Source organism: Nyctereutes procyonoides, unplaced genomic scaffold, assembly GCF_905146905.1.
Source record: "Nyctereutes procyonoides isolate TBG_1078 unplaced genomic scaffold, NYPRO_anot_genome, whole genome shotgun sequence".
Classification (NCBI taxonomy): Eukaryota; Metazoa; Chordata; class Mammalia; order Carnivora; family Canidae; genus Nyctereutes; species Nyctereutes procyonoides.
In genome coordinates this window covers 48555551-48627639 of record NW_026575052.1, presented here as the reverse complement: position 1 = coordinate 48627639, position 72089 = coordinate 48555551, and the positions used below count along the sequence as shown (strand labels likewise).

Here is a 72089-nt window from a genome sequence, read left to right as displayed (position 1 = left end):
TATGGCTGACCTGAATTGAAATGTGCTGTAAATGTAAAACACCCACTGGATTTCGAAGACTTAATATGTGTAAAAAATGTAAGATATTTGTATATTGCATATGTTAAAGTAATAATATTTTGAATATGTTGACTTAAACAAAATATATTATTAAAATTTATCTCATCTGTTTCTTTGTATTTCTGAAATGTAATCTGTTAGAACATGCTAAATGACATATGCGGCTCGTATTTGTTCATCGCATTGTATTTCATATTTCTGTTGGACAGTGCTGCTCTGTAGTCAGAGAATAGCAGGTGAGGCAGACACATATCCCACCCCCCCGCCCCCCCAGCTCACAGTAATTCCTCTTTTTCAGGCGACTGCCTTTGTCTGGCTCTCACGGTTGAGTGGTCTCCTCATTGCCATCCTGCTGTTTTTTTGACACAGGGATGGACACCTGACTCAAGCCTGTCAATCAGACTACTTCCCTGGGAAGTTAAACCAGGAACCGGTGGGGGGAGCGATAGCATGTAACGTGGGTGGCCACAGACTTGCTCATGTGTCAGGAAAGCACATGGAGTTGCTTTTCAAAGAGAAAGATATGAATGAAGCACGTGTGTATGTTTAGAAAAGAGGTAAAACATGGGGGGTTTGTTTGCGTTTGAGACTCTGGTTGTGATATATATTTGGCCCAGCCAGGTTCTCATCCCAGGGTCTTGTGAGATATCCCGGATCCTTATCATAAATGTCAACTTTTTCACTCCGTCTACCTCAGATGGGTCTCTGACTACCAAAAGAGTCTGAATAATTCATATGTCACATCTACTTTTCTGTATCACCTCAGATCCAACCTGAAATAAATTTCCTCTGAAGTTCATGAAGCTTAAGCCTTAGAGCCACTCACTTCACTTGCAAAACCCTATTTAAATGTGTACTTTAATGTTCTTTTACCTAAAGAGGGTCCTCCAAAGTCTATGAGTTTCAGGCAGTATAAAATGTGGATTTACCCTCTGTATGCATTCCTCTCTGTGCAAGCAAATGCAAACTTTGGTGATTTCAGGAAGACGTTCCTTTATAACAACAAACTCATACCTACCTTCTTAGGATCTTTGACAAGCCTCCCTTTGCCTGCAGTGTTCTTCCTCAGAGTTTTAAAGAGTTGGCTCCTTCTTATGGATCAGGTCTTTTTTTTTTTTTTTTTTTTTTGATCAGGTCTTACATTTAATGTCATTTCCTCCAAGATGCCTTCCCTGTATAGCCCACCCAGGGAGTCCTATGTCTCTATCACATCATCCTTTTTTATTTTCATGTAATTCCTTGTGTATTCATTTATTTGCTTATTGTTCACTTCCTCCTATTCTTTTTTTTTTAAGATTTTATTTATTTATTCATGAGAGACACATACACACACACACACAGAGGCAGAGACATACGCAGAGGGAGAAGCAGGCTCCATGCAGGGAGCCCGATGTGGGACTCGATCCCGGGTATCCAGGATTAGGCCCTGGGCTGAAGGCGGCGCTAAACCGCTGAGCCACCTGGGCTGCCCCTCCTCCTATTCTTTCTAAATGCAAGTACTTTAAAAGCAGGAATACTGTCTTGCTCACTTCTATAATCTCAGCATCTAGAACAGTGCCAGACATATTGCGGGCTATCAGTAAACATTTGTTAGGATTTTACTTATTTATCGAATATTTATTTATAAAGTGCTTCTTGTCTGCTGGGCAAGATTCTAAGAACTTTGCAAATGAATGAATAAGTAAAGTTCTCAATTCTCTGTTACAGTCTGTGCCATAGACTATATCTTCAATTCCTGATTCCCTCTTACTAGAACAATATTAGAACTCATCAACAAATAATTGTTTAAGTTATTCCTGTGTTCCAGATACTAAGCACTAAGCTAAATGCTTAACAAATATCTTATATGAATCCTCACAGCAACCATATAAATTAGCATATTCACTTGGAATTGCATTTGTCTGTATGTAACAGAATCCAGACAACAGTGGGTTAACCCAGTAAAGATTAATTTTTCTCACATAACAGGGAGTGTAGGACATGTGGTCCAGGATTTGTATAGCATCTCTGTGAGGTCATCAAAGACCTGACTTCTGCTTTCTTGCCCTGGGTAGCTCTTATAATTGCAAATATGGCTACTGACTCTTTAAGTGTTATTGTCTTGCTTTAGGCAGGAATGGGGAGTTAAGGGCAAAGAACCTATTAAAGCCATGCATATCCTTTCGGATCAGGGATACAGCATTTTTCTTGGAAGTCTCTTGTAATATATAAGAACTATGCTTATAGGGGCACCTGGATGGCTCATTTGGTTGGGCGTCTGCCTTCAGCTCAGGTCATGATCTCTGGGTCCTGGAATCGAGCCCCATCTGGCTCCCTGCTCAGTGGGGAGTCTGCTTTTCCCTCTCCCCCAACCTCTGCCCCCCCATCATGCTCTGTCTCTCTCTCTCGAATACATAACATCTTTTTTTTTTAAGTGAAAAAAAAAAGAATACTGGTTATATTTTATTGATCAAACTGGACCACATGGCCACTCCTAATTGCAATGAAGTCTGAGAGGTGAGTATTTTTCATTGGGCACCTTGCTGTCTTGCATAACAGTTAAGTTCTGTTGGTAAAGAGAGAGGGAAGAATAAATATTGTGTAAGGAATTAGCATGTTGGCTATGACCAGATTCCATCATTATTTTATCTAGGGCCCTAAAAAATGAACAAGTCTGCAAGTACTCCAAGAATTCTATACATTTAGGGCTGCTTGGAAACACTGAAAGCTCTGAAGTTTGTGTAGGATTTGGGTGATTAGATGAGGGAAAAAGCATTTTATTTTATAGACGGAGGAACCAAAGCCATAAGTGATAGTGTCTTGCTCTTGATACAGCATCTAAAAAGATTGACTATGGAAAAAAAGATACAGAACTGGAATTTAAACCAGAACTGTCTGACTTCAAAGACCATATTCTTAAGGATTGGGATTTGTGGGTCTAAAAGATGGTTAAATGGTGATTTTCTGAGATTGAACAACCCATCTTTTCATGATAAATTTTCACAGCAATAACATCTACCATTGATTGAGCACTTACTATGTGTGATTTCCTTTATATGCATGTCTCATTTTGAAAATGGCTTTATGTTTTTTGTAAAAGTCTTTCCTGAGTAAAAAATTTTCAAATCCTCCAAATAAACAAACCAAGCAGTAAGGAAAAAACTAAGAAAAAAAAACCCTCCAGAAATCCCACATGAGAAAACCAGCATTAACGTTGTGGTGAACATCTCTTCAGACATCTCTCTTTGCAGATTAATGTATTAGATATGTGTTTAGATACACAAGTGGGAACATGCCATATGTTTCCTGTGGACATATATTGTCCAGCTAATCATTCCAACAACCCACTGGGGTAGGCATCATTAGTACCATTTCATAGGCTAGGTGACATGCCTAGGACACACAGTTATCCAGTGGTCAAATGAGACTAATTTCAGTTTTGCCTGAAATGATCACCACAATTCCCTGGTAGAATTAGAATTAGACAAAGCAAAAATCTCTTTCCCTTGAGAGTTATTTGGTTTTTTAAAAAATATTTTATTTATTTATTTGACACAGAAAGAGAGAGAGCACAAGCAGGGGGAGCTGCAGAGGAAGCTGGGAGAAGGGAGGAAGAGGGAGACAGAGGAAGAGGGAGAAGCAGACTCCTCACTGAGCAAGGAGCCCGATGCTGGGGCTTTATCCCAGGACCCTGAGGTCATGACCTGAGTCAAAGGCAGACACTTAACTGACTGCCACCCAAGCATCTCTCCCTGGAGAATTTTTTAAAAATTAAAAAATATATATACAAACACACACATACACACACACACACGCATGCATGTATACACATAAATGAAAGATGGCCCTACTATCAAGGCACCTCGGTGATAGGAAAGCATAGATGCCTCTGTGGACTCAGTAGCTCTAGAGAATATACCGATTCTAAATAAAATAAGGCATTTTCAGTGCTGCAAGGCTTCTGAGACTCTGTTAATCTGAAATCTGTGTGAAGCAATGCTGCACTGATATCATCCAGGGCAATACCACCTGGCCCCATCACATGACTGATTCTCCTAGAGCTGTTAGTGGTTACGTCATTACAAGTGATCTTCATTGTGGTGCACTGCAAGTGATTTTTTTTTATACCACACTTCCACTCCCAGCTGTGTTGATGCTTTGCTTTGTAGTTATATTTGCCAGATGTTGTGAACGAAGCCGAATAATCTTTGGAGCAGTAGCTTAAGAGTGTATGAATGAAGTCGGGGTCTCTACTCTCATACTGGTGAATAGCATCTTAACTGTCAAGGGCTTCGCTATTAGTAGGGTACTGATTAAATAAATAATGACACCTCTCTCTATATGTTGGAAAACCAGGTGAAACTGAAGGGGGTGAATCAGAAAAGAATGTCAAGATGTATTATTTGGTAAGAAGAAAAATAGCAAGGTGCAGAACATAATGTAGAGCATGATCTCTCTCTTTTTGGTAAGTTTATTTTTTTGGTATATTTTATTTATTTTTTAAACATTCGTTTATTTGAGAGGAGGGGACAGGCGGAGCAGAGGGCGGAAGAGTCTGAAGCTGACTCTGCGTTGAGCACAGAGCCAGACCAGGGGCTCGATTCCATAACCCTGAAATCATGACCTGGAGCTAAAACCAAGAGTTAGATGCTTAACCAACTGCACCACCCAGCTGCCCCTTTTTTGGTAAATTTTAAAAGAATGTGTGTAATACTTAGATATAACTTTTCTGGGAGGACCCATAAAAAACTATTAATAAATAATAGTTGTTACCATTCAGAAAGGTAGGAACAGAAGTTATCACTTGTTACTTTATACTTTAATAATTAAAGTTTTGAACTTTATACATGTACTACTATTCTAATGGTAAAATTATTATCTAATATCAACAGGAGTGATATTGGCAATGAAAATATGAGCCATTAAATGTTTTCTTCTCTGTAACTTCTCCATGCTTTAGAAACGTTAACATTTATTTATTTATTTTTAAAGATTTTATTTATTTATTCATGAGACAGAGAGAGAGAGAGGCAGAGGAGAGGCAGGCTCCATGCAGGGAGCCCGATGTGGGACTCGATCCCCGGACCCCAGGATCACGCCCTGAGCTAAAGGCAGATGCTCAACCATTGAGCCACCCAGGCATCCCAACATTTATTTTTAAAAGATATTTTCAGAGAGATTTCCTTCCTCCTTAAAAGAACAAGGGATCATCTCACCTTATAGACTTTTGGTGCTGGGAAAATTCATGAAATAGCCCTCTGAGTACAGGGAACATGATCTGAGCAACAGTATAACTGAATCCAGTTTGAGGACAGATTTATTTCTTCTTTTTATTTTTATTTTTTTTAAGATTTTATTTATTTATTCATGAGAATGCACAGAGAGGAGAGAGAGAGAGAGGCAGAGACGCAGGCAGAGGGAGAAGCAGGCTCCATGCATCGGGAGCCCGATATGGGATTCGATCCCAGGTCTCCAGGATCGCGCCCTGGGCCAAAGGCAGGCGCCAAACCGCTGCGCCACCCAGGGATCCCTATTTCTTCTTTTTAAATCATTGTAATAAATCAAGCAATAGTGCCAATAAGTTCAGTTGGTGGTGGCTGCCTGGAGTGCTGTTGAGGAGAAGCTGGAGGCCCTTTCCAGGCTTCGCGGTGATTAGTGAGCCATGGCTGCTCCAGTGTGAGAGTGGGGAGTCTGGAGAGACTTCATGTAGGTTGGTGTCATCAAGGGACAAGTTCTTCTCCGAGTTAATTCTGGCCTCCCTGCAACCCCCAGCATGCCAGCACACGACAATGTGGTACCCACAATGTTCCAGCATCCCAGAGGAGGAAACAAAGTTTAATGGAAAACATGAAAGAACACAAAACCTGATGGTGCATGAAATTAGTAACGATTCCTGGGAAACAAGTCAACAGCTCTGTTCTGGGACAAGGTGAAAATCACAATCATTTCATCAGAATAGAAGATAAAACCAGGGATCCCTGGGTGGCGCAGTGGTTTGGTGCCTGCCTTTGGCCCAGGCCGCGATCCTGGAGACCTGGGATCGAATCCCATATCGGGCTCCCGGTGCATGGAGCCTGCTTCTCCCTCTGCCTGTGTCTCTGCCTGTGTCTCTGCCTCTCTCTCTCTCTCTGTGACTATCATAAATAAATTTTAAAAAATTAAAAAAAAAAAGAAGATAAAACCAGAGGAAAAAATCTGAAGTCTAACCAACTTATTAAAAGACCACCACCACCACCACCCTTTCAGATGATGGCTCTGCCTCCCTTCTTTCTTAGGAAGCTTCGGTGCCTAAGGAGAGAAAACCAGGGTCTTGTGTGAGCAGAGACTGAGACTTATGGCAGCTTCATCTTTAGGGTCTCAAGATCTTTGTGAAGTGTCAGGAATGGTCCCCTTTGGAGAGGTGACATCTGAGTTGATTACCAAAGTAATACAAAGGAGCCCGCCTTGGGCACATCTGCAAATGGCTGCTGCTGATGATCAGGCTTGAGTCTCTCCAAGCCCCATGGGGCTTTTGAGGCACTTACAGGTAAAACATGTCACCTCTGATGTGGCATGTGTGCCAAGGTTTAAAAGTAGGGAGGGGCAAGGAGGCCTTTTCCCAGAAGGGGCTTTTGGACTTTCCTGCAGTTTGCCTGCCGTGTGTCTGGTGGAACAGATGGCTGTCTGGTCCATGAAGGTGCTTCCTGCACAGTGTGTGGGCTTCTAGCATGGACTCCCTGGACTTGGTGCTTACAGTGGCAGCATTGAAAGGTCTGCTTATTCTGTTTGTCCCAGAGCTGCAATAAAAGGACACCATGGAGACGCCTGGGGGGCTCAGAGGTTGAGCATCTGCCTTTGGCTCAGGGTGTGATCCTGGGGTCCTGGGATCGAGTCTCGCATTGGGCTCCCTGCACGGAGCCTGCTTCTCCCTCTGCCTGTGTTCTCTGCCTCTCTCTGTGTGTCTCTCATGAATAAATAAAATCTTAAAAAAAAAAAAAAAAAAGGACACCATGGGGACAGGAGGGAGCCCTGTGAGGAGGGTTTGACGACAGGATCTGTTCACTTCCACAGCCATGTTTGGGATTTGATCAAGTCAGTGTGATCTAATATTTAAACTCTTTTATGTTTGTTTTTGTTTTTCAGTACAAAGTCCAAAGTATGAAAAAATTTCTCTCAAAATTGATCACAAGGATGTGATCAAACAGGATCCATTTGGTTTTCTAGTTGATGTGGCCCTCTCCCTTCATAATGCTAAAGTCTTCCAACTATGCCTGTCTTATATAAATCCTGATCTGTCACTTAGAATTGGGTGAAGCCCAGATCTCGGGCGGGGGTGGGGATCATAAACAATAGAGTGGCAGCTGGTGGGTGGGGCAGAGGCTAGAAATCTGATTCTGGGACACATCTTCCCTCATTCTTTTTTTTTTTTTAAGATTTTATTTATTTATTCATGAGAGACACATGATCCCGGGACCTTTATTTATTTCATTGAGACTTGTCAATGGTAATTAGCAGGATTACAGGAAAAAATTTTTAAATGGTTAAGCTAGCTTAAAAACTGAACCTCAGGGATCCCTGGGTGGCGCAGCGGTTTGGCGCCTGCCTTTGGCTCAGGGCGTGATCCTGGAGACCCGGGATCGAGTCCCACATCGGGCTCCCGGTGCATGGAGCCTGCTTCTCCCTCTGCCTGTGTCTCTATCTCTGTCTCTCTCTCTGTCTCTCTCTCTCTCTGTGTGTGTGTGACTATCATAAATAAATAAAAATTTAAAAAAAAAAAAAAAAAAACTGAACCTCAAAAAAAAAAAAAAAAAACTGACCTCGAGGGATGCCTTGGTGGCTCTGCGGTTGAGCATCTGCCTTTGGCCCAGGGCATGATCCTGGAGTCCTGGGATCGAGTCCCACATCGGGCTCCCTGCATGGAGCCTGCTTATCCCTCTACCTGTGTCTCTGCCTCTCTCTCTGTGTGTGTCTCTCATGAATAAATAAATAAATCTTAAAAAAAAAAACTGAACCTTGGGGTGTCTGGGTGGCTCAGTCAGTTAGTTAAGCATCGGACTCTTGATTTCAGCTCAGGTCATGATCTCAAGGTGATGGGATCCAGCCCTGAGTTGGGCTCCCGCTCGGTGTGGAGTCTGTTCCAGATTCTCTCTTCCTCTGTCCCCCTTTACCTCTAAAGTAAATAAATAAATAAATAAATAAATAAATAAATAAATAAGATCTTTAAAAAAATTGAGCCTCAAAAAAAATTGAACCTCTGGGTCATGATTAAATGAATTAAATTTTCTGGATCATATTCTTGCAAAAAAAATTTCATTTTTTATAATTTTATTTTGTTATTTATTTAAAGATTTTACTTATTTATTTTAGAGAGAGAGGGTAAGCATGAGTGGGGGGAAGGACAGAGGGAGAGGCAGAGAATTGCAAGTAGATTCCCTTCTGAGCGAGAAGCCCCATATGGGGCTCAATCCCATGACCCTGAGGTCATGACCTGAGCTGAAACCAAGAGTTGGACACTTAAGTGTCTGAGCCACCCAAGTGCCCCTATTATTTATTTATTTTTAGTAAATCTTATCCTCAACATGAGATTTGAACACACAACTCTGAGATCCAGAGTTGCACACTGTACAGGATGGAGCCAGGCAGGCACCCCCTAAAGTACAGAACTTTAAAAAGTGATGTTAGTGATTTTGACATTGCACTTCAGCATGACCTCCATCTTTATCACTGAATCCTCTGCAGCACCCAACAGTCATGTTCTTTACCAGATTGCATTTTTCTTTTCTTTTTTTTTAAAGACTTTATTTATTTATTATTCATGAGAGACAGAGAGGTAGAGGCAAAGGGAGAAGCAGGCTCCCCGCTCAGATGCGGGACCTGATCCCAGGACCCTGGGATCACAACCAGGGTCACAATTGATCACAACTGATCACAACCAATTAGCCAAAGGCAGATGCTTCAGCGCTCAGCCACCCAAGCGTCCCAGATTGAGTTTTCTTAATTTCTCCATTTACTTAACATCATGGTGGTTCAAATTAGTATAGACTGACAGGATTAAGGCCTCCACAAATAAAATTACATTTGGCTTTGAAGAAACAAGAGTATAGGGAAATAAACTTTTTAATCATCCTTAAAAAATGGCTCACAGGACTAGTCTTGCAAAGAAGTATAAGAGTTGATGCAAAAGATAATGCTTTTTTTTTTTTTTATGATAGTCACACACACAGAGAGAGAGGCAGAGACACAGGCAGAGGGAGAAGCAGGCTCCATGCACTGGGAGCCCGATATGGGATTCGATCCCGGGTCTCCAGGATCGTGCCCTGAGCCAAAGGCAGGCGCCAAACCGCTGTGCCACCCAGGGATCCCAATAAAGCTGTTATATAGAAAAAAACTATTTAGGGTGCCTTAGTGGGTCTGTCTGTTGAGCACCTAACTTCTGATTTTGGCTCAGGTCCTGATCTCCAGGTCCTGGAATGGAGCTTGGGTTGGGGTCTGCACTCAGCAAGCTTCCTTAAGCTTGCTCCCTTTCCCTACCCTTCCACATGTGTGCATTTTCTCTCAAAAAGAAGGTGTATAAGTATGTGTATGTGTGTGTATAAACTTTTGAAAAATTGAGTCGTTTCAGGATGGTTAGGGCAGCAGCCTGAAGAATTCTATTTCCTTAATTCTAATTTATATATGAGGATTTTGTGAATTGAGTTTTCTAAAAAGCAGGACTCACAAGATACATTTGAACAGATGAGTAAAAAAAGAATCAGAATTCCAGAAATAAGCACATGTATATAAGTAGATTTTGTATATGGTGGATACTTTTAAAATGATTATTCCACAAATGATATGAGATCTAGCTAGCCATTAAAAAACAAAACAAAAACCAACCTTGCATTCCTACCATATTCCTTACCACCAAAACAAACTGAACTTGATAAAATATGTCCATGTAGAAAAGAAAAGTACAAGGAGAAGCATATAGGTGATGTTTTCATGATCTTGACGATGAGGAGGATCTTCCTAAATCAAAGCCAGAAGTCATTAAAAAAAGAGAGAGAGAAAGAGAGAGAGACATAGATTTGACTGTATTTTTTAAAAGTGCAAAAAACTTGCAGAGCAAACATTCTTCCTCCCTCCTCTTCCTTATGTACCCACCCAACCCAAATTTGATGGATCCTTCAGGATAAAGCTAAAAGGCCTTCCCCTGTGACATCTTTCCCATCCACTTCTGCACTTTCTGCACCTATGACCATTTCTTCCATTCCTGAATTTCTCTTGAACTTGGCAAAAAATACATGAATGGAAAAAGGAGGTGGATGGATTCTGTTTTACCTGCCAGCTCCAGACCCACAGCAGTGATTTCTCAGAGCCCCATGTTAGAATTCTTACCTGCATCTGACCTCAGTGGGACTGTTGTGATGGATTATTGCTGTCTGTCCAGTGCGTGGGAAACAACGTTTAGTATGCGTCTCCCCTGACTTTAGCCATCCCGTTATAAGCACTCAAATCCCTGAAATGAGTGCCTTCCAGGAGCACATAGTTCCCAGGAACAGAAAGTATCCCCAAAGTGACCTCTAGTTTATGGTGTGGGACAAGGAGAGTGGCAGGGAGGGGATGAAATGGAAAAAGGTCCTTCTTTTCTTCTTTAAACAAAGCTTATTTACCTCCAAGTTGTACTCATTGTACATGGGCTTTATACATGGGCAGAAAACAGAAGAATTTTTTAAAACAGAGAAAGCTGCCCATGGAGTAAGAATTAAATACATATTTACTGAGTGATTGCATGAATAAAATGAAAGAAGTGAGAACACCTCTAACATGACAAGATGTTCCACGGAGCTCAAGTATCACACACACCTGGTTCAAAGCTAGTAAGCATATCTTTGTATTAAGACAAACTCCGGGTCAACCCAGTGGCAGAGATTCAATTGGGAGATCCTCCCACAGACAGTCTCCCTGTCTCCCCTTCTCAGTCAATTCTGCTGGCTGATTGAAGCTCCTTCTGACTCATTCACATACCCTGCACCCCCGCCCCCATAGCAGGCATGAACCCAACCTCAGAGCAGCTTTTGCAGCCATCCCCATCTCCTGTCAGCATACAAGGAGTTACCCACAGAAAACCCTGGCCAGGAAGGCTCCCTGGGTCTCTGTGGCTGGAAAATCTGTGTCGCCAGAGGTATCACCAGATAATTCAGCCCTTCCGCTCCCTGGATTTTGAAGATTCAGGGAACACATGCAAAAGTATGGGATAATTCCTGGTATTTGCAGTTACACAGTACTTTTACATGCATTGTCCCATTTAGCTGGTCTTCAGGAGGTAAGAAGCTAGACTTTTTTGCCTGAAATCAGTCTGCCTCAGAAGAGCGATTGTTGCCAAAGATCCTATGTAAGATCTTCCTTTCTCTTTTTTTTCCTTCTGACAGTTGGCACTTCTCTCCCCTCCCCAAGAAGGAAATATAGTCTCCAGGTGGGAGGAAAGCTTATCCTTAGGCAGCTGCCAGGTTGGGAAGGAAGGGCTATGCCCCAGGCAGTGATGTCTGTTTTGGAAGGGAGAGGGAGTGACATTTTTAGGCTGTAAGTCTCTTCTGGGAGAGCTGGAGACAGATCTATTTTTGAATGTGTTCTGTGCCACCCACAAGACACTCGAAAGGTAACCAAGAACCTGGTGGGTTTCCTGTGGGGAAAGTTGTGAAAGGCCAAGAGCTCCATCCAGCATGTTCTGAGTCGTGAAGTTTGACTTCATCAACTGGTTGCAGAGAGAGAGAGCACTATACTCTCCTCCCCTTTCTTTTGCCCTAGTCTGGTTGCATGATGACAGTGCCTTGGGGATGGCACAGATCCTCAAATTACAAAAGGCTGGGCCACAAGCTTTCAGAGTAGGAGGCCAAGGTGATGTGTATTAACTAAGAGTGGTAGATTGTATGGTTCACGGATGGAAGAAACCTTATGTTCCATATCAGCTTTGCCACCTCCTGGCTGTGTGATCATAGGCATGTGACTTAACCTTTCTGAGCTCAGTTTCCTCATCCATAAAATGGAGGATCAAAGCAAATGATTTAAAAAACCCATTTAGCTCTCATCTTCAATGACACACAAACACACACAGGCAAGATAATTATCTCCATGCAACTTTTTCCCTCTTCCAGAAAATAAAGTACATTCTGCCTCATGTATTTCTTATGAACAGTAGAAAAGATTTAAAAATGTATATTGTTTGACATAGTCCCTAGCATAAAATAAGTGCCCAGTACGTGTGAGTAATTAGTGTTCTTAGTTAAGGGCAGTAATATCAGATGCACCTTGTTTTTAGGGCAGTGTACAATTAAAAAATGCATCTTTTGATTTTTAAGGTAAGGAACATCTGCGGCAATTTAAGCCGCTGTTCTGGATGACCTGTAGGCCTGTGTATTGGGCATGTTTACTTACAGAGTGACACTGGCTTAACAGGTAAAGAAAAGACCAGGCAAGAGGATGTTTGGTGTTTCAAGAGTGAAGAACACAACTTCCATTCAGCCCCTGAGCCGGTGGCCAATTACTATTTAAAATTGAACTCGGTTTTGTCACAATCAGCTCTGGAAAGGCTGCGTTCCAGGTGCCATCCTACCTTGTACCATTACTCTCTCACAGCACGGCAGACTCCAGGGGATGCATTTGGCACAGAGGCAGGCTTGTCTTTGCTCTATCTGGGGGCTTCAGTGGCTGAAGATGTGAGTGGAGGAGAGTCCAACACAGGGATAGCGTTAGAGGAGCTCCTGAATAATTTGGCCAGGATTTCAACACTGCTTTAAAACTAAGGTATGATTTCCTGGTCCTCATGTAATCGTATTTAGAACTAGAGAGTCTCCCTTGTCCTTTGCCTAAGGCCTGCTCTAAGTCACCCAGGCAGAGTTTCCTGGAGACCTGTAGACAACCAGCCTGCATGCCCACATCAGCTTCTTGGGGAGCCGGGGGAGGGTGAGCCCCTGGCTGTGGGAGGTAGGGGGGCAGGAGCGGGGGCTCGGGGCTCGTCTTTAGTGTCATAATTAGCGCAAGCTGTTTCTCCCCTGACACACCGCAGGCAGTGCACATCTCTTAGCTTTAGTATTTCCCTGGTGCCATCCTGTTTCTTACGATACTCCCTGAACACAGGGAGATTACCCACTCGGGAAATGTGAGAAACTCTTTTATTTATTTTATTTTACCTGATGTGGGACTTGATCCTGGATCCCAGGATCATGCCCTGAGCCAAAGGCAGACACTCAACCACTGAGCCATCCAGGCATCCCTTTTCTTTTAAGGATTTTATTTATGGGCAGCACCAGTGGCTCAGAGGTTTGGTGCCACCTTCAGCCTGGGGCATGATCCTGGAGACCTGGGATCAAGTCCCATGTCAGGCTCCCTGCATGGAGCCTGCTTCTCCCTCAGCCTGTCTCTCTCTCTCTCTCTCTCTCTGTGTGTGTGTGTGTGTGTGTCTCATGAATAAATAAATAAAATCTTAAAAGAAAAATATTTTATTCAGGAGAGACACACAGAGAGAGGCAGAGACACAGGCAGAGGGAGAAGCAAGCTCCCTGCGGGGAGCCTGATGTGGAACTGATCCCAGGACCCTAGGATCGTGACCCAAGCTGAAGCAGATGCTCAACCGCTGAGCCACCCAAGTGCCCCAAGAAACCCTTTTCTTATCTTGGAATCAGCCTGAGGGGCAGAGGGTTAAGCGCTTTCTCTACTGACCTTGCTCTTGTATTCAAGGCACTTGGTTAAGGAAATTGGTTGGTTCACTGGGTCCAAAGATAAGAATCAGATGCTTGATTTCCTTGTGGACCCTCCGCTGTTCTTCATTCCTCATTCCTTTGCCACCCACAACACCCCTAAATATATTGTGAACCATTTATCAGGGGTGGGAACCCTTAAATATTTTATGGCGATGCCTCCTGTGATTGCATAGGTTGTATATTGCCCAAATCAGGTGATGCATGTCACTTGCCTAGACCAAAATGGCCTGGCTATCCCTCGACTGTGTCAATGCACAATTTACACAATCAAGTGTGGCAGTCAATACATGGTAGGCCACGGTGCAGTATCTCTCCTGGCAGGGGGGGATTCCCCCAAAACTTAAAGCATGTATTCTATTTAGGACAGAGGGGTTAGTCCAGCATCTTTATAATTAAGTGTTACTGAGGATTCTTAGAATAAATTTCTCTATTGTTCTTGGTATCCTGTTTTATTTAGCTCAGGTTCCCTATCAGTTGTATAACCAATCCGGTCTCCACTTTATTGGATGCCAAATTTTTGGTGCCCTTGTAACATGTATAACTTCATTTTTGTGTTAAACTCACTCCTGATTTTAATCCTACAAAGGTCTATTATATGCCAGGGTCTGTTCATATGGAGATAATAGTGAACTAGAAGGCAAGGTCTATTTCTGTTGCTATTTTTGTTTTGCCTTTTCTTTCTCATCTTCCTCTAATCTATGATTTCTTTGCTATCCTGCAATCATTTAAATCCATTTTGGATTTAGGCAGTGTATAAAATAAGTACTATAAATGTATTTGTATAGTACATGTGTATAAACAATAAATCACTTAACTCTCTGAAGCAAAACTGACATCAATGAAGGAAGAAATAGACAATTCTACACTTACAGGTGGGAGACTTCAACAATCCACTTTCAATAATGGTTAGAACTAGCCAGAAGATCAACAAGGAAATAGGAGACTTGAATGATGTTTCCCAATCACAATGAAATGAAATTAGCAATCAATGACAGAAAGAAATTTGGGGAATGCATAGATAAGTCAAAATTACACCAAACAGTGCTATATAACCAATGGGTCTAAGAAATCACAAGTGAAATTAATAAATAATTGGAAATGAATAAAAATAAAAATAAAGACATAACATACCAAATCTTACAATATGTTAAATACCCACTCTTGGCATTTCTTTTTTTTTTTAATTTTTTTTAAATTTATTTATGATAGTCACACACAGAGAGAGAGAGAGGCAGAGACACAGGCAGAGGGAGAAGCAGGTTCCATGCACCGGGAGCCCGACGTGGGATTCGATCCTGGGTCTCCAGGATCACGCCCTGGGCCAAAGGCAGGCGCCAAACCGCTGCGCCACCCAGGGATCCCCCACTCTTGGCATTTCTTAATTTCGTTTTGAAGAATAAATGAGGAACTATTCTTTTGTAGTTTCATGTTTTAGGCAGAAAGCCACAGCAAATTGCCCATAATGATGCTCAACTAATATTTGTTGCATTGCAGGGGCAAGAAGAAAAGCCACAGAATCAGGAATCCTATGATGGATCCCTAACTAACACTTTTCCTCTGACTTACTTTTTTGCAGAAGCCATTTGTATTTAAAGATCTTTTATAAATTCCTATCCTCTTCTCTCTTTCCCTTCCCTATTAGGCCTTCTGCATTACTGCGTGGTTTAAAATTCATCCTCAAGCTCTTAGTACATAAACTTCTTTTGTCCTGCTAGGAAGCTAAGGGTGTGCAAACTACTACCTGGGGTCTAGCTTGCTACCTGTTTTTGTATGATCTGGGAGTTAACCATAATTTTTACATTCTTATATAGCTGAAAAAAATCAAAAGAAACATAATATTTCATGACATGTGAAAATAAGAAATTCAAATTTCAGTGTCCATAAGTAAAGTGCTGTTGGAACACAGCCATGCCAATTTGCTCAATATTGTCTATGGCTGTGTTGATGATACAATGGCAAAGTAACGTAGTTGTGACAGAAAACGTGTGGCACACAAAAGTTGCTGACCTGTTCTAAGCTTTTGTGCAAGCATACTCATGACTTGGTGTGTCTTCCCCTCCTCTCATCATGGCAAGCCTTTTTTTTTTCTTTTAAAGATTGTATTTATTTATTCATGAGAGATACAGAGAGAGAGGTAGAGACACAGGCAGAGAGAGAAGCAGGCTCCCTGTGGGGAGCCTGATGCAGGACTCTATCCCAGGACCCTGGGATCCAAAGGCAGATGCTAAACTGCTGAGCCACCCAGGCATCCCACAAAGCCTTTTTCTCATTCAAAACCCTTTCTCTTCAATCCTTACCTGATAATTACACATGATCACATAATTCTCTTCACCATGTCTAGTTAACGTAGCCCAAGAAAGCTGTAAGTAACTTGCCATTTTTATATTTTAAGAAAATGGCTTGAAAATGTGTTCCCTATCTTTCCTATTTCACTGCAAGGACTCCAAGGATGAGACTGGTTCTTCTATGTCTTGTACTCTCCTCTACATACAGAGCAGGCCTCTACTTCTGTTATCAGATTGAAGTTTGCATTCTGGTTTTACCATCACTAGCTGAGCAGGTGATGTCTATCTCCTGAATCTCTTTACCAGCAGATTGGGTTTGTTATGAGGATTAAGGAGGAGATCTCTGGAGGAGTCAAAGAACTGGAAGGTGCTCACAAACAGTAGTAATTGTCAGTGGATAATTTCCTTATTTGTAATATGAAGATAATACCTTTGTCTTTAAAGAAACTCATAGTAATGTAATGAGAACTAAAAGAAGGAATAAGTAAGTGGAAATGAAAACTCATGAGTTCAGTTGGAGCCCTGTAAAGACTAGCTGGAGACATTCAAGGCCTGAAATGAGATATTAGACCAATGATGCTTTGTTTAAAGTTTAACAAACCCTTCTCTGTTACTTATTGAGCTCGGTACTGCCTAGGACAGGCCTCAGGTGATGTGATAGACAGAAGACCACATCTCTTCTGGAGGAGATTTTTATCTAAATCTGGGAGGGTGGGGGTTCCGGTAGAGAAACAGATGTGAGGTATGTTCTTACTTGTCCATAATATTTCTCTTCTCTCTCAGGATGGATGATTCAGAGTCAGCAATTCACATAAAAAATATTGCACATGGAAAATATTACTGCCATTCTGTGGGGAAATAGTTTCTAAGTGCAATAATCTGAAATTAATAACTTTCTCTGTGGAAACTCTCTTTGACAACATCTCCAGATGAAGCCAAAGAGTGCAATTTTTATAGCCTTGGATTATCTTTTCTGTCTGCTTGGCTTGCAGCAGGCACGGATCCATGAGTCAGAAATTCAATTTTCCCCTTCACTGTACAGTTTGCTTGCCAACTGGAGACCTTATACAGCACTGACTCAGTTTCTCAACTTCCCAATTTACCCATCCATTGAATCAACACAAATCATCTCCATTTACTTATTAAAGGCTGTGGGGGGAACTCGGAAAAAAAAAAGACCAAGACTTCACTGTTAACACAAGACATTTTGGTTCGGGGTACCAGCAAAAGGATTAGGAAAGGGAGATTGGAAGCTGGACTTTTTTTTTTTTTCCTTTTGAGAGAAAATATTTCAGTGAGAAAGCCCAGTATTTATATTACGTTCATATGCAGGGAGTGTATCGCTGTTGAGGGAAAAAATAATTTAGGAAAGAAGTAGACGGGCAGGGTAGCAACATCTTTTCCACAAACGTCACCACGCCGTAGACATGCGTAAAGATGGCAGCTGTTGCACCAATAGCCATATGCGGCAGCACAGACATCTTTTTTATTCCTTCTTACGTGTAAATTTAGATAATCTGGGCAAAGAAATCTGGATTTCTACTTTCTGTTGGTGAGATTTTAAAGCATTTCAAATGAAACACTTTTTTCCTTATGTAAGACCATGAAGTAGGACATTTTGTATAGAATGATTCACTGTACCTTATTACACCTAAAAGTTGTTTCTCTGAATTAAAAACAGCTATGAGACAGAGTAAGAAGTGTACTACTTTGAGATTCTCAGACTGGCATCTTGCTGGATTTGCTCACTCCCCCAAAGTGTACATATGAGAGGTTAACACTTGGATATTGAGACAGACATGTAGGAGATTGGAAACCGGTAGAGATCTTAAAGTGAGGAAGATAAAGATCTAGAATCTTTATGGGTTACAATTGGCTCGTACATGTAGAAACCTCAGGGTAGTTTCAAAACACAGCTCTGTTCAAAAATATGTAGTCACCTAAGCTTGAAAATTAGAAGCTAAAACGATAATCATACTAATGCCAACCCTAGACTATTCACTCGGGAAGGCAATCAAGAAGAGGAATTGCAACAAGCTTCAAAAACCCAGGTTTTTCTGGGTTGGACATGTGGGTAGAAGCAATTCCAGGTGGCTGGGTATGACAGAAGGAAACAGCAGACCTCACATGCCTGCTATATAGCTATGCTGTGCTGGATGCTGCCGGAGATATAAAAATATTTAAGAGAGACATACTTTCCCCTTCACAGAGTTTATAATTTAGTTGCACGATAATAGTTAACAATGCTGGTTTCATTGGTTTGCATTCCAGGTTTCCCGTCCCTAGCTCTGTGTTCTTGGGCAAGATATTTAATTTCTTCAAGCTTAATTTCCTCTTTTGGGAAACATTGGTTATTGTATCTCCCCTAGGGCAGTCCTGCCTGCCTCCTTCCAGTCCTTCCGCAAAGCAACCTGTGGCTCCCTCACAGCCTTTGCACGTGTTCTCAGCTCTCAGCAGGGCTGAATCTTTGGAGTCTGGCCTTCCATGTCACCTCCTCGGAGAGCTTTTGGTTCAGAAAAGTATCATGTCCTGGCTCCTAGGTGGCTCGGTGGGTTAAGAGCCCAACTCCTGATTTCAGCTGCGATCTTGATCTCAGGGTTGTGAGTTCAAGCCGAGTTGGGCTCCAGGCCGGGTGGATTTATTTACATGCATACATACATGGGAAGAACATGTCTTATCCACAGATGAGGCTGTTAGAATACTAAAGGGCTGCATAAAAAGGAGAATGCTATTATCATCATCCATCCTAGGTAGTGCTTGCTTGGAATCTTTACTGAAGGAGTTCTGGAGGGCGTAGTGTCAGGAAACTTTTCCGTAATGGGTCAGAGAGTAAGTATTTCAGGGATTGCTGGCCGTACCCAACTTGGGAACGGCTGTGTTCCAGTAAAACTTAATTCATGGACAATGAAACATGGATCTCTTCCACTTTCCACCGCCACCGGACCGGATTTGGCAGTCCCCTGATCTAGGAAGATGGCAGACAAGCCGGGACTTGGAAGAGAACCGAGCGGGTGCAGCGGGTCCCAGGGAGCCCCGGTCGCGGCCGTGCCGGGGTGTCAGCCTCCCCGGGCGCCCCCCACGTCGGGGTGTGGGGAGGGTTAGAGGAGAGCGCTCGGGGAAGGCGCGGGGCTCGCGCGGGCCGCAGCTCAGCGGGCAGTCGTCCGCGGCGGCCCCGCCTCGGCGGCCTCGGCCCCGCCGCCACCCGGCCCCCGGGCGCGGGAGGCCGGCCGGACCCCACCCCGGGCGGCGGCTCGGCGGGGCGAGGCCGGGCCCGGGCGCGCGGCGGGGGCGGGGCGGGGCGGCGGCGCAGCGTCGTCGGCGGCGTCCCCGCCTCCTCCCCAGGGGCCGCGTCGGAGCCTCGGCGGCGGCGGCGGCGGCGGCGGCGCTCACAACCCGAGGAGGGCGGCTTGCCTGGAAGCGGCGGCGGCCACCGAGACCCACGCGAGGCGCGTCCCCTCGGCCTCCCCGCGCTCCCAGGCCGCAGCGCCCGCGCCCCTAGAGCTCGCTCGCCCGCTCGCCCGCCTTCCTCCTCTGCGGCCGGCTGCGCCATGGCGTTGGCGTTGGCGGCGCTGGCGGCGGTGGAGCCGGCCTGCGGCAGCCGGTACCAGCAGGTGAGCAGCGCCGAGTCCCGCCCGGCCCCCGGCCCCCCCCGCCCCCCCGCCCCCCTGCCCCCTGCCCGCCGGCCACTTCTGACGCGACGCCGCGGCTTGGCAGGCCTGGGCGGGCCGGGCGGGCCGGGCGGGCCGCGGGCTCGGAGTCGAGGCCGCCGCGGGCCCGGCCCCCCGGCCCGGCCCTCCGCGACCCGGGGGCGGCACCCGGGCGGCGGAAAACCTCTGGCCCGCGGCGTCGCCCGGCAGTTCTCGCGGCGGGCGGGCCGCCGAGTCGGAACCCGCGACCCTCGGGGCGGCGCCCACGCGGGGGCATGCAGTTTCCCTTTCTGCACCTCTGGTTTGATGTCATGGGAAAGAAAAGAAAGAAGGCGATGAAGCAAGCGTGAGATGGAAAAGGAAACTGGGTGGAGAGAAAAGATTAAAATCGCTGCCACTGCGGCCGACGGCTCCCCGTGACGAGATGCGATTGCTCGGGGGTTTCAGAGCCTAGTCTGTTCGTCGAAACCCATCCCCCATCCCCCCTCCCCCCTCCCCCTCCCCCGCGCCTCTGTTTTAAGACAAAAGTCAAAAATGAGACGAGAGGCAAGTCTGCAGCTTGCAGTAGGTCTGGGAAAGGCGCTGTTTAGCTGGGGCAGTGCCCCCGAATGTCGTGAGCTCGCTGAAGGCTGCAGGGCGTGTGCCTGGGTGTGTGTTTTAAAAGCTTGGAAATGACGTTTAAGGAGATTTAATAGCATGGCTGGGGAGGAAATGTATAGGGATTGATTGGAGTATTATCCCGGTTATGATTTATAAATTGAGGCCCTAGGGAAAAGAGCTGCTTGTTCTACTAGCTGGGTTCCCCTCGGAAATTCAGAGACCATCTGCAGGATTTTTAGTGCTATTTAACCTAACACATCTTAACTGTGGGAATTAAGCCAGGTGGGAACTGGTGTTGATTGGAACCGCTGATAACTGCTTGCGTTTTGTCCTTTCAGATGTTTCTTGGTATAATTTGCATACAAATATCAGTCGTGCTTTTATGAAATTAGATGCCCTATCATTGATGATCTACAGCTTTGTATTTCAGAAATAACGAAAAACAGTCTGATTAAAACATCTAGATTAACTCAGTGCAGCCAGTTACCAGTTTGTTTTGCTGTCATCAGCCCTGTGTAGTAATTTCCTCCCTCCTCCAGCCGGACTTCTGAAATGACTGGTTAAGAATTTAGCTTCTTGGTTTCATAAACATGCCCAGACCGTGGCAATGCAGTCTAGTCCTCAGATCTCTCACAGCCTGTGGTCTGGCACATGCTTTTTTTTTTTTTTTTTTTTTTTTTTCTCTGTATGACCTTGGGTGAGGCGCTGGGTTTCTCTCTGCTTTAATAAAATACAAATGACAGGTGTCACTTAACTGTCACCAGAGTGTTCAAAAATCACTTGTACCCCACACTGTGATCTAATTCATTCTTTTCATCCTGTTTTGTAAAAGGCAAACAAGGAAAAAGCTGTGGCTTTTCTTTGTACTGCCATCTTCTTGAGCTATTAGGTAATGCTGACATATTGCTGGAATACAAAAAAATTTGATGGAGTATCAAAACTATGTATTCCTTGGTGTAATATTTATATTTAACAGCTTTAAATATGCAGAATTGAGGTGTGTCAGGGACAGGTCATCTTTATTTTATTTTTGAAAATCATTATGTTGAAAGAAATAACCTCCAAAAAACAGCATAAAAAAATAATCTTCCTAGAAAAATTGCAAAATATGAAAGCTGCCCCCCCCTAAAAAAAAAACCCACAGTAAAAATTTATCACCCATAGGTAACCAAAATTAATATTTTGATGTGTATCTTTGTGGACTTATAGGTATGTAAATATACGTAAGTATAAATCAGTATACATGTGTACAGATAAGGAAAGCTAATACTGACTGAGCATTTACTATGTGCCAATCACGGTACTGAGGGCTTTACATCCATTATTTCCCTAATCCTCATGAAACTCCCATGAGGCAAGGTTTGGTATTATTGTATAGATGACAAAGTCAAGACTCCAAGAGGCTCATTAACTTGCTCAAGGTCACAGCCTCTAAGTAGTGATTACAAGGATAAATACACACTCACCTACTTAAAACACAGGCTCATGTTCCAAATATAGGCATGTGCATTAGCATATATATATATGTGCGTATACATTTTCTCATGTATCCATGGATAAATATACAGACACATCTTTGTACACATGTACCATTCCACGAGCCCCCTAGTTTTACTTGTACACATTTTGTGCATATGTGCACATGTATACATTTATACATCCACTGTGCCCATGTGTGTCATGTTCTCAGACACATGTGCATTCACAAATTTGCATGTACATGTATTTGTTCACATGTTTGTACAGAGGCATATAGATGTATAAAATAGGGTAGTTTTTTCATGTCTGCATTGCATGTAACTGGTTGTACATAGTTCAAGTCAGTTGCCTGTTGTTGGCCACTAAACTAAGTGTGTTCATAATTTTTTATTCACTGAAGTTTCTTTTGTGTACATCTGTTTCTCTTTTCCTGAGTATAAATTTTTAGATGTGGAAATGCTTGGTCAGAGAGTACACATACATATTTAAAAGGCTTTTGCATTATAGAATGTTGATGAATTGTTCAGGCAACTTGATAGGAGCATGATACTCTAGTCACAAAAGGCAGTTCTGACTTCTCCTTGATCTGGTTCATCAAATAGAGCTGGTTCTCTAGTAAAGTAAATGCAGTGGAAGACTGTGTGATTCATTACTAAATGCAAACACAGTTTTGCCTTTATGATTTCTTTTATTGGTAGTGCACTACGCACAACTTGAATTTAGCATTGTGACAGACTGCACAGAAAGCCTGGGCTCATAGGTTCCTGTGGCTTTATTTTTTCTCCTTTTTTGCAGCTGAGATTTTTATATTCAGATATTCAGAAGCACTGTTTCAGAAAGGTGTGTGTGTAGGTAAGCCCCGTGTTGAGAAATCTGTAATACGTCACCGTCTCTCCAGACATTTATTCCTCTTCAACCATTCCAAGCCCTCTTTGCTTCACTGGAATATGTCTTTGCCTATTTTATGAATTTTGCCAAATACTTCCTGAAATGTTTTGGGATCTTTGGATTTGAATCTAATCTAAGGAGGCCACGATGACACTGCCATATAGGCTTTAAAATAGACTAGGATGTTTTGTTTTAGGCTTACTGCTTGCTGAAGAAGTTGCCCACTTGCAAGCATCATTAATAAGTTTGTAATGTAGTCTGATGACCTTGTAGAGCCGCGCTGGGAATGCTACCTTTTTAGATAAATTCTCAGGATTGTGGAGGAAGGTTTTCATAGATCAGGGAAAGAATTTCTTTTCTGCCAGGCCAAACCATATTTATGCAGAAGTGTTAGATCACGATCCTGGAGGAAGGAGTGAAAAGCACCCATGTGGTTTCATCTTTTTAGTTTGAAAAGTTGTAATTATATCTAGGAATGCCCCTTAGAGTGTTATGTCAAGATTTTGAGATTATTTTGCTGTATTTGTGGCCTATTCCAATGATCAAAGAAGACTTTTCCAAAAATATTGAGATGAGAATTGTTTTTTTTTAAACTTTAAAAAATTGTCATAAAAATATATATAAAATTTACCATTTTGGCCATTTTTAAGTGTACAGTTCTTTGGCATTAAATACATTCACATTATTGGGCAGCCCTCACCACCACCCATTTTCAGAACTATTTCACCTTCCCCTGCTGAAACTCCATACCCATTAAACAATAACTCCCCTTTTCCCCTTTCCCAGCCCCCATAGCCATCATTCTATTTTCTATGAACTTAATTACTCTACCTCAGATAAATGAAATTATATGGTATTTGTCCTTTTGTGACTGGCTTATTTCACTTAGCTTCATATCCTCCAGGTTTACCCATGTTGTACCACCTGTCAGAATTTCCTCCCATTTTAAGGCTGACTAGTACTATATGCATGTAGCATATTTTGTTTACCCTTTCATCCATTGGTGCACAGTTGCAGTGGTTCTGCCTTTTGGCCATTGTAAATAATGCTGCTGTGAATATAGGTATACAGGTGTTCTTTTGAGGCTCAGCTTTCAGTCCTTTTGGGTTATATGCTCAAGTAAAATTACTGGTTCAATGGTAATGCTATTTTTAAATTCTTTATTTAAAAAATACAGTTTTCTGTAGTACAGACACCATTTTACATTCCTACCAGCAGTGCATCAGAGTTCCAATTTTTTTTTTCTTTTAAGGATTTTATTTATTTATTCATGAACAAGTACAGCTGTTGAGTGGCACCATATTCTTGTGGTAGTAGATGGTGCCCGTTTAGATAAAGCAGCCTCAATGATAAGCTTAATGGTCTTATCTTTGTTCTCAAATCATTTTTTACAATATAGGCAGTTGGTAAATACCATATATTGAATCTGTTGAGCCTTATATACTCTAATTGTAATTGCTTCTAGTGGCTGTCTAGATAGAAGAGCACTATGTGTTGTTGCCTTCAGCAAGTATAGTAATAAAGTGAGTGTTATTAGACGTCACTTAGCACTTCTGTTAAAATGACTCATTTTTTTCTGAGTAACACAATTTATTATATTGAAAGTTATAAATACTAGGTCTAAATACTAGTCAAATTTAACAATATTTCTAGTGAAATATTTTCTTACTGGTTAAAACAGTTCCTGTCACGTGTATGTTTCTTATCCACCTTAACTATTTTTCATATTGACATATTTTCTTTTAAATTCACATGTTGCACTAATATCAGTTCCTAGTTAATGAGCTGCTTGAATGTGACTTGGAGGTTTTTCTGGAAATTAATAGTTTATGAATAGAAATACCCAGGCTTAGAGAGTGGTGTCTGTTCAACAACAGTTTGATTTTATTTGTTATTCAGTGTTTAAATGTGGCATTTAAAATTAAACACTTCTTGTTATGCAATAGTACATAGATACATATGAAGAGTATCTTCATATACTAGAGTCAAACAGTACACTTGTAAAGGAAAGCTTGATTTCCCTTCCCTTCCAGTCTCTTCTGAGGTCTAACTGCTTAAGTTGGTGTGCATTCTTCAGGCATTAATAATTTTTTTCCCTTTGCTTTTTAAAACAAGTTTTAAAAAAATGTTTAAAAATAACCTTTAATTTTTGTAATGTTTTTAGATTTTCAGAAACATTGAAAAGACAGTAGCTTCTGTGTACCCCGGACCCAGTTTTCCCACGTTAGCATGATATTTTTGTGGCATTAATGAACCAATACTGACACGTTATTAACTAAACTCCATAAAAGTATGGAGTTATCCAGATTTTTGTTTTTTAATCTAAGGACCTTTTTTTGTGTTTCATAGTCCCATACAGGTTACCACATTACATTTGGTTGTCATGTTACTTTAGGGTCCTCTTGGCTGTAATAGTTTCTCACATTTTCCTTGTTTTTGATGATCTTGACAATTTTGAGGAGTTTTGGTCAAGTGTTTATATAGACTGTCCCTCAAATGGGATTTTTTTTCAGATTTGTTGAGAAAATATTGACATACATCACTATATAAGTTTAAGGCTTACAGCATGGTGGTTTGGTTTTACATATATTGTGAGCCAATTAAAATAGGTTTACCTAACATCCTTCTGCTCATATAGTTGATTGGATTTGTCTGAATCTTTTCATGATCAAACTGGGTTTGTGGGTTTTGGTGAGGAAGACCACAGAGGTAAAGTGGCATTTCCATCACATCATACCAAGAATATGCACAACCAGCATGACTTAACACTGTTGATGTTGACCTTGATCACCTGGCTGACATAGTATTTGTGAAGTTCCTCTGCTGTAAAATTACTCTTCTCCACTCCCCACCTTTTCATACTGTGCTCTTTGAAAGGAAGTCACTATGTACAATATACACTTTAGGATTGAAGAGTTATGTTCCACCTTGTGGAGGGCAGAGAATTACTCAGAATTTTTTCTGCATGGGATATTTGTCTCTTCCCATTGATTTAGTCATTTCAGGATGGACTCTTTTTTTTTCCTTTGGGTTATAATCCAATACTGATTTATTTTGTGGCTCAGGTTTTTGCAGTTTTGGCCATTGGGACTCTTTCAGTTGGCACTTGTCTCTCTGACGTGGTTCCATCATTTTGGGTTTTTTGAAGCACTTCCTCACTTTTGGCATTAATATTGTGTATATTTTCTGTGCTATCCTGGAATCAGCCATTTTTCTAAGGAGCCCTTGCTCTTTTTATTGGAGAATGGTACTAGAAACCAAGATCTGTGCTCATTGCTACTAGGGTGTCATTGCTTCTTGGCCTTCTAAGTTAACAGAGTAAAGAAATACATGTGTGTATACATATCTGTAAGCATATCAATATGTAAGCTGTATCTATATTTAACTAACTCTAATCCATTGCTACATGGACCACTCTAGACTCCTGCCCTGGCCTGTCTGTAAACTCCCACTTCAGCAGTGAGAAACTTTGCTCCCACCACCCACCATCCATTTACTTAACTCTTCAATTCTAACAAATGTGTGCAGTGGTGTCAGAATTGTTAACCTACACCTCTGTGGTAAACACTTTTATCAACTAGAGGACAAGGCTGTATATACAGTTTCTTTTGCATTTAGTCTTACAGACTGTACTCATTTCCAAAGTTCCTTAGGTACTTTGGTCAGCACCTTTCCCTTCACCTTTGGTGGGTTGATACATTTATAATAGATGGCTAAGAAAAATAGTAGGAGTAATTTCTCTTTTTTTCCCAAAGTTTTTGTTAATAATCATGATTTGCTTTTTAAAAAATTCCTTTAACAAGAAATTTCCTTACTTGGAAATAGTTTCAACTTACAAGTTGCAAGAATAGTATAAAATTATACCTATAGGGATCCCTGGGTGGCGCAGCGGTTTGGCGCCTGCCTTTGGCCCAGGGCGCGATCCTGGAGACCCGGGATCGAATCCCACATCGGGCTCCCGGGGCATGGAGCCTGCTTCTCCCTCTGCCTGTGTCTCTGCCTGCCTCTCTCTCTCTCTCTCTCTCTCTCTCTCTCTCTCTCTCTCTCTCTGTCATAAATAAATAAATAATTAAAAAAAATTATACCTATAGGGCAGCCCCGGTGGCTCAGTGGTTTAGCGCCGCGTTCAGCCCGGGGCGTGATCCGGGAGATCCGGGATCAAGTCCCACGTCGGGCTTCCTGCTTGGAGCCTGCTTCTCCCTCTGCCTGTGTCTCTGCCTTTCTCTCTATGTCTCTCATGAATAAATAAATAAAATCTTTTAAAAAATAAAAAAAAGATCTATAAAAAAATCTATAAAAAAGAAACATCTTTAAAAAAATAAAAATAAAATAATACCTATATATTTATTGCTCACATTCACCTTAAACGTTAAGGTATGATTAACTATGAATACAGTGCTATAGAAATTGAAAGCACACTGTAGGTAAAACCCAAGTCTCTTTAGCTTCATAATCCTTTCTCTATGGAATTCTGTGCTGCTTTTGCGATTTACTTTTTTATTAAATTATTTTTAACTTATTTTGTCCTTGTGAAATTTAGATGAAATATTGTGGACTGGGGAATCAGGAATAGAGTGTTGTTAGTATTTTGAAGCTTTCATTTTAGTAGTTTTATGTTATAGCATCCAAACTTTTCATATAATTTTGCATTAATAAGCAGAGGGTTTTTAAAATATTTTTTTATTTTTATTTTTTCATTTGATAGTGAGGGAGAGAGCACAAGAGGGAGAGGGAGTGGCTGGCTCCCTGGTCAGTGGAGAGCTGACATGAGGCTCAGTCCCAGGACCCAGGATTATGACCCAAGCCAAAGGCAGACACTTCATGGACTGAGCTACCCAGGCACACCCTGTTTACAGTAATCTCTGTACCCAGCATGGGGCTGGAACTCATGACTCGGAGATCAAGAGTTGCATGTTTTACCAACTGAGCCAGCCAGGAGCCCCAATAAGCAGTTTTTGAAGCTTATAATGTAGACTTTAGTATCTGGAAGGTTCATTTTGGACACAAAGTAGAGACTGATTCAGGAGAACTTAAAAGACTTTATTAAAACATCTAATCAGTAATAGTCCAGCCGCTGTCATGAAGTAAGAGATTATGTGACTGTGGGTGAGAATTTTAACCTCTTTTTAGCCTTATTTGGTCTTTTGAAAAATGAAATAGTTGGACCATATCACTTTGATTCCTTCCAGCTTTATAATTGATTTTTTTGTGTGTGTAGAAACTAGTGGCTTTGATCCTAAGAGATGGCATTCTATTGATGATTCAGGAAACTTCTTTTGTGATCAATAATTATTATTTTTTAAAAGATTTTATTTATTTATTCATGAGAGGCAGAGACACAGGCAGAGGGAGAAGCAGGCTCCATGCAGAGAGCCCAACGTGGGACTTGATCCCAGGACCCCAGGATTACACCCTGGGCCGAAGGCAGGCACTAAACTGCTGAGCTACCCAGGCCCCCGAGTAATTATTTTTAAAAGTGATGTCAGTAAATATAAATGGTTGGTGAGTTTATGCTAAAAGATAAAAGAAATTATACATTGTTTAAAAATATAGAAAATAGGGCAGCCCAGGTGGCTCAGGCATACTTCAGGTGTGATCCTGAAGACCCGGGATCGAGTCCCACGTTGGACTCCCAGCATGGAGCCTGCTTCTCCCCCTGCCTCTGTCTCTGCCTCTCTCTGTGTCTCTCATGAGTAAATAAATAAAATCTTAAAAAAATAAAAATACAGAAAATATCTCGTTAATAGTATATTTTCAAAAAGGGTCACTCAGTAAAGAATGCCATTTCATAATTTTATAGTACTAATTTTAAGTCTTCTCTTCTGGTCACTCTCAAACATGTATATCGTAGCAAAAAATTTAATAATGCTTTTAGAAATTAGGAGAAGTAATAATTATGACTTTTTCAAATAAACTTTTTTTTTTGCCGGGAGGGGGGGGTGAGGCAGAGGGAGAGAGAGAATCCCAAGCAGGCTCCACGCCCAACACAGAGCCTGATGGGGGGGGGGGCTCCATCACATGACCTTGAGATTATGACTCAATCCAAAATCAAGAGTGGGATGCTTAACTGACTAAGCCACCCAGGGACCCCAATAAACTTAATTTTTTTAAGAGCAATTTTAGGTTCACCATAAAACCATCACCCACTGTCATACAATTTTATTACTTCATGACAGAAGCTGGACTTTATTATTACCGGTTAGATGGGGGTTTTTTGTTTGTTTTAAAGATTTTATTTTCACGTAACCTCTACATCCAACATGGGGCTGGAATTTACAACCTCAAGATCCAGACTCACACCTTTCACCAATTGAACCAGCCAGGTGCCCCTGCTTAGATGTTTTAATAGTCCTTGTAAATGTGAGAAAATAGTAATTTTTAAAATTCTGTAACTTTTTTTTTTAAGAAGCTGGCTGAGCTTTAGTATTCTCGTTGATTGCCTTTAGTAGTTGCATTTTCAGAAGTTTTAAAATTCTCAAGTTATTCTTGAAACAGAACTATGATTTGAGGGTAATTTTTAGTAGAGGATCTTATACATGATTGATGGTTAATATTAGGTTGTTTTCAACAGTTTGTCCTTGTGTAGGTGATTGTGTTTTCAGATGTAGTATTTTAATGTGCTTAAAATCATGTATGTGAGGGTAGGCAGCATTAATTCTCTTAGACATGTTCGCCCAGTTTCATTTTAGGTGACTAATGAGATGACCAGCGTTAAGTGATCTTGTGAGTTTCACAGCTATTTTGCCACCTTTTGGCTGTGGCCGAAAGGACTAGCTGAGTAGATGGGGAGAAAGTTTATGGGGGACATGTAAGGTATTCATTGGGTTTTAGCATCTGCTATTATTTGGAAGGTTAAAATCTCTTTTTATGTATCAGGTTTAATATAATCCAAATGCCATTTTAAGTTTGACTTCACATTTTCGTGAAACATTAAAGTGAGAATCTATAATTGTGTTTAACAGGATTTCAACAATTACCAGGGCATACCTTCTAACACTGATTTTGTATTTATCTTAGCAGATTGCTTTATTATTTAACTGTCTCTGGTTAATGCTGTAGTTATTTGTGGAAAGGAACTTTGCTTTTCCCTTTAAAAAATAAAGACTGACTTTCAGATACTACCCTGATACTACAGAAAAGTAATTTAATGAAGGGAAATTCCACCATGCAGTGAGTAAAAAGGTTATTCGATTATTTGTATTCACTCATAAGGCTAGAAGGATATCCAAAAGATGGGATTATGGTAGTTTTTATTTTCTTCTCTATATTTTTGCTTCGTGAGTGATTCAAGAGAATGTATTGTGGTCTTGACATAATATTTAATTACATTCAGCAAGTGAGATCATTTTAAGATGGAAGAGCTCATCTGGTTTCAGGTAAGAAGCTTCTGAGAAGATGAAACAACTTGGCCTTGAAAAGGATGAGCAAGATGTAGATAGGAGAGACAAGGATTTGGGAGAAGAGGTGGCACTCATATTTGTGGTTTCCAACGGGAAACGTGTTTCAGGTCCTAGAGTGCATCGCCCACTCTGGTCTGGAGGCCTCTTCTCACTCTGTCCTCTCCCTGGAATGCTCCCTTCCTCCTAGCCCCCATTTTAGTTAGGTAGTCTGTCCTAAGGGGAGTTTGAGGAGCTCCCCCCACATTAGGTTAGTTTCCCTTGAACAGAGAGGTTCCCCTTTTGTGACATAGTTTATAATCACTTTTTTTTTTAAGGTTTTATTTATTTATTCATGAGACACAGAGAGAGAGAGAGGCAGAGACACAGGCAGAGGGAGAAGCAGGCTCCACGCAGGGAGCCCGACATGGGACTCAATCCCAGGTTTCCAGGATCGCGCCCTGGACTGAAGGCGGTGCTGAGCCACTGAGCCACCCAAACTGTCCCTCATTTAGTTTTTATATCAAAGTTATACACGCAGATAGTTAAGAGTCAAATCTTATGAGCTTGTTACTAAAAAACAGTAATCTTCTGTTTACTTGCCTCTGCTTCTTAGCTCTTTTAGCCTTTTTTTTTCTTTCAGCTGCTTCTTTTGCCATCATCTTGTTATTATCCTTGTAGTTAAAGAAATGTTATAGTGTGCTACTTCTTGATTTTTCAGTTTTCACTGTTTAAAAAATTGACTTAACTGCTCTGAGGTGTAAGATTTGGTCTTTTACCTCCTTCCCACAGCTGCATATACTCCTACTTCCTGTCTCTTCATTTTTCTGATATGGTTGTATCCATTTTGTGGTTAGATCAATATTCAGCATTTACAGTAATTGAAAATAATAGACACTGTTTCACAGCTGAGATATTTGGTATACTGTGATTACTTGTCTTTGCCTGAATAGTACTTTATTTTCCTTGAAGTTAATAGTTGTTTTCGGGGTGAAGGGGATGCGTAGAATAGGTGATGGGGATTAAAGAGTACACTTGTGATGAGCACCTGTAATGTATGGAAGTTTTGAATCAGTGTATTATACACCTGAAACTAATATTATACTGTATCTTTACTGGAATTAAAATAAATTTTCAAAAGTAATTATTTTTTTGTTTGCTTCATTTCTGTGTACACAGAATAATTTGCTAATAGCACTAATTCCTCCTTAGGCTCTTAACTAATACAACCTCATAGGTTTTTTTTGATATGTTCAGGTACATCAGGTATTTTATTGATACTACTGAAGGTGGGGAGGGATCTTTACTGGCCTTTTGACCTATTCTAGTAGGTTGCCCCCAAGGTCTGTTGTTTAGTTATCATTCTGGGGGATTCCTTTCCCAGGGTTTTTAATTGAAGCCCCTTTTCTTTTCTTTCTTTTTTTAAAAAAATATTTTATTTATTCATGAGAGACAGAGGCAGAGACACAGGCAGAGGGAGCAGCAGGCTCCATGCAGGGAGACTGACGTGGGACTCGATCCCGGGTCTCCAGGATCACACCCTGTGCTGAAGGCGGCACTAAACCGTTAAGCCACCCGGACTGCCCTAAAGCCCCTTTTCTTGATTCAGTTCTTTCTCTGTTGGTTTACTGCCTCATTTTCCTACTACACAGCCTCTACTATATTTCTGAGAAAGAATGCATGAGAAGTTAAGCACCGCCCCCCTTGCCTTTGAGACTTTGCACATCAAATACTCTTTTATGTTATCTTCACACTTAGACTTTTGGTCCTGAAACATTTTCCTTCTTTTTTTTTTTTATTTATTCATGGGAGACACAAAGAGGCAGAGGCAGAGGGAGAAGCAGGCTCCATGCAGGGAGCCCGACATGGGACTTGATCCCAGGACTCCAGTGTCACACCCTGAGCCAAAGGCAGACGCTTAACCGCTGAGCCATCCAGGTGTCCAATGAAAATTTTCCTTTAGAATTTTGAAGGCATTAAGTCAGTTGTCTTCTAAGTTCCACTGTTGCTCTTAGGAAGCACAAAGCCAGTTTTGAGATCTGATTCTTCAGATGGGACCTACTTTCTCTAGCTGTCTTTTACTTTCTAGAAGCTTTTAGGAGCTTCTTTTTGTCCCCAGTGTTCTTAAATTTCATTGTGTTGTACCTTGAGATCTACTTTCATCCATTGTGCCGGGCATCCAGAGGGGCCTTTTGGTCTGGAAGCTCATGTCTGTCAGTTCTGGTTAATTTTTTTTTTTTTAAGATTTTATTTATTTATTCATGAGAGACAGAGAGAGAGAGAGATTGGCAGAGATAGGGAGAGGGAGAAGCAGGCTCCTTGCAGGGAGCCTGATGTGGGACTCGATCCCAGGTCTCCAGGATAAGGCCCTGGGCTGAAGGCAGTGCTAAACCGCTGAGCCACCCAGGCTGCCCTGGTTAATTTTTTTTTTTTAAGTTCTTATTTCTAGGCTATGGAAAGAGCTCAGGTGTCCATCAACTGACGAATTGGTGAAGAAGATATGGTATACATACACACTGGAATATTACTCAGCCATCAAAAAGAATGAAATCTTGGCATTTGCAAAGACATGGATGAAACTGCAGTGTATTATGCTAAGTGAAATAAGTCAATCAGGGAAAGACAAGTACCATATGATTTCACTCATATGTAGAATTTAAGAAGCAAAACAGATGAATGTATTAGGGGGCTGGTAAGGGATTAGGGAACAAACCAGAAGAGACTCTTAAAGATAGAGAACAAATTAAAGCTTGATGGAAGGGGATGGGTGGGGAGTGGGCTAGATGAGGGATGAGTATTAAGGAGGATACTTGTCATGAGCACTAGGTAATGTATGTAAGTGGTGAATCACTGATTTCTACTCCTGGAACTAGCATTGCATTGTATATTGACTCACTAGAACTTAAATAAAAATTTGAAAATAAAAGTTTTTGTTTGTTTTTTCTCTACTTTGGTTTTTTTTTTTTTCTCTTTGTATCTAGAACCTCTGGTACTGATTCTTTAAAAAAAATTTTTTATCCTCATATTTTTCATCTTTGTCTTTTTTTCTACTTTCCATAAGATTTCTCAATTTTAAATCTTTAAGTTTTATTTATTTAAATGATCTCTGTGCCTAATATAGAGCTCAAACTCATGATCCTGAGATATCAAGGATATCTTGAGATATCAAGAGTTGGCGTGCTCTCCCAACTGAGCCAGCCATGTGCCCCAAGATTTCTCAATTTTAGATTCTAAGTCTTTGATACAATTTTAATTTGTTATTTTTAATTTTCAAAAACTCTTTAATCCTCCCTTTTTTTCTTTATAGCACACTGTCCTTGTTTTATGGTTCTAATTTGTTTCTCTTCTCTGAGATTATTGAAAACTTTTTCCTTTCTTTTAAGTTTGCATCTTCCTGCCTATTGTTTCCTCCACATTGCATGTATTCTCTTTGCTTTGTGTTTTTATGACCATTAGAAGCTTTCATTAGGTGTGTGGTGATCTTTACCTGCTTGATTCGGAGTGCACAGTTAGTAAAGCAGTTTGGACCTTTAGTATGCTTGATGGAGTTTCTTGTTGAACCTACGAGGCTGAGTGACAGTGTCTTTAGTCTTCTCTTGGGGTGCATTTCCCTCAGAGATCATGCCTGGCTGCTAGTAAGAAGGGAGCTGAATTGGGGGGAAGGAGGCTGGGAGATCTCAACATTTAGTTCATAAACTTCTCACTAATCACTTTTTTCTGGTATGCAACCCTTTCTCATGAACTCTGTCTCCAGTCCAAAACTCTGTATTTGACAGTCTCCAGAGAATAAATCTCTAGTTTTCTAAAGGGGATCTTGGGAGCCATGTGTGTCTGACACATCTACAACCTTTCTGCTTTTCGATATTGTTGTCATTCCTACTTCCACTAGTACCTGCTGCCACCAGTTCTTGAGTCTTTTGAGGATATAGTGCCAGACAGGTTGCTTTTCTGCTTTCTGGTTTAGGCTTCAGTTTTCTTGGGTCTACTGTGGTAGTTGCCACCTGTCATCCTGCTTTTGGCTTTTACAATTTTACCGCTGCTTTCTTTACCAGTACTTGACTCTATAGTTTTTTGCCTTAAAATTAACAAAACTCTGCTGATATTTACATTTAAGGTGGTTTTGGAAGGGATAAGAAGTAAATGTGTTAAAAAAAAAAAAGTAAATGTGTTGAATCTTTTTTAAGATTTTATTTACTTATTTATTTATTTATGACACAGAAAGAAAGAAAGAGGCAGAGACACAGGCAGAGGGAAAAGCAGGCTCCTCACAGGGAGCCTGATGTAGGACTTGGTCCCCGGACCCTGGGATCATGCCCTGAGCCCAAGACAGACAGATACTCCACTGCTGAGCCACCCAGGCATCCTCGTACCACAAACCTTTATTGAACATATTTATACCTAGTGTATTGTGCTAACGTTTCTTATTTCTTAGGAGATAAAGGTTGAAGATGTCTGTTTCTCCTTTGTGTTTGGTAAGCTTTTGTGCCATTTTTTTCAAAATTGGTAATCATAGAATCATAATGTTCTTTTAATTTTTGTTAGGAAGTACATGATACAAGAGCCTCATACTCTATGGACTGAGCCAGCCAGGTGAGGTGTCCCAATTGTGTTTACAGTTTTAAGTACTGTGTGTGTGATTTACCTGTTTTACAGAAAAGGTATATGAATCAAACTAATTTAAATATATTACTCGAGGCATGTAGGGTTTTGTTGTTTTTTTGAGAGAGAGAACATGAGCAATGGGAGAGGAAAAATCTCAGGCAGACTCCATGCTGAGCACAAAGAGTCCCAACCCATGATGCAGAGATCATGACCTTAGCCGGAACCAAGAGTCAGTTGCTTACCTGATTGAGCTACCCAGATATCCTGATAGGCATGCAGTTTTTTTTTTTTTAATATTTTATGTATTTATTCATGAGGGACACAGACTGAGAGAGAGAGAGAGGCAGAGACACAGGCAGAGGGAGAAGCAGGTTCCATGCAGGGAGCCCGATGCGGGACTCGATCCTGGAACTCCAGGATCACACCCTGGACTGAAGGCAGGCACCAAACCGCTGAGCCACCCAGGGATCCCCGGCATGCAGTTTTAATAATAACTTTGCAGTAGACTGATTTAAAAGGATTCTTTTGTAATTTTAATATTACATCATATAATTGTTTTAGTTAGGATTTGGGGAGACATATATATGTATGTTACACATATCCTTAATGTGTGTATCTTAATAGTTTACATCTTTATATACACACGTGTGTGTATTAATGTATATGTGTATGTATAAAATCTTAATAGAGGCTAAAAGTGTTTACTTTTTTTAAAGATTTTATTTATTCATTCATGAGAGACAACACACACAGAGAGAGAGAGAGAGAGAGAGAGAGAGAGAGGCAGAGACACAGGCAGAGGGAGAAGCAGGTTCCATGCAGGGAGCCGGATGCGGGACTTGATCCCGGGACTCCAGGATCACGCCCTGGGCCGAAAGCAGGCGTTAAACCGCTGAGCCACCCAGGGATCCCCTAAAAGTGTTTTCTATTCCAAGTCCAGAACTTAAACTTGTTCTTGACTTCTAAAAGAATCCTGGAATAGATGATTCCAGTTGTAGTCCATGTTCTGTTGGGACAACTTCTTTTTTTTTTTTTTCCTTCAGAGAAAGTATTGCCTAATATATCATTTTAAATAATGAATAGTTAAGAGTTCATTTTTGCTTCTATGTTGATATTTTATAACTTTAACATATCTTAGATGAACACAACATACAGGGTTTTTTTTTTTAAAAAGCACAAATAGGGATCCCTGGGTGGCTCAGCAGTTTGGCACCTGCCTTCGGCCCAGGGCATGATCCTGGAGTCCCGGGATCGAGTCTCACATCAGGCTTCCTGCCTGGAGCCTGCTTCTCCCTCTGCCTGTGTCTCTGCCTCTCTCTCTCCCTGTGTCTCTCATGAATAAATTTAAAAAAAATTTTTTTTTAATTTTAAAAAAGCACAAACAGTATTTACCACTCTCGATTTAACTTATAGACTAGATTTATATATATATATATTTATATATTAAGTTTTATATGTATATAAAACTTAAAAATGATGGGGCTCCTGGGTGGCTAAGCATCTGCCTTCAGCTCAGGTCATGATTCCTGGGTCCTGGGATGGAGCCCCATATTGGGCTCGCTGCTCAGTGGAGAGCCTGCTCCTCCCTTTTCCTCTGCTATTCCCCCTGCTTATGCTCTCTCTCTCTCTCTCTCTCTGTCAAATAAATAAATAAATAAAATCTTAAAAAAAAAAAGTGAGTCTGATCCAGCTACTATTTTTATGTTGTTTATTCTATGAACAAAAGATGAATGGTTTCTAATCCTTTTGAAAGGAAAGGGAACAAGCCAAGTGCTTACTCTTCCATTTCAGCTTGTCTTTGCTAGGACTTTTAATTACTTCTCCCAAGTAGGCCTTAGAGCTCTGAAGCCTGAATTTTCTTATGGAACCATGTAGTGGAGAAGTAGGACTCAATGTTACTGAGGACGTGGATTGGTTAGTAAATAGTTTGCTACTTCTCAAAAGGTAGTTCAGAAGCAGAGAGACCTATTTGAAAATGTTGCATGATTGTCCCTCCTTCTTTCCCCAGTCTTTATAAAATCATGAAGCATAGGGAGGGTGGGGCTTATCATTAACTTGGAGGTTCTTGGCTACAGATTTTGCTGAAGTTAAGTGCCAGAAAACACTAGCCGCTATTTACTTGATGCTATCTTGGTGAAGTTATCAGTGGTGGAAATACTTGAACATAAGACATGGTTCCTAGGAGTTGGCAGGTTGATGACAATTTTCTGGTTCCACCCAAAAATCTTATAGTGCCACTGTCATACCATGGTTGGCTAATTTAGTTTCTCTGTGGATGAGGAGTGATTTCTTCTAGCCCCTTATCATCTTAGGAAAGTTGAAGTTGGAGATAAGTGGCTATTGTCTTGCCTTCCTTTTTTCTCTTTGGATCGTATTATTACTTGGATCTCAAGTGAAGAAATATGAAAACACATCAAGTTGGTAATAGTTTATAGCTTTGCTCTCATTTCTGAGGACTAAGGTAAACACTGAGAGTATTTTCCTTCCTTCCAAACCAAATTTTATTCATCAGTTGTATTTATGTATGTAACAGTGATAACCACAAAAATCTTTGAAAAGCTTTATAAACTGATGGCCTTTCAGAGGGGATTTACTGTGGTATTAGAATTTAATTTAAATCCGTTACTGCATTGAATTTTTAAGGCATTATTCTGATTTCTCTTGCTTTGATGAATATTGACTTTTAATTGTGTGTTTATTTTGGTATTAAGAGGATTTGCATTTATTTTTTTCTTCTGACATTAACCATGTTGTTGGTGATAGTCTAATTCTGGTGGTTTACTTTTTAAATTCTCTTTAGGGAAGCTCTTGAAGTAGAAAAAAAATAAATTAATGCTGCTCATCCTCAGCTCTTAAAGTAGGTTGTTAGCAAACTCTTTTGATTTCTTTCTTTTTTTAAAAAATTTATTTATTCATGAGAGACACAGAGCGAGAGAGAAGCAGAGACACAGGCAGAGGGAGAAGCAGGCTTCACGCAGGGAGCCTGACGTGGGACTTGATCCCAGGTCTCCACGGTCATGCCCCGGCCCGAAGGCAGGAGCTAAACTGCTGAGCCACCCAGGCTTCCCTCTTTGGATTTCTTGATCCTAATATTTTTCTTGTCAGGAGGGGAGAATGTTAAGGAATTTTTTTTTACCACAATTAGTTTGCAATTCATTGTGGTTTTTTTTATTTTTATTCATTGGCAATTACGTATTTCATGTTAAGCCGTGAGGAAACTGATGGAATCAGGACCCTTGTCTCCCATGAAGGGGCATAGACATTGATTTAGCAAGAGAATGATGATTTGGAGCAATTAATTTTTCAGGGGTTCCCCCCCCACTATGAAAATGCGTTAAAGGTGGCGTTATGTACAGTGTGTGATGTCACAACAAGAAAAAGATCAAGTGCCATGGAGACACGGCTATCAGAGAACAGATTGTGAGTCAATAGAGTTCACACAGGTTCCGTGCTTTACTACATGTCAGCAAGGCCATCTCTTCCTCTGCCTCCTCAGACTCGCCCTCCTCCTTGCCTGTGGCGGCCTGGGTCCTGGTACTGCTGGTAGTGGGGCAGCAGGTGGTTCATGTTGCTCTCAGCCTCGGTGACGTCCGTCTTGTCCATGCCCTCGCTGACTGCCTACCAGTCAGGAAGGCCTTGCGCCAGAATGTGCACAGAACTGCTCTCACATGCGCTCGAACGGCTCCTGAATGGCCGTGCTGTTGCCGATGAAGGTGGCAGACATTTTTAGCTCCCAGGATGGGATGTCAGCCATTTTTACGTTGTGGGAGATCCACTCCACAGAGTAGCTGCTCTTCTTGTTTTGGATGTTAAGTATCTGTTTGTTCACCTCCTTTATGGATGTGCGGCCCCTGAACAGTGGGGCCACAGTCAGTGGCTGTGGCAGGAGTCCCAGGCAGCCATCGTGTTCCTGGCATTGAACGTCTGCGTGAGGTCTGGCACTGTCCGGGCCCAGTACCATGGCAGCCCTCACTGGTCAGTGGGGCCAAGCTGGGCATGAAGAAGTACAGGTAGAGACCATGTTGATGGCCAGCTTGCACAGGTCAGCATTGAGCTGGCCAGGAAAGCACAGCAGATGGTGACTTCACTCGTGATGGCTGACACCAGGTGGGTGAGGTCCCCATAGGTGGGGTTTTTAAGGTTTTGAAGCAGATGTCATAGAGGGCCTCGTTATCAATGCTGCAGTAGGTTTCATCTGTGATTTTTATCAGCTAGTGGAGAGGGTGACATTGTAGGGTTCCACCATGGTGTCTGACACCTTAGGCGAAGGCACCACACTGAATGTGTTCATGATCCTGCCTCACTACTCCCTGGATCTTGCTGATGAAGAGGGTACCCATCCAGACCCAGGCCACCCACCCAGGGAGTGAGTCAGCTGGAAGCCTTGAAGGCAGTCACAGCTTTCAGCTTCCTTCCTCAAAATATCCAGCACCAAGTCAACCAGCCCTGAACCTTCTGTGTAGTGCTCCTTGGCCCAGTTGTTCCCAGCACCACTCTGACATAAGAGAAAGTTTTCCGGACTAAAGATTTGCCCAAAGTGTCCTGAATGCATATAGTCCATGGTGCCCAGCTCCAGGCCTATGGCACCACATAGGGAATGTACTTGCCACCAGTGGCCTTGTTGTAGTACACATTGATCTGCTCCAGCTGCAGATCACTGTTGCTGTGGTAAGTGCCTGTAGGGGCAATGCCCTGCTAGTCTGATGGCCTGAGAACTTGGTGACAATCTGGTGGCTGCACTGGCTGGCCCGCAAGTGCACAATCTCTCTCAGAGCAGCGGTCGGTGGTGGTGGTAGTGGTGGTGGTGGTAGCATGTGCGGAAGGAAAGGCCAAGGCAAGAGCTGAGGAGTGGGTGCACAGAGTGCTTTTCAATTTGTGTATTTTTTTTTAAATTTTTATTTATTCATGACAGTCACACAGATAGAGAGAGGCAGAGACACAGGCAGAGGGAGAAGCAGGCTCCATGCACCGGGAGCCCGACGTGGGATTCGATCCGGGGTCTCCAGGATCGCGCCCTGGGCCAAAGGCAGGCGCCAAACCGCTGCGCCACCCAGGGATCCGAATTTGTGTATTTTTTAAGATTGTATTTATTTATTCATGAGAGATACAGAGAGAAAGGCAGAGATGGGACGCCTGGGTGGCTCAGCGGTTGAACATCTGCCTTCAGCCCAGGGCGTGATCCTGGAGTCCTGGGATCGAGTCCCACATCGGGTTCCCTGCATGGTGCCTGCTTCTCCCTCTGCCTCTCTCTCTCTCTCTGTCTCTCATGAATAAATAAATAAAATATTAAAAAAAAAAAAAAGAAAGGCAGAGATGTAGGCAGAGAGAGAAGCAGGCTCCCTATGGGGAGCCAGATGTGGAACTCGATCCCAGGATCCTGGAATCACAACCTGAGCCAAAGGCAGATGCTCAGTCACTGAGCTACCCAGGTGCCCCTGTTTTGTTTTTCCAAGTAGACTCCACACCCAGCATGGAGCCCAACACAGGGCTTGGACTAACGACCCTGAGATCAAGAGTCCCACTCTTTTTTTTTTTTTTTAAAGATTTTATTTATCTATTCATGAGAGAGACAGAGAGAGAAGGCAGAGACACAGGCAGAGGGAGAAGCAGGCCCCCTGCAAGGAGTCCAACGTGGGACTGGATCCGGGGTCCCCAGGATCAAACCCTTGGCCAAAGACGGCGCTAGACCGCTGAGCCACCCAGGCTGCCCAAGAGCCCCACTCTTAACCAGCTGAGTCATCCAGGTGCTCCTCTTCAGTTTTTTTTTTTTAAGGAAAATTTACATTATAAAGATTTTTGCTTTCAAAATGAGAAAATATGTTTTTGAGATACAATTCACTTACCATAAAATTCATCCTTTTAAAGTATACAACTTAGTAATTTTTAGTATCTTCACAAGCTTTGGAAACATTACCTCCATCTAACTGGAGAACATTTTATCATCCCAAAAAGAAACCGGATCCCTTAGCAATCACTTTCTCTTCCCTTCCCTAGCACCTGGCAACTGCTCATCTTTCTGTGTCTCTTGGATTTGCTATTTCTGGTTATTTTGTATAAACAGAATCATAAAATATGTGGTCTTTTGTGACTGGTTTCTTTCACTTAGCATATTGTTTTCAAGCTTCATCTGCACTGTAGCATGTATCAGTATTCCTTTTTTTTTTTTTTTTTTGATAGGATGGATTATTCCTAGCCATCCTTTTGTATGGATATACCATATTTTGTTTATCCATTCATCAGTTAATGAGAATTTTCACTATTATAAGTAATGCTGCCATGAACATTCACATACACGTTTTTCTGTGAAACTGTGGTTTTGGTTCTCTTGAGTATATACTTAGGAGTGGAATTGCTGAATGTTTTTATAACTCTCTGTTTAACTTGTTTTTGAGGAACTGCCAAATTTTTCCACAGTTGCACAGTTTTACATTCCTGCTGGCAATGCATGAGGATTCTAATTTCTCTGTATACTCAAAAACACTTGTTAATTTCCTTTTTTGTTTTTTTTTTATGGCCTTATTAGTAAGTTTGTGGTGATATCTCCTGGTTTGATTTTGCATTTCTGTAATGACTACTGATGTTTACCATCTGGTGTATACTACCCATTTGTATATCTTCTTTGGAGAATGTCTTTTGTAATTGTTTGCACGTTTTTTAATTAGATTTTTTTTATTGGTGAGTTTCTCTCAGAATTATTTACCTTTTTTTTAAATGTCATCCTCTAATAGCAATCTAATAGAGAATCGTTTTTGAATATAAAGAGTTTGGTGACATGTTGAATAACACAATATATAGTCAGTATACAATTAAAAATCTACAGGTTATATACAATAGAAAATACACAGTTGTCACAAACTTCAGCCATTTCTGAGTAGAGTAAAATGAACACTCCTTGTATACCTAAGGAAATGTGCTTGTTTACTTTCTGGTAATTACACTGTCTCATTTGGTAGGATTTAAAGAGTATGCAGAAGTAGTGGGTTGGTAATGAGAGGTTTAGAAATTGCATTGTAAGGTAAAAGATTTAGGATTTAACTCTAAAATTATAAGTGGTGGATAACATTTAAAGCTAGAGTTTAGGGGCAGCCCAAGTGGCTCAGTGGTTTAGAGCCGCCTTCAGCCCAGGGCCGGATCCTGGAGCCCCAGGATCGAGTCCCACGTCGGGCTCCCTGCATGGAGCCTGCTTCTCCCTCTGCCTGTGTCTCTGCCTCCCGCTATTTCATGAATAAATAAATAAAATCTTTAAAAAAAAAAAAACTAGAGATCCAGGATTTTTTGAGACTTATTATTAATAACTAAAGAAGGGATTTAAAACTTGCAAGATCTCTTGCTATTTAAATAGGACCCAACCAAGAAAAAAATGGGTGGTGTGAATACTTATAACTATGGATTTATTGGTTAGTTCAGCATTATATTCCACATGCTTGTTGTGTTTGTGTGAGAATTATGAGGTATATTTTGGTACCTCTTGTCCTGTATAAGGCTTTATGGGCTTTTTGTTTTTCTCTTTGTTGTTTAGTAGGGTTTTTTTGTTCTCCTATTCTTAGTAAATAGAATCCAAGAATGACTTTTAAGTGCCTTTAGATACTGTCACCTAACAGTTGTTAAATGTTGGCCCATACTTAGCCTAATCCTGTTCTTGGCTCTGCTGTGGCTTAAAAACAGCTCATTTCTAAATGGAAGACCATATTTAGAACTACTGAGTGGCGGCTATGATGAGGCCTTCTTGCTGGGGTGGGAACTCAAATTTAAGAATTTAAACCTGCAGGGTATAAGTGTCTTTAAACTCGTTATATTCTAGTTTGCTTCTATTAGAAATAGAGCTATTTCTGTATGGGAGATTTGTTAAACTATTGTTTAGGTAAAATGTCATGTATTTCTTCTTTTTTTAAGATTTTATTTATTTGAGAGAGAAAAATAACAGGAGAGTACAAGCAGGGGACAGGGAAGAGGGAGAGGGAGAATCAGACTCCACGGTGAGCAGGGAGCTCCACACAGGGCTTGATCCCAGGACCATGGGATCATGACCTGAGCTGAAGGCAGACGCCCTTCATATATTTATTTCTAGTAGCAACAGTAGAGATAGGACACGGAGGAATGTATGTAGTAAGGAGTCACATCCTTTATTTTATTATTTTTTTAAGATTTTATTTATTTATTCATGAGAGACACAGAGAGGGAGAGGCAGAGACACAGGCAGAGGGAGAAGCAGACTCCATGCAGGGAGCCCAGTGTGGGACTCGATCCCAGGTCTCCAGGATCACACACTGGGCCGAAGGTGGCGCTAAACCACTGAGCCACCCGGGCTGCCCCTCATCCTTTATTTTATTTTATTTTTTGTAAAGATTTTATTTATTTATTCATGAGAGGGAGAGAGACATAGACACAGGCAGAGGGAGAAGCAGGCTTCATGCAGGGAGCCTGATGTGGGACAACTGGATCCAGGAACTCCAGGATCACAGCCCTTAGGCTGAAGGCAGGCGCTAAACCGCTGAGCCACTCAGGGATCCCTCATTCTTTATTTTGGATGTACTATATTTGACCAGCTGAATCCAGAGGATAAAGTATTATTAACATCTGTTTGTAGGTAAATAATAAAAATAGAAAGTGATCAAGGCCAAGAGATACTACAGCAGATTGTGATATGCAAAGTGGGAACATGGGAGCATTTTAGAGTTCTTTTAGGGAGCCATGACAGGGTCTACTTGGAGTGTAGAGTGGAACATGGGTCATCAGAACAGTGGAGGGCGTGGGCACAGTGAGGGTGTGATAAAGAGAAAGGCCTTCTGGATTTTCAGATGATTGGATTATTCTTTTCAGGGACTGAGACCTGGGTAATTTTAGGTAGTTTTGTGCTAAACTCAGTACTTTATATGGCATGCATAGGTAATTGTGTAATTCTGTTTGGGAGAGAAAACACCATTTAAATCTTACTTAGAGATAAGTGAAATTGATAGAATTATTAAGAAAAGTGATATGACAAAAAAAAAGTGATATGACAAAAAAATCAGTCCCCAACGGAGTATTTGTTATCTGTCGGAGATATAATCAAAGGATTCCCCCACCCACCACATCTAATAGCACAGCAGGGAGAGCAGCGGTGGGGGCCCCACCACTTTGTAGCCCTGCTCCTCACAGTGTCGCCTGCAGCAAGAGTTCTGGAACAGGTTGGACTCAGGCTCCCACTGACCTTGTTGATAGAAGAGACTGGGCATCTTTCCAACACCAGCCCCAAAGTGGCAATGACCCTAATTCTCTGAGAGAGTCTCAGGAGAGAGCCTGAAGATCCCTGAGCCTCAGGGATGTGGCAGGGAGAGCTGCACAGGAAAGATTCCCAGGGACAGAAAAGGGAAAGGGAGCATTAAAAATACATTTTGGAACCAAGTAACCGACTACATATGTCCCACTGCAGTTCTAGTACGGATTCCCCCCAGCCTCCCCCCATGTTAGTGAGTGTCTGGTTTGTTTGGCTGGCAGAGCCAAATTAATGGCCATAGAAGTCCACAAAATGTAAAAAAGATAGATACTTAGGGATTCTGTTGTTTCGCAAGTTATTTTTCACACAGATGGTGGTCACTAGGTACTTGCTGCACGTGGTTGCCTCTTTTTTCCACCCTACCTGGTAGTATTTTATTTTAAACACATTTCTTGGTGGAGCCCAAACTTATCACCAGCGTATAGAAAATAGTCCAGTGTTGGAAAGTCTGTGCAGTGAAGTCGTGATCATCCCAGCATGTGGAGCCTCCAGGGTCATAGTGGAGGTTTTTTCTTTTTTGTTTTTTGTGTTTGTGTGTGTGTTTTTTTTTTTTTTTTTGTCATTTCTAGTTTTGTTTTCAGTTGGAAGGAGTATTAGTACATGATTCTAAAGTGGTGAAGTTTAATGGAGAAAAAAACTTCACCTGGAAATGTTTGTGTTTTTCTCTCACCAAAGAGAAAATGGGGATTTCTAAGACAGTTGGAATTTCTTTCCCCTGTTATCTCTTACCTTGATGTGGGATGATCAAATTTCACATCTCCGGGTTGCTAGGAGACAAGCAACCTATCTCATAGATACTGACACATAAGACCTCTTTATTCTTTGGACTTCTGTATTTCTCAGAATTGTCACGCTTCCTTTCTAAACCCTAAATTATGCAGAGGTAACATGATTATTTGACCAAGCTCAAGAAATCTAAAACGGGTAAAAAATTCCAAGCTTAGTTTAGATAAAGAGCATTACTGGCTACAGTATATCGAGGCAACATTCCTGTAAAGTCCATATTTGCCTCTATTTTTGCTGTTGACTCTTCTGTGACATTCTCAGGGCACAAAAGTGGTTAGGTGGGGGCAGCCTGGGTGGCTCTGTGGTTAGGCACCGCCTTCGGCCCAGGGCATGATCCTTGGAGACCCAGGATCGAGTCCCACATTGGGCTCCCTGCATGGAGCCTGCTTCTCCCTCTGCTTGTGTCTCTGCCTCTTTCTGTGTGTGTATCTCTTATGAATAAATAAATAAAATATTTTTTAAAAAAAAGTGGTTAGGTGGGAGTAGGCTGAGAATACTCTGTCTAGAGCTTCTTATGATGTTAAAAGAATTACAAGTGAATCATGGCCCCAGGAACTCTGTTTCAATAATTAACTGATATGGTGTCTCAGGAACATGTGGCTTTACTGTACTATTTTGCCTTATTAGCCATCTTTAAAAGAAAAATTGATCTTCGGTTACAATTCTTTGGGTAGTGCCTTAAGTTTAACATTAGAGTACTAGGGTTCAAAAAAATGTACCCATATGGTAGATGTTGGTAATAATTTGGCACAAGAATTCCTTTGAAATTGAATACATTGCAGTATTAATCAGAAAAGTGTTGTTGGCTTCTGATTTTGAATAGCATAGGGATTAGAGACTGAGATGGTTAATTAAAATTTAAGGAATTAGGAAGCTCTGCTTCATGTTACTGGAGATCAGGCTCTCTGTTTTCCTGTCTCAATTCAAGATAAATTCTCTATAGCAGTTGGTTTAGAGAGATGTGTATTTTACAAATAGCTGAGGTGACTCCATATATTATGATGACATATGGCAAGACTCAGACCCCTAAATCATTTACATTGGTAAATACTCTGCTACTTTATAGATTGACTCCAGTTCTTAATTTTTTTAAATGAGCTGTAGTTTATTATTACACTAGAAAAATTAAATGTCTTTGTTCTATGAAGATGAGTTGGCAGTGGCAGAAGGACACACTTTTCAGTGTGAGTTATTTAAGGTAACTAGGGCTGTAGATTTGATCGAGAAAGTAGCTGAGATAGGGAAGAGGGAGATTTATTAAGAGGTTATATATGTAGAATTACATAAGATTTTATTTTTTGTAAATGTCTCAAATATTTAAGATTTAATTTCTCTGTGCAAACAATATAGTGGTAAACCTTGGTTTTCTGTGATTATTACTGGACTATTTTTCTTTTTTTAAGATTTTATTTATTTATTTGAGAGAGAGAGAGAGAGAAAACGGTCAGTGGGGAGGGGCAGAGGGAGAGAGAGAGAAGCAGATTCCCTGCTGAGCAGGAAGCCCAATGAAGAGCTCCATTCCCAGACCAGGACATCATGACCTGAGCCAAAGGCAGACTCTTGGTTGACTGAGCCACCCAGGCACCCCTAAATTATTATTTTTTTTAAAGATTTATTTATTTAAGATTTATTTTATTTATTTATTCATGAGAGACACAGAGAGAGAGAGAGGCAGAGACACAGGCAGAGGGAGAAGCAGGCTCCATTCAGAGAACCTGATGTGGGACTCCATCCGAGGTCTCCAGGATCACGTCCTGGGCTGAAAACGGTGCTGCCCAGATTATTCTTTTTAACTCAAAAAGTTATACAAGTGCTAAATGGTCATTACAAAAAAATTGAGATATACATATAAACAACAAAAAGGAAAAATTCCCTTATGATTGTATCATCTAAGCATCTAAGGATAAACGTTGTGAACTATAGATTTCTCTCATCATTAAGATGGCTGCATGGCTCAGTGGTTGAATGCCTGCCTTCGGCTCAGGGTGTGATCCTGGAGTCCTGGGATCGAGTCCTGCATCAGGCTCCCTGTGAGGAGACTTCTTCCTCTGCCTATGTCTCTGCCTCTCTCTCTGTGTCTCTCGTGAATAAATAAAATCTTTAAAAAAAAAAAAAAGATGTCTTTCACAACCAGATTCTATTATGCATGCTGTTTGTTAAATTTTGCTTTTTTCATGTAACAGTAAGATTAAAATGTCTGTTAAGCCATCAAATTTTCTTTATTTCCATTTTTATGGATGCTTTAGTGATCCTTTGTGAGATGAACTAAAATTTCTTTAATAAGTCTCCTATGGGTAGAGTTTAGGTTGTTTCTGTTTTTTTGCTGCAATAACTTTTATATCTACCTTTTTTGCCTCTTTGACTATTTCCTTCGGATAAATTCCCCAGAGCAGAATACTTTGTAATGGATTTTCCCGTTTTAAGGCTTTTGAAACATGTTGCCAAATAGCTAGCTTTCCAGAAGGGCTGTTCCAGTTTTCAAGTTCTTCTCTGTCTTTTATACTTGGATTAAAATGTGGAATTTTTATTTAGTTGCAGAATGAGGAAGAGCCTGGAGAACCAGAACAGGCTGTAGGTGACGCTCCTCCACCTTACAGCAGCATCTCTGCAGAAAGTGCAGGTACGTAACTGTGCGAGATGACTCTTGAACTCTTGAAGTGCACTTAGCCAGAGGCTTGTCCGGTATGTGTTTGTTCATCTTTGCCTTTGCTTCAGCTTTCCCAAAGAAGTCTGACATGATTTGTAGTTTGTTGTCAAAAGTGAAAAAAACTCTTAATTACTGTTCTGAAAAACACTTAAAACTCCATTTTGGTATGGCTTTTTTATGGAATTCAATTTCATTCCAATAAAACATGAAGGAAATAGAAATTTAGCAACAGATGATTACCTGATTTTCATTCCTTTTTTTTTTTTTTAAAGATTTTATTTATTTATTTATTCATGAGAGAGATAGAGAGAGAGAGAGGCGCAGAGACACAGGCAGAGGGAGAAACAGACTCCAGGCAGGGAGCCTGATACGGGACTTGATCCAGGGTCTCCAAGATCACACCCTGGGCCGAAGGCGGCACTAAACTGCTGAGCCACCCGGGCTGCCCCTGATTTTTATTCTTTCTGTAGTTTCCTCAATTATTTGGCTCTTTGCGATTCTAGTGCCTGCAACCTGGAACAGCGTATGTTTGATTTCTTTTGTGCTAGTAAATTCTTGATAAAAAAAAAAAAACACACAAAAACAAACTGGAAGTCTCTCAGCTCTTCCATAATGTTCCTCATAGTATAAGCCCTCCTTAAATAATCTTTCACCCTCACATCTTCTGGAAGATTTTTAAATTTTCACATATTTATGTAGAAAGGATGAGGAAGAGAAAGAAAATCTCAACAGTTGAGGACTTCTGGTTAGTTTAAAGCTGCCTGATAAGCAGTTCTACTTTAGTTGTGGAAAGTTGACTAGTTTTGGTGGAACATCTTCTATTTTCTCTAAAAAAGAAGTGTGGCAGAGTGGTAAATATTTGGCCAGTGGTGCCACCACTGAACCCATCCTACTCCCAGGGTTGATAGGTAAGTTGAAGATAGCATCTCTCCAAAACACAGCTTTAGAATCCTTTTCAGTACAGCGCTTGGGGCAGCTGTTGTGAGTTGATGTGGGGTTAAATTTGTTGGTCTCTGTGACCCAGAGGCTGCCTTTATAATGAAGAAGAACTTGGGTCAGGGGATCCCTGGATGGCTTAGTGGTTTAGGGTCGCCTTCAGCCCAGGGTGTGATCCTGGAGACCTGGGATTGAGTCCCATGTCAGGCTCCCTGCGTGGAGCCTGCTTCTCCCTCTGCCTGTGTCTCTGCCTCTCTCTCTGTGCCTCTCATGAATAAATAAATAAAATCTTAAAAAAAAAAAAAAAGAACATGGGTCAGATAGTTCTTTACCTCCACTCTGGCTTCAATTTTTTTTTTAAGATTGTATTTATTTATTTATTCATGAGGGACACACAGAGAGAGAAGAGACATAGACTGAGGAAGAAGGAGCCTCCCTGAGGGGAGCCTGTTGCAAGACTTGATTCCAGGACCCCAGGATCACGACCTGAGCCAAAAGTAGATGCTTAACCACTGAGCTGCCTAGGGGCCTCTTTTTTCTTTTTTTTTTTTTTCCAAGGTTTTATTATTTATTCATGACTGTCTCCTTGTATTAATTTTATTTATAAACATCTAAAACTAATAATGCTAACTTAAGGTTTTTTGCAGAATTCTAGGGTGTCTCATGGAATTGAATGAGAACACCAAGACTTGGGAAAGAGTTGCAGTGCCATGCCAAATTCAATCATTTCTACCCAGACTATAAGTACTGATTTTCCATTAATAATATATCCAGTGAAAATTCTAACTGGTTAATAAGAAATTTGGGATCCTGTTTCAGTAATGATAAAAGTCCTTTAAGTACCCAGAATCATTTGGAGGTAATTTTTCCCCAAATATCTGAGTTTCTACCTTCTGTAATCGAAAAGTCTTATAACCATTTTCGATAGAAATCCTTGTCTCAAACACTTCTCTCCCTTATTCACTTACCATTCATATTCTTTGTTTAAATTTTTCCTTATGGGAAGCTTGGGTGGCTCAGTGGTTGAGCATCTGCCTTTGACTCAGGGCATGATCCTGGGGCCTGGGGATCAAGTCCTGCATCGGGCTCCCTGTGAGGAGCCTGCTTCTCCCTCTGCCTGTGTCTCCACCTCTCTCTCTCTGTGTCTCATGAATAAATAAATAAAATCCTTAAAAAAAATTTTTTTTCCCTTACAATTTAGGTTACAATCAGAAACATTCTCTGGAAGGTATTCTATTCCATGCTGTAGTGATTCCTTTATTCATTGAGATTTGTAGAACTTTGATTAAAGAATCAAATTTCCCTTTGCTGTCAGATGGTATTTTCTATATTGTCCTTATGAAATCTCTTTAACCTCTTTCTTTTTTATTTTTGTTAATCTTGCCATGGGCCTCAACAGCAAATAACAGACTTTTTAAGATTGAGTACAAGGTAGAGGTGAACTATTTCTAGAATAGAGCCTGAACAATGCTGTCTCAAATAGTCTTTGAGTTTTATGGCATTTCATATAACTACACAGAGACCTTAAAAATAAAATAGACAACTAAACTTTTAATTTATTTTTTAATTTTTATTTTATGTAGCCTTTACACCCAATGTGGGGCTTGACTCACAACCCTGAGATCAAGAGTCTCATGCTCTACTAAGAGCCACCCAGGCACCCTATAAACCAGACTTTTAACTTCCTGGGTCTCTGTTGAGCTCTTTGAGTTTCAGATAAGTGAAGAAGTTTCAGAGAGATGTTTTTAGAGATCGTAAGTTACTCAAGAACATTAATCTTTTTATTGTGTATGAACTGGGATTTTGCATTATTTTTTTTTTAAGGAAACCTCTAAAATGGCTTAAATGGCCTTTCCCTCCTTTGTTGTTGAATTAGCATTACTTTTTTTTTTTTAAGATAAATGCTGACTATCTATGTACCTACTAGTCCACTTACGAGAAAAAGTGGTTAGAAACAAAATGACATATGCATATTGGTAGGAAAAAAAATGAGCACAAATTATTTTGCATACTTTACCTGTTTTAATTTGTGGCATATAAATTGAACAGTCTAAGAAATATTGGAGGTTTTTTGTTCTAAATGTATTAAACTTGAAAGATTGTCATTAGACTTTTCATGGAAACTTAAAATTATATGACTATCTATATTGATGAATCCCATTTAAAAAAATCATTTGAAATAGAGAAATAAACATGTTGGTTTTCTTCAACTTAAGGCAGTAGTAGATATCAGTTTTATTCATTTATTCAGAATTAGTAAGGTGATGGGCTAACTCATATTGTACTTTTCAAGTTCTAATGACTTAGTTTGATTTGGTGAAAAATAAAAAGAAACTTGGTAGGAAATTATGCAGTGATTTGTAACGCATATTTATATATACATGTCTATGCCTGTATCTTAAATAGCGATTTTGACATGGAAAAAAAATTTTTTTAAAGATGTATTTATTCATGAGAGACACAGAGAGAGGGGGGGGGGCGGGGGGCAGAGGCACAGGCAGAGGGAGAAGCAAGCTCCATGTAGGGAGCCCAACGTGAGACTCTACCCTAGGTCTCCAGGATCACATTGGGCCGAAGGCGGCACTAAACCACTCAGCCACCCGGGCTGGCAAAAAGCAAGTTCTTTGGATTAGGTGGCAACTTTAGTTTCAATAACACATTTTCATATATTTTCTTCTATAAAAGCTGTGATATTTTATTTTTCATAATTAGATTTCTATCCCATCTGGTATTTTTTTTTCTGTGTAGTGTAAGGTAGCAGTCAAGATTAATTTGTTTTTCCATATAGATAGCCAGTTGGTACAGCGCCATTTATAAAAAAGACCATTCTTTCTCCACTGCTCTGCACTGTCACCTTTATTGTAAATCAGGTGACCATGCCTATGTGGATGTTTTTGGACTCAGTATACTGTTCTTTGGTCTGTTATTTATATTTGTGCCCATCTTTTACTGTTTTAATTATAAAGTTTTATAATCTGATATCTGGTAATGCAGGTCATTCAGACATTTTGTTTTTCAAGATTGCTTTGGCTTTTCTTGGCCTTTTGTATTTCCATAAACGTGTTACAATTAGCTTGTCAATTTCCATAAAGTGTAGCAAAACAATAACTGGAATTATAGTTGGAATTGCACTGAATCTGGGGGGTCAGTTTGAAGAGAATTAACATCTTTATAATCTTCCAGTTTATAAACATGACATATCTCTCAATCTAATTAAGATCTTTAATCCTCTCAGTAGTATTTTGTAGGTTTCAGTATGGAGAACTTGAATATTTATTAGTAGATTTATTCCTCATAATGTTGTAAAAAATGTTCCATATGTAGTTTTATTTTCTATTTGTTGCTGGTATATGGAAATACAGTTGATGGTTTACACCCATCTAGAGACTTTGTATGTAGAGACTTGCTTAAATAATATATTCTAACAGTTTGTAGATACTCTTGGGTTTGATACATCTACAATCATGTTCTCCATGATTAAGGACAATTATTTTCTTTCCTTCTTATACTTAATGTCTTACTTTTCCTTTTCTTGCCATATTACATCAACTAGTAGGACCTTTGAGGTAATGTTTGATAAGAAGTAGTGAGAGTAGGCATTTTTGTCCCAATTCTCTAATCTTAGGGAAGAAAACTTTTAAAAATTTACAGTTAATTATAATACTTACTCTAGGTTTTTATAGAAACTTGTGACCAGATTAAGGTGGTTTTCTTTTATGAATAGCTCTTTTCTTTCTTTCTTTTTTTTTAAATTATATTTATTTATTCATGAGAGACACAGAGAGAGAGAGAGAGAGAGAGGCAGAGACACAGGCAAAGGGAGAACCAGGCTCCACACAGGGAGGCCGATGTGGGACTCGATCCTGGGGCCTCAGGATCACACCCTGGACTGAAGGCAGGCGCTAAACCGCTAGGCCACCGGGGCTGCCCTGAATAGCTCTTTTCTAATAAATATTGAGCTTCTTATAATAGGAGTTAATGAGAATGAAGATGCAACATTAAAAAGAGGAAATGAAATATTTAATTCAAATAAATAATGCCTGTGTACCTGAATTAGTTACCTTAGGCACATCATACAAAACACTACCTGGTAAAACTAATGTGTAAGAGTCAAAGTGCTAAAGCAAACCTGTGAGAAATGAATTTTAACTTTTTTATTAAGTTGGTTTTCCTATTTATAAATGGGAGGGAAACCATGGTACAGTTTACAGACATACCGGTGAGGTATTTTTGGCTTACATGTTGTCTTTATGCCACTATTAAAATTGTGAACATACTATGTAACAGTTGGAAAAAAGTGTCCAAAGGCATTTGGAAGAGAGGGCAAAGTGATTTAAGTGAATAAATGTAATAATTGAAAGGTGAATAAGTTTAAAAATAATTCTTGATCTCTTACATTCATACAAAACATTTGATTCATTTATTCTATATGTACTCTTAAAGGAATGGCTGGTTTTTGTATGCCAGGAGTTAGTGAAAATCTTTTTCCTCAGTTTCCTCAGTTTAGCTAATGGTCATATAATTGTGACTTCCTTTTTATTCTGCAGCATATTTTGACTACAAAGATGAGTGTGGATTTCCAAAGCCTCCATCTTACAATGTGGCAACAACACTGCCCACCTACGATGAAGCTGAGAGAACCAAGGCTGAAGCTACTATCCCCTTGGTTCCTGGAAGAGTAAGTCCAATTTACCATGTCACTTGCTGGCTGCTAAATGGGAATTAGGTTCTTTTCATTACCCACTTTTGATATATTATTTATGATTGTACTGATTAGTAAAAGTATAGCTAATTGGGTTTTTAAAGATTTCATTTATTTGAGAATGAGAGAGACAGAGAGAGAGAGACAGAGAGAGAATGAGTGGGGGAAGGGTTAGAGGGAGAGGGAAAAATAGACTCCCTGCTGAGCACAGAGCCCACTACAGGGCTTGATCCTAGGACCCTTGGACCATGACTTGAGCCAAAGGCAGAGACTTAACCAGCTGAGCCACCCAGGTGCCCCATGTACAGCTAATTTTTAAAAACAGGTACATTTTCTTTTGGGGTAATAAATTCTTAATTCTTCCTGAAAATGATGCAGTAAAAGGTACAAATCAACAGAAGATCACTAGTCAGGCCAGCTTATTTTCTCTGAATGTGCTATTAGCACCATTTTCTCAACTTTTCTGCCATGAAAGCCCCTGTCTTAGAGCAGGGGCTGATTTAGGAAATACACTGACTTGACCTTGATCCTGCACATTTCATATTTTGGTATGAGGTAGATAGCTGCTAGGGAGATCTATAGAGAGAATAAGTTCAACTTTATAGAATTAAGCTTATAGAAGGGCCCCCTGCCATAATGTCGATGAGCCAGCAGCAGTCCAGATGGCTCCTCTGTGAGTACATAGTGAATTCAGATCCCATCTAGCCTGATGTTGATTCATGGGAGTGGGGGCTTGGTATGATGAAAGCCAAGAGAAAACTTTGAGGCATTCTTTGTTTTTAATGTCAGATCTGCAAATAGCTAGATGTGATTTCATAAATACTCATCTAGATTGAAGCTGATGGAAGATAGGGGCCTTAGGCCAGATACTGGGAAAAGATGGAGTAAGATCCATTCCCTAGGAATGTGGGGCAGTCAGGGTTGCAGACTCTAGTCCTGACAGGAAACTAGCATGAACAATGAGAACAAAAACAGCAGTTTAGCCTGGGCAGTGCAGTGGCATAGGCCCCAGAAGTTCAGGCCTTAGGGTAGTGAACTCTTTACAGACCACAACTACTATGAGTGATGGGGCTTCTGAAACCACTGCTTGACAAAAATAATAATGTAAGCCCAGTGTAGGCTGTAAGGAGAAACTAGCAATCTTCAAGGAGCTTATGGTCTAAGGGCAAAACAGTCTTAATATAATAACCATGTATTGGAAGCAAATGACATGCTTGATACTATGTTCAGTTTCCAATGTATTGTTTCTAGTCCTCACAGTAACTTGTGAGGTAGATATTATATTGTCCCCATGTACAGATGCAAAAATTGAGGCCCAGAGAGATTAAATAATTTGCCCAAAGTAATGTAGTTAATAAGTAGCATAGGTGAGGGTCACACCTGGATACTCTAGACTCCAAAGGCCTATGTGTATTCTGTAGTCCTTTTAGACTGTATGGTAACTGTCCGATGGAAATACATAGGGATATTAGCTCTGATTAATAACTGAACTCCTTAGAATACTTTTATTTGGCAAGTATACGTAATTAGGAATTTTTCTAACATTATTTAGCAAATGTGTAGAGAACTTTATAAAATGTGCTATTTTGCAATGTGTATTTTGCAATGGATAGGTAGAAAACTTTGAATAAGGCGATATTCCTGCTGTACAAGCACATAAATATAGCTGGGGTAAAGGGCCACAAATACCAGTATCTAAGCAGTAGTACAAGGATATAGTGAGCTTTAAGAGCTGTGACTTTTTACTGTGTGATTATGGAATTTGATATGGAAAGATGGAATTTGAAATGGACACTGAGTTTTAATGGATAAGAACATTCCAGAGGGGAAAGGGCAGAAAGCAGATGTGAATTTAGCCTGGTGGGGGGGTAGGGTCTGTGAATGTAGAAATTGATTTTGCTTGAGCAAAGAATTTATGACCAGACTATAGGTTGTGGAGTGTTCTGAATGCTATGCTGAGGCATTTAGACTTACATAGAGGTCACACAGACTGTTTGTTTTTTAGCAAGAATATGGTAAGACAAGAATGGTGTTTTAGAAACATTAAGTCAGCAACAATTTGTAGGAGTCTAGTAGTAGAGATACCCAGGACAGCAAGAACAGTTAGAAGGCACCTGTAATATTATTATTACTAGAAATTACTTCCATGTCCTTTTGTAGTATATCTTTGAGTATTGATGCAAAAAAACGAATTAGTGTCTAATAATTAGGTAAAGCATTATTTTTCCTAATAGGAAGTCAGAAACTGGGTATTTAATATTTAAAAAAAATATAAACCAAATACATTATTGTAAGAATTTCTAACAGAAGTAATGTGTTATTAGAAATGGAAGCTGCCACTGACACTTCGTTCTCCAGTAACCCCCTACCTAGGCAAACCACAGCTTGTTATGGGCTTCCTACCCCCTTTTTATCTGTGTAGGGAGAGTTTGGATTGTCCTAAAGATTTGTTTCTTTTTTTCATTTGGGGGAACTTTTATTTTATTTATTTATTTATTTATTAAGATTTTATTTATTCATGAGAGACACAGAGAGAGGGGCACAGACACAGACAGAGGGAGAAAGCAGGCTCCATGCAGGAAGCCCAACATGGGACTCAATCCCGTGTCTCCAGGATCACACCTTAGGCCGAAGGCGGCGCTACACTGCTGAGCCACCGGGGCTGCCCTCATTTGGGGAACTTTTATTGAATTGAACTGTGTATACATGTAACTTTTAAGTATGTATTCATACGTTTTTCAGTATCTCAACACATAATGTACATCAGTTGAAAAGGTGGGACACATAGTTGATGTTAATGTTGGTGAGGATCATGTTCCTTCTAGACTTGGAGTATTTTGATTTCAAGTTAGGATGGAAAAGATGCTATCTGCCAATAAGCTTGGAAGTGTGGTTGTTTCAGACCTATCTGCTAATGTGAACAGATGGTCATGGAGTTGAGCTATGGACAGCTCTGAGCCTCTTCATATGTGATTATTCTATCCTTTTTCTCCCTTGTCTCACAAAGCATTTCAGTTTCTTAATAGGTTCTGGATTACTAATATTCTGGGCCCCCCAGCAGGCCCTGGATTACTAATTCTAGAACGTAAGCCAAATTTAAGCCAAATAGATATCTTTTCTTTAGATACATATGAGTGAATACTTCTCGTGGAACTTTATAATTTTTGAACCTCATTGTTAAAGAACTTGGGTTATTAAATGAACAATTCATTTAGAAAACTATAAAGATAGGGATGCCTGGGTGGCTCAGTGATTGGGCGTCTGCCTTTGGCTCAGGGCATGATCCTGGGGTCCCGGGATCGAGTCCCACATAGGGGGCCTGCTTCTCGCTCTGCCTCTGCCTCTTTCTCTCTCTGTGTGTGTCTCCCATGAATAAATAAGTAAAATCTTTAAAAAAAAAAAAAACCTATAGAAATAGAAGAAAGTTTTGTTTCTTCTCTAATTGTCTTAAAAGACAAAATGAAAATTTTAACACATAATGAGCCTTTTAATGTTCATAGTTTTGAATTGAGCCAACTCAGTAAATTTTCTCTTTGGTACTCATTTTTATCCCCTTTTTGTGATGCCTTTCATTTGCTTATGAATAATTCATTGGGAATTTACCTTACTCTTTCTCTTTTCATTTAGGATGAGGATTTTGTGGGTCGGGATGACTTTGATGATGCTGACCAGCTGAGGATAGGAAATGATGGGATTTTCATGTTAACTTTTTTCAGTAAGTAAATACACATAGGAGAACCACCTCCCACAAACCAGAGTGCTTTGAATTTTATGGGTGAATATGACTGAATTAAAATGACTAGTTGAACTATTATTTTAATATATTATGTTTATTTGATGCCTTTTACTAAGATGTTCAGAGCTTAGTTCACTTTTATCTTAATATTCTGTTTATCTTCTGTTTCTATGAATATAGAAAATATAACTGAAGCAGTTTGGGGAATGCTATATTTTTATATGAACTAAGCCTCATCTTTTAGGTCCGCAAAGACCCTTAGCATTGCTCTGACTCGTACCTGACCTGTAGAGTAGGAATTAAAGGCCTTATTAATCTGATGGATTTTTTTTTTGCATGCTTCTATTTTCTGACAGATCAAAGTCAACTGAATTTTTTTTTTGCCTCCTTCATGTTATTTTTGTTGTTTTTTGTTTTGTTTTAAGATTTTATTTATTTATTCATGAGAGACACAGAGATAGAGAAAGAAAAAGAGAGGCAGGGACACAGGCAGAAGCAGAAGCAGGCTCCACACAGGGAGCCCGACGCGGGACCTGATCCTGGGTCTCCAGGATCAGGCCTTGGGCTGAAGGTGGCGCTAAACCGCTGAGCCAACCGGGCTGCCCCTCCTTCATGTTATTTTGCATTCATCTTTCCATGTGTCACTTAGAAGTGAGTGACTATTTTTTTATTTGCTATATTAAAAAGATAAGATATAAAGGAAATGCAGTGCTTTTAAAGGTGGTGTGTTATGAAGCTGTCAGAATTCATAGAAAGATGAAAAACCTGAATCGGATTTTATTTACTGAAGTGTACAAGTCCTAAGTATACAGTTTGGTGAATGTTAAGGCATTTTTGAAAGTGAATAGCAGTAGACGTAATGTAATTACCTGATATTCAGAGCAGATGATTTCTTGTTTGTTTTGGGGAAGAGGACAGAGAATAGATTTTTGGGGGAGATAAGGCAAGGGTTATGGTGGGTGGGCTGGGCTTTTATCCCTGGAAAAACCATTGAAGCAAAAGCACATGTAGAGGGCACTCTTGATTCTTGGGTAACAGGATGTGTGTCTCACAGGGTTTTTTTCTTCTCTCTTACAGTGGCATTCCTCTTTAACTGGATTGGATTTTTTCTGTCTTTTTGCCTGACCACCTCAGCTGCAGGAAGGTATGGGGCCATTTCAGGATTTGGTCTCTCTCTAATTAAGTGGATCCTGATTGTCAGGGTAAGTTTATACCAGAAAATATAGACCCTGTAGAGAAACAATCAGTAGAATAACTTTGCTTATTTGATTTTTTCTTTTTACATTATTTCTACATTTAAAATGATTTTAGGTTTGTCTTTGTTCTGGTTTCCTGAAGTTGAACCTAAATCAGCTGCAGATGGTTCATGCGTGTAAGTTTTATAGTTAAATCTAGTGAATATTGGTGTCCCAAGGCAACATCCTATAGGATGTTCACAATTTGCTTTCTCTGCTGTTAATGTCTATAATGTGTGTTCTGAAATTAGTTGTTTTTGTAATAAAAAGAAAATACCACTTCTTTGGAGTCTCATCAAAAGCAGGCATTCCTCACATTAATTCTACTGAAGTTTTGATTTTTCTTCTTCCCTCTTTCCTGCTCTTTGCTTCTCTCTCCTTTCTCCCTCCCTTCCAGGGTTGTTTATTAGTAGCATCGTTGGTTCTGCCAAAATGTTTTGGAACTGAAATTGTTTACAATTGCTACTCCATTGGGGGGGCCTTATCTCTCAAATATATTAGAGAGAAATCTTCAGTGATTTGGGAGTTATCAGGTAGTCCAAATTACTGAAGTAATTTATACTTTAAAAGATCTAATCTCTTAAAATATATTGTGATTTCAGGTAAGTTTATTGCTTTTGTCAACTTAATAGATAAAATCAATGTATTCATCATAAATTGTCATTATTAACTAATTAGTGGGTATTGACTGGACACTGGACTTTTTCAAATGTATTTATTCTGACCAATTGTTAACGTTTTTAGGATTCTGAGTTCCTTTGAGAATCTTTTAGGAGTTAGGAACTTTTTCCCCCGAGCAGCTAATACATACTCATCTAAGACATGGACTTAGGTGAAGAACCCAAGCACTAAAGAGCTTTTTCATTCCCTCCCTAAATCTTAAATTATTATTCCTATTAAGAAATAAAATACTGTATTTTTAAAGGATTTTTAAAAAAGATTTATTTTATTATTTTTATTTTATTCATTTTATTTTATTTATTTATTTTATTTTATTTTAGAGGGGGGGAGGAGGCAGAGGCAGAGACGGGAGAAGCAGGCTCCATGGAGGGAGCCCGACAAGGCGGCGCTAAACCGCTGAGTCACCTGCCCAAATACTGTATTTTAATGCTCAGACTGCATTAAACTTTCAGATAATAAAGCCCCCAATAGAAAACAGTTAACATTAGTTAGCAGTCTTTTTTTTTTTAACCAGAAGTTTCACTAAGCTGACTAAAATGTTAAAACTGAATTGAATGAATCAACTTGTATCAGGATGGCTTTGTCTGTGAGTAATAGAAAACTGAGCTCAAAATGGCTTAGAAAACAGTGGGAAAAATTTATTTCCCATGAAAACAAGTCCTGACATGGAGGATCGTCATATCTGTTTTGCTTATTCATTGACATCATTAGGGACAATTGATGTCATATTGGTACAGGTGCTCCTCCCTCAGGATTCAAATGGCTATGGCAGTTTCAGGCATCACATCAGAAGCACAGCTGTGTTCAGCAGAAGAAAGAAAACTTATTTCTTCTTTTTCTTTTCTAAGTGCAAGAAAACCTCAGCAACCCTCACTTCCCAATGGCCAGAATGTGCCATTATCTGGCAAAGGAATGGGGGATTATTATGATGTTCATAGTAAAGCTTCCGAGGTTAAGGCATACCAAGAACAAATAGTTTTGGGACTGAGTAAGCAAAGTAAAAGTATCATCAAAACATATTTCTAGGGAGATCCCTGGGCGGCTCAGAGGTTTAGCGCCTGCCTTTGGCCTGGGGTGTGATCCTGGAGTCCCGGGATCAAGTCTCACATCAGGCTCCCTGCGTGGGGCCTGCTTTTCCCTCTGCCTGTGTCTCTGCCTCTCTCTCTCTCTTTCTCGTGAGTAAATGAAAATCTTTTTTAAAAAATGAGGTTTTAACCTCATTATAAAAATAAACAAACTTATTTGCTTTATTTTTCAGTTTTCCACCTATTTCCCTGGATATTTTGATGGTCAGTACTGGCTCTGGTGGGTGTTCCTGGTTTTAGGTAAGTGCTTTTAACATAGACAGTGGAGAGAAAAGATAGTGTTAAATTTTAGAAGTAAAATTACTTTTAGTAAACCCTCATCTTCCTTCCAACCCTAATATATAATTTTTAAAAATATTTCTTAAAGATTAGGTTGCCATCACCATTATTATATTAATAAAGTGTCTCTTGGTGGTCGATTTTTTTTTTTCCTAACCCATTCATACATATTTCTCAGATTTCCCATGTGACCGGTGGACACACTAATAAGATGGCTTTATAGTCTATCAGTTATTTTCTCCTGGATAATTACTGCCATAAAAGGGTTCACAAAAGATTGTAACCAACTGAACTACTCAGGAGTCTATGTGGCCAACTTTCAGTTGACTCTGTCAGCAGGAAACAAAATGTATAGCCTTGCTTGACAGAACTTCCAGAGGAATCAGTATTGGGTTTCCAGAATTCTTTGGTGAGAATAAGAATGATTTTGCAATGGGAAGGAGGCCTTTAGAATATATATATATATGTGTGTATATATAGTCCTTAAGATTATCTTTTTTACTCTTAAGTATTTATTTTAAAACCTCTTCTTTCGAGACATTCTCAAGCAAAAAAATGAACATTGGGGTGAATAGTGTTGGCTTCTTCATTCTTTGTATAGAAACTATATATGATATAATAAGGGACCATCGTCACTGCTGTCATTTCTACAGAATTATAGCAGAGCCATCCTGTAGCTGTTTAAGATGGTAAAATGGCCTCACCTGCTTCTTTGATATCACTTCTCCCGTGTCCTGTTTAGGGCCTTCTTATTGCCTCCTTAATTAAGATCCCTGGTGGCAATGCTGCTGATGGGTCTGGTTAGTACAGTGTACACCCCTGTCCAGTAGTTGCTTAATACACTCAGGACTTACCTGCTTTGCCTGTGGTGATAGACCATGCATTGCTGAACCTAAAATTTAATTGGAAAATACAAGTCTTACATCATATCAGCCCCCACCTCTCCAACAGCATCATCTACTCTGCTAATAATGGTCATTGAAATTCCACGGAAAGAGAAGTCATGATTTCCCCCCACCCTTAATTATTAAGACGCTTAATAATAAAAATGCCCAGAGAAGAGTTACTTTAGAGGAATAGTTTCCGGGTTGCTTATTCACAAAATTGTATCTTTAAGAAAAAGGCTAACTCTCCTTTTTCCCCCAAGCCAATACTGAATGGACCGAAAAAAGAGCCACTAAGCGTATTTTCAGGTTGATCGTTGACAGCATAGATAATTTAAAGAAACTTAATGAATTATCTTCCTATATTAAAGTTTCATGGAAGATGAATTTATAATACTTGTAATTAATTGATCATTCTGTCTATCTTACTGTTCACTAGTAAGCAGAAAAACAGTGAGGCTTTGGATATCATTTGTGCATTTGGACACAGTGTTTGGGTCATTTTTAGAATTTTTCTTGCGGAAAGAACCAATTTTGGGGGTTGTGTTTTGTTGCAAGGAACAGGCCCACACAGAGCTCTCAAGCTGACAACCTATGAACTACAACCAGCCTGTAATTGTAGTCTGTTTGTTCCATAGTTATTTTCAGAGTTTTTTTTTTATTAGCCGCCATCATTTAAAAACCTAGAGTTTCCACATAAAATGTCTGAATTTTGTTTACTTTTCTTAAAATTGGGATATCTAGCAGAACAGGCCTATATTTCCCCAAAGCACCCACCTTTTGGTGGGAGCTGTTGCAGGTGTCCCCTCCTATTAGGATGTGTGCTTTCCACTTTACTAGGATTCTCTGACACAGCTCTTCATGGGGTGACCTCTGCTCTGTAGTCACTTAACTGCTTTTGGTGCCAAACAGAATGGGAATGAGGAGTGATTGCTGAATGGGTACACATTTTTTTTTTTTAGGGGTGATAAAAATGTTCCAAAATAAAGATAATAGTTTTGGTTGTACAGCTCCATAACTACTAAAATTAAAGCCAGTGAACTGTACACATTAAATGAGTGGACTTCATGATATGTGAATTATATCACCATGAAAGTGTTTTTAAAAAGTGTCTTAAGATTCAGGGACCAGCCCTAAAGGAGGAGGGCCCAGGAGTGTGTGAGCTGTTTCTAATTAGGGGGCACATCACCTTTCCCATGGATTATTCTAACAGGTGTCAACTGTGAACGGCAAGCTTCTGGTGTAGACACACAAAATCAGTCTTACTCCTTTAGTGCCTCGTAAATAAATGGCCAAGTGTATCCTACTTGTATATATTTTTTAAGAATGGAGAAATAGAGTTTAGAATTAAGAATATATAATTGGTTTGGAGGGAAAAAAAAAAGAATTTTAATAGGTAAGGGGATCCTGACATCTAGTGGACAGCATGTGTATAGTTGATAGGAAAAAAATGCCATGCCAAGGGATGTTTTTTTTAACTTGAGAAAAATATTTTATAACCCCTCTCTTTTTTTTGGAGTTAATTATCTTGAAATTCTTTTTTTGAACCCAGAAGGTAGGTTTTGATAATGCTTCTCAGGTTGCCACATGTACATATTTAACTCCATCTTATATTTTATTTCCCTTTTAGACCAATCGCATTCTTAATGTACAAAGCCTTTCATTTGGGCTCTTGAGATTTTTGTTTTCCTATTGAGAACTGGAAATTTTTTAATGGAAATCCTTAGGAAATTTTGGAGAAAATTGCTTATGTTTTCATAGGTTTTAGCAGAAAAATGATGAAGTAGTGCTATCAAGAGGGATATTTCTGGGGAAGGGACTTAATACAGAAATTATAAACGCATTCTTTTTTTTTTTTTAAATCAGGCTTTCTCCTGTTTCTCAGAGGATTTATCAATTACGCAAAAGTTCGGAAGATGCCAGAAACTTTCTCAAATCTCCCCAGGACCAGAGTTCTCTTTATTTATTAAAGGTATTAAACAAAACTTTATTCTAGACCCAGTATAATCATGTGATACATTGCAGATTTCTATTCTCTGTAGGAAATACAGAGAAGGTAAGGAAGCCACAGTCCTTGCCTTTTAGCAGTTTCTAGTATAAGTAAGGATGTTTTCATAAAAAACTGTTGAAAAGGGCAAGTTAGAAAAACTACCACAGGAGAAAACATTATCTCATGTTCTGACAATACAAAAGAGTCAGGGGTCTTTAGTCATCAGGGAGCTAGGATATTTGGCTCTCTGAGGTCCTAGATCTTTAAATCTTGAATCCTAAAGCCACTGCTTATTGTTGTACTGTTCTAGAGAAAAGTACTGGGAAGGAGCCTTTCAGGCCTAATCACTGAGCTTTAATTAGATCCCCTAAGCCCCAGAGCTTCAGTGTGAAGAAACCTTTGGCTGTATCAGGATCTCCTTTTGCCTGGTTTACTTACAAGCCCGCCAAGACTTCCATCACTTAAAATTAGGGAGACTTTCCTGGTGCCCTTCTTTAAGTTCATACATACCCTGATATTACCACTCTGCTGGTAAGGAGGGTCAAACTTAAAGAAGGAGAAAGAGCCTATTCTCCTGCCTTGAATAAAAGGTCTAAGTCGTGTTAAGGCTCCTCTTTGATTCCTATGTGGTTTTCTCCAGAGCTGATTCTTAGATCAGTAGCTGCAAAAAAAAAGGAAGAACTGTGGAATCTTGAGAAAGAGTACACCAGAGAGAGACCTCTCTGGTAACAAGATCTAATAGGACTTGTTAGACTTCTCTCTTTGCTCCTTAAGACTTTTGGGGATGAGTGGGTTGTGGAAGAGAACTTTTAGTTACATCTAGGGGGCTAGGCTAGTTGAAGATCAGGCAAGACTTTGTTTCTTAGTTTTTGGGGTTGTTTTTTTTTTTTAAGATTTTATTTTATTTTATTATTTTTTAAAGATTTTATTTTAAAATAATCTCTGCGGGGATCCCTGGGTGTCGCAGCGGTTTGGCGCCTGCCTTTGGCCCAGGGCGCGATCCTGGAGACCTGGGATCGAATCCCACATCGGGCTCCCGGTGCATGGAGCCTGCTTCTCCCTCTGCCTGTGTCTCTGCCCCTCTCTCTCTCTGTGACTATCATAAATAAATAAAAAAAATAAAAAAAAATAAAAAAAAAATAAAATAATCTCTGCACACAATGATGGGCTCAAACTTATAACTCTGAGATCAAGAGTTGCATGCTCTACCAACTGAGCCAGCCAGGCACCCCTTCTTTTTCTTTTAAAAATAATAGATTCCATCAGTCTAGTCAAATGGTAGCTTTTGGGCAGCCCCAGTGGCTCAGCGGTTTAGTGCCGCCATCGGCCCGGGGTGTGATCCTGGAGACCCGGGATCGAGTCCCACATCGGGCTCCTTGCATGGAGCCTGCTTCTCCCTCTGCCTGTGTGTGTGTGTGTCTCTCATGAATAAATAAATAAAATCTTTAAAAGAAAAGATAGCTTTGAATTTCTGAATGGACTGAGATAGCACCTCTCTCTCTTCTCTTCATTCTTCACTTAGAAGGAAGTTTTGATATTTATTAGAGGATTACATACCTTCCTCATCTTGTTTCTGATACATAACAGATATCAGCTAGATTGGGAGAAAGCTTGAACTTCTCAGTTTTCCTGTATTGCTAGAGACTGAAGAGTTTTTATTTATAAAAATTGTTACTGTTTTCTTTGGATTCTTAAAAATTCTGAAATTTTTTTTTAAAGATTTCATTTATTTATTTGACAGAACACAAGTGAAGACAGAGGGAGAAGGAGAAGCAGACTCCCTGCTGAGCAGGGAGCCCGATGTGCAGGGCTCGATCCTAGGACTCTGAGCTCATGACCTGAGCCCAAGGCAGAGGCTTAACCAACTAAGCCACCCAGGCCCCCAATTCTGAAGTGCTTTATTAGGAGTATTCTAAATGTAAAGCGAAGTGTCTTTATTTGAGGTTCTGAATTGAAGTTGACAGTCATTAGTATTAATGCTGATAAAGCTGTGAGGGACATTAGGCCTACTGTTCTCTGTATTTTGGTGTCAGAAGCCTTAGCATGCTTTTCAAGTTGTCAGAAACTTCAAGCATCCCCCAGTGGAGGGCATAAAAGGTTTCTTCACTTTTCTATCTGACTTTGCTATTCTAGTATTTGAAATCATTTCTGACATGCCCAGAGGATTCAGAGCTCTAAATTAGGGGACTTAGAGCAGTATTTAGAATTCTAATGACTTCCTTAATAATTGTCAGTATCCTTAGAGTGAATCTGAAAAGCCATAATATCTCTTCGGACTGAATTTCCTTTGTCCATTGACAGGGGTAAGAACTGTTCATATGGATCCAAATGTAGAATGTTTCTCTAGTTCAGAGGAAATTTAATTTAATTTGAAGTTGTGCTAGCAAACCATCTTGTAAGGTATTAAGATTTTCTTTCATTGAGACTTCTTATTACTTCATTTAATGTAGTTGTCGCTAGGTAAAAGCTAGCTGTAGGCTTACTTTTTGCCAGAAAGACACGGGTAGGGACTTTTAAAATAGCTTTGCCATAACAGAAAAATAACTTAATGCCCATTAAGTCCTAAGAACTGGCGTTTTACTAGAAAAAAGTGTAAGAATAGTGACTTTTCAGGTGACACAAAATATAATACACACAAACCTTGAAATGACCCCAGAAGGCCTCTTTCTAATCAGTTAAAGCAGTTGTTAAAAGCCACACACTAAAGTTCATGTACTTCTATCTTAGGAGCTGCTTTCAGGTTCCCTTTTGGGAGCTCATTTAAGCTTAAAAAGGAAATCTGGTTTCCTACGCCACAGTGAGAAAAGCCAAATGAAGCTGTTAGAGGTGGGCCCAGAGGCATCAAGAAGTGTTTGAGTACAGGAAGCAGAAGAATAAAATGTAAATACTCTTTCTATATTGTTTTAAAAGAAACAGATACCTTTTAGAAATCTCTTTATCTAGAGCACCTGGGTGGCTCAGTGGTTGAGCATCTGCCTTCGGCTCAGGTCGAGACCCCAGGGTCCTGGGATTGAGCAGGGAGCCTGCTTCTCCCTCTGCCTATGTCTCTGCCTCTCTCTGTGTCTCTCATGAATAAATAAAAATCTTTAATAAAAAAATAGAAACTTCTTTATCTAAAATGGTCAAAATGTAAAATGTTTATACTTTTTCTTATTTACCAGCTAACTGGAAAATAAATTTATATGGAGTACCACTTGCTCTGATGCTGTCAAGTGGTTGAGGGCTTAGCTACAGGAGCTGGGACATGGTAACACAGTTAACTGGTATCCAACACTACTCTGAAAGTACTGGCACATAGGTAGCACAATAGACTTTAAATTCTAATATTTTAACCACTTTTGAAAAAGGAAAGAGGAGCACCTGAGTGGCTCATTCGGTTATAACAGCATCTGCCTTTGGCTCGGGTCATGATCCTGGGGTCCTGGGATCAAGCCCCCACTGCCACCACCAGTTGGGCTCCCTGCTCAGCGAGGAGTCTACCTCTCCTCCTCTCACTCTTGCTCTCTCTCAATAAATAAGTAAAATCTTAAAAAAAAAAAAAAAAAAAAAGAGGATCCCTGGGTGGTGCAGCCGTTTAGCGCCTGCCTTTGGCCCAGGGTGCAATCCTGGAGACCAGGGATGGAATCCCACGTCGGGCTCCCGGTGCATGGAGCCTGCTTCTCCCTCTGCCTATGTCTCTGCCTCTCTCTCTCTCTCTCTGTGACTATCATAAATAAATAAATAATTTAAAAAAAAAAAGAAAGAGGAAAGAGAGTTTTGGTGTTTTGTTTTGTTTTTTTGAGAGAGAGCACACACAGGCACGTGCATGAGCTGTTGGGGAGAAGCATAGGAAGACTCCCTACTGAGTCTGATAAGCAGACTCCCTACTGAGCAGGGATCCTGATGCAGAGCTCCATCAGAGGATACTGAGATCATGACCTGATCCCAAGGCAAAGGGTCAACTGACTGAGCCAGTCAGGCGCTGGCAGGAAAGAAAGTTTTGTAAGCCCTGACATTAATGAAATAGGACCCTTCATATTTAGATGATTCCTGTGATCTGGTGAGCTGTACACGTTAGACACCAGATATTTAATTTTCCCCCCCGTGATGATAAATGCTTTGATTTTTCCCTTTCTAGTTTCCCCTCCTCCTCATTAATATCTCTCAATTTATTAAAGGAAGTTCACCTCAAGTTAAAGTTTGATTTATTGATTGTGTTATAAAGTAGCGAGATAGTAAAAATGTTTCTAGTGGAATTTTTGCTTAAAACAATCGTATAATGTTCAGGAAAAAAAAGGTTGTCTTCCTCTTGAAAGTAAATGATCTGTAGGTTCTTGGCTCCTTTTGTTTCTGAAATGATCTCATCTACAATTCAGTAATGAAGTCTGTAGTCCCTAAAACCTTTCTTTCCTCCAGTTGTGTTACAGCATTGTTTTTGTAACAACTTGTGAATCAGGTCCATGTGAACAAGCCTCTGAGTCTTAAGAGAGCAGTGAGCACCTCTCTAGCAGTTATTTTCATCTGGAGTCTGTACGGTAATTGAGATTACCCGTTACTAACCTAGCGAGGTGTATGGGATTTTAATGTTTGCTGGGTGGCTCTGACTTTGAGGGATCTACTAAAGTTAATTTAATCTCTGGAGGCAGCATGATCTAAGGAAAGTGGCCAGATAGTTATCTGGGCTGTATCATATGTTCTTGCAGATTCTAGTGTTTTGGTGAATAGGAGCAATTACATTAGTTTTCATCTGTTAAAGGAAACTGATAAAACTGAAGTTACTTAGTTTGTAATAAGTCCAGCCCCCTGGCGATAACCTCCATTTGACACGGGTCTGCTGATACTCCTTTTGCTACTTGGTTTTTTGAGTTCTTTATGTTCGCATGTCTTTGTCCCTGCACATCCTGAGGCCTTTCAACCTAAACAGAAGTTGCTCTTGTGTCAGTAGTGCTGGTTTCCTTGGATACCAGCTGAATTTGGAATATGGGAGAATATTAACAGTTTAAAAACCATATGTTGATTTTTTTTAAAATTTTTTTCATATGTTGATTTCTGCTATTGTTGTAGCTCCTGTGCATCATGTCATGTCAACCTTTTGAAGATTGATGCAGTTGTCTAGTCAGAAGAGATAGAAAAGGGTGCTTGTAGCTTTTACAGGAATTTGGAAAGGTGAAAAGGGAGCTTAGGGCCAGCATATGAGCCTGTCCAACTCTCCTTGGTGCAGGGTGTACCCAAGGTACTTTCTCAAATACTTATTAAGTGTATATCTCTTTACTGTTTTTTTTTTAAGATTTTATTTATTCATGAGAGACACAGAGAGAGGGGCAGAGACATAGGCGGAGGGAGAAGCCGGCTCCATGCAGGGAGACTGATATGGGACTCGATCCTAGGACCTCAGCATCATGACCTGAGCTGAAGACAGGTGCTCAACCGCTGAGCCACCCAGGGGTCCTTCTTTAGTGTTTTGTGTTTTTTTTTTTTGTTTTGTTTTTTTTAGCACAAATATCTGAAGTTCCTTATGCTTTTCCCCAGTATTTCCATGAAAACCAAAACAATTACACCAATATAGAAATGCCTCAGAGTAGTAGATGAAAATTGGACTTAAAATATATATAATATATGGACATTATTTTGAGTATTTCAGTCACATCTGTTCCTTTTTAAAAATTAGTTTTACTGGGATGCCTGGGTGGCTCAGTGGTTGAGCATCTGCCTTCAGCCCAGGGTGTGATCCTGGAGACCTAGGATCAAGTCCCACATCAGGCTCCCTACATGGAGCCTGCTTCTTCTCCCTCTGCCTGTGTCTCTGCCTCTCTCTGTCTCTCTGTCTCTCTCGCTCGCTCTCTCTAGAATAAATAAATAAAATCTTTTTTAAAAAATAAGTAAATTTAAAAAATAATAGTTTTATCAATTTTTTTCAGAGATAAATTGACCTTTTTTTCACTTGTTTTTGACTAAAATAGACTTTTTCCCTAATTGATTAAAAACGAGTATGTGTGATATCTACGAGTTTGCAGTTGTCCTTTATCTTTACCGTGCTCTGATTACAGCATGACATCATTGGCATCCTTATTGGAAATCTTCTTTGTGTGATATCTAGCAAAATTGGCAGAGTAAATCATAGCTTCAGGTGGGTCAGAAAATGGCCTGTGCACTGGGTTCTGCGGGGTCTTGGCCTCCACATTACAATCATCACTGTGGGGCTAAGTGCAGGGTGAAGGAAGAGGTCTTTGCATTTCATTCTTTTGTGAGGAAGTTTAGAGGAACCCCGGACCTCATGGGCTTTAGAGAAAGTGGTCAAGTTCTTTTTAGTTCTGGAGTCCTTGGTAACTTTAGGAACCAAAATTTTAATGTTTATTGAATAGTATGATGTCAGTGTATAGTAATCTTAAAGCTATGTTAAAATGTACTTCTTGTGTCTCCAAACATCCTGCCTCCTTTTGTGACTACATCCTTCTCTTGGCCAAAATAAAAAGCTAACTAGAGTTTCAATATTCAATATCCTTCTCTGGCAGATGTTTTCTGGCAAAGGCCTTCCTGCGTTTATGAATTCTCTCTCAAGAAGCAAGGGAACACCTGCAGGAAGTGAATCAAGATGCAGAACACAGGAATAATCACCTGCTTTAAAAAAAAATAAAAGTACTGTTGAAAAAGATCATTTCTCTTTATTTGTTACTAGGTGTAAAATTTTAATAGTTAATGCAAAATTCTGTAATCATTGAATCATTAGTGATTAATGTTTGAAAAAGCTCTCTCAATCAAGTATGTGATGTATTAATAATGCCTTATCTATGGTTTGTAGTCATTTTAAATAGCATGAGCCTTGTCCCTGTAGTCAGTAGGGGGCAGTCTTGCTTTATTCATCCTCCATCTCAAAATGAACTTGGAATTAAGTATTTTAGTGTAAGATATGTATAATGCTGGCCATTTTAAAGGGGTTTTCTCAAAAGTTGAAACTTTTGTTATGACTGCATTTCTGCACATAATCCATACTTGCTGTTGAAATTAATCTAGAAATTTATTCATTTGTACTGTGAACACCTGGAAGCAAAATCATAGTGCAAAATACATTTAAGGTGTGTTCAAGAATATGTTCTGAATTGGTAAATAATAAGCATTAATTTTTTATAGTCTGCATTCCAAATTTTGCAGTACCTTATTCTGTGTTATATACCTAAAAAATTGTAAAGGTGGTGTCACTGTATAAAATAAAAAGGGCAAGGACAAATGCAACTTAATTACTAAAATGCAATTCTTGACATTCTGTATGATTAGAATCCATACCCCTCCCCCCCCTTTTTTAGGTCTCCTGATAGTTAGGCCAGGGGCTGGAATAGGGAGGGAAATTAGGTACGCAGGTGCAAAGAAAGAATTAGTTTGGAACTTTTGAGATGATCCCTAACATACTGTAGTAGTACTACTTGCTTTTACAATGTGTTAGCAGAACCGATGAGTTATAAACGTAGAATGATGTGCTTTCTGCCAAGTGGTAATTCACCTTGGTTTGCTATGTTAAAACTGTAAATACAACAGAACATTAATAAACGTCTCTTGTGTAGCAACTTTTGCTGTAGATTAGTGTTTAATTTCTTGGTTTGCATTTGTTCATTGCCAGGGCAATTTTTTCTACTCCTTATTCATACAGATTCATGCAGAATCATTCACGAAGTACAAAAAAATTGGTTTGAGGCCAGTTTTTTTCTTTTTTTCTTTTTCAGCACAAAAAGTTCCCTTCTCTTATACTCAGTACATTCCTAAAGATGCATGTGAAAATTGCTTCTGCAAAAGATAATGGGTTAAATAAGGAGGAGTTTTAGAGATTTTAAATCATTCCAGAATTCCCAATTATGCTTCATTTTTTAGACATCTTAATTTATTTCCAGTATTTTCTGCATATTACTTGCCTTTGCTCTTTTTCTCATTTGAACACAGTCCATTGGTTTAGGTCCTATGAGCACCTGGCTGAGGTGAAAGATTACTTGTTCCTCCTGATTTCTATTCTTGTCCCAGTTGTGCTAAATTTAAAGACCAGTGGTTCATATAATGTCAGCCATTTGATTTTTTTTTTACGTCTTCCACTTTTTCAAATAAAATATAAAGAACAAATGCAGCAAGATGGTCAAATTAACTATACAAACCAGCACCTGTGTGGTATGGTACCTACAAATATTATTTCTCTGCTGCATGTAAGTACCTGGGATCAGCTTAGGAAGTCTGTTAAGGGGTGTCAACATGTAGTGCACAGAAGCATAGGTTGTTTGAAAGCTAAGCAGGAAAATTGAGGGCCTCCTGAATGGACATTTCAATGATCATTGTATCTTGTTTATTTATTATAACTTATAGTATATGTTCTTGTTCATATTTCAACTTATATTTTGCACTTAGGTAAGCAGGGGATTTTAATGAAAGTCTCTATGAATCTCTTTGAAGACTTTGAGATTTTTGAATTAGATTATGCCAACAATAGAGTTTAGAAAATTGTGTAGTCTATTGTGTTCAAAGTTTCAGAATGAATATATTTCTAATAGTCTGAATAAATTTGGACACATGCAACAGAAAATTATATTATCCTACAGGACAAAATAGAAGGGCCCTAATAACATAAACTGAAACATTATAAACTCACTTTGTGTTTATTCTTTAGGTCCTTGTGCCATATTTGGTTTTGTATATTCAGAGAATGAAATACTTAGAATTCCTATTTCTACATACTTGGTGGTCCTTAAAGGCTTTCTCACATGTAAACCTATAGTCTGACATGCTAAGTACTTTGAAGGGTGATTTCTCTTTTTTTCTTTAAAATATTAGGAATAAAGATAATAAAAATAATTGGAATAGTGAAGTCTTCTCAGATGTGTAAAGTTGGTCCCATTTGTTAGCTGGAGTCCTTAACTATTATTTGGATGGAAATATTTATACTATACTGTTACTTTTCATTTTTCTCTCTCATTTTCTGTTTCCCTTTGGTAGGTTCATTAGTAAGAATAATAGTTTGTTTGAATGGATATACTGAGGAACCACTGTTACTCGCTGAACATTACGGAATAAACTGGCCTTGATCCTGAGCTAAGGAACAACTAGGGCTTACCCATGACCACAGAGGCCCCTCACACCTCATGCCTGTTCATGTGGAATCATACAGGCTATGTTTAAAAGATTCTGTGTAGCAGTTTCTTTTTTCAGAAAATTAGATTGCTTTGTGTGGGAATAAAATGTTATTAAAACTTGTGAAAAATTAGAAGAGTGAATATCTTTACTAACG

The 72089-nt window shown here is 40.0% G+C and overlaps 1 protein-coding gene and 1 pseudogene across 1 annotated transcript; one reads left to right on the top strand and one right to left on the bottom strand.

Annotated features, from left to right (window-relative positions):
- Positions 1-19376: 19376 nt before the first annotated feature.
- NDFIP1 (Nedd4 family interacting protein 1) lies at positions 19377-70389 on the top strand. Its single transcript, XM_055331804.1, has 8 exons — positions 19377-19653; positions 47209-47296; positions 52807-52937; positions 56589-56676; positions 57775-57899; positions 59872-59938; positions 62728-62833; positions 69343-70389. The coding sequence occupies exons 1-7, from the start codon at positions 19591-19593 to the stop codon at positions 62829-62831; spliced, it is 666 nt and encodes a 221-aa protein (XP_055187779.1). The 5' UTR covers positions 19377-19590; the 3' UTR covers positions 62832-62833; positions 69343-70389.
- Positions 36409-39400, bottom strand: LOC129513624 (tubulin beta chain-like; annotated as a pseudogene).
- Positions 70390-72089: the final 1700 nt, after the last annotated feature.

Bases quoted from the DNA above. Each gene is read 5' to 3' on its own strand.
- NDFIP1 (XM_055331804.1), top strand. From the start codon at position 19,591: ATGGCGTTGGCGTTGGCGGCGCTGGCGGCGGTGGAGCCGGCCTGCGGC. The intron at 47,297-52,806 runs GTACGTAACTGT...TTTATTCTGCAG, and splicing joins CATCTCTGCAGAAAGTGCAG to CATATTTTGACTACAAAGAT. The intron at 57,900-59,871 runs GTAAGTTTATAC...TTTATTTTTCAG, and splicing joins AGTGGATCCTGATTGTCAGG to TTTTCCACCTATTTCCCTGG.